At 42.8% G+C, this 72,089-nt stretch overlaps 1 protein-coding gene across 1 annotated transcript; it reads left to right on the top strand.

Annotated features, from left to right (window-relative positions):
• Positions 1–21,848: 21,848 nt before the first annotated feature.
• Positions 21,849–59,343, top strand: CBLN4 (cerebellin 4 precursor). The gene is made up of 3 exons (XM_063120528.1): positions 21,849–22,139; positions 37,701–37,817; positions 59,146–59,343. Exons 1-3 carry the CDS (start codon positions 21,849–21,851, stop codon positions 59,341–59,343), a joined length of 606 nt encoding a protein of 201 aa, XP_062976598.1.
• The last annotated feature ends 12,746 nt before the right edge of the window (positions 59,344–72,089 follow it).

Genomic DNA, 72,089 nt, shown 5'->3' with positions numbered 1-72,089 from the left:
AAGCTGGATGCTTGCCTCCCTCTTCCCATGTTCATCTTGTATCTTTGTTAGGTAACAGATACTGCAAATCACCATCGGAATGTTTTGCAGTACGCCTATGTACTCAGAAGTAATCCCCATTAAGTTCAATGGGACTTATTCCATTGGTTGTTACACAGAGGAGGGCCAGTATCTCTTCTCGATCATCCCAGAGTTCAGGACACAGAATAACGGGCTCAAGTTATAGGAAGCCACATTCCGGTTGGACAGCAGGAAAAACTTCCTGACTGTTAGAGCAGTATGACAATGGAACTAATTCCCTATGGAGGTTGTGGGCTTTCCCACACTAGAGGCCTTCAAGGGGCAGCTGGAAAGCCATCTGTCAGGGATGCTTTGAGGTGGATTCCTGCATTGAGCAGTGGGTTGGACTAGATGGCCTTACAGGTACCCTTCCAACTCTATTATTCTATTCCCAGATAAGGGCAGCCTAAGTCTCCAATCCTCTCAGGTAACTATAAATCAGGGGCGTTGAACCTTTCACCCCAAGGGCCAAATTCTTTTTCAGACAAGTTATTGGGGACTACCTTACAGTGTTGGGTGGACTCAAGGCAAAAGGGGTCGGCCCAGAAAATACCAGCCTATTTTAACATGAGCTCTTACTGTCAGTAACTAAGCTTAATAAGAAGCATTCCAGCCTTTTAGAATGGAGAAAAAAGTACACACACCAAGCGATAGGTGGTTGGGGAAAGTGGTTGGGGCCATTAATAGAAGTATAGCTTCCAAATCATGTGAGGTACTGGTTCCTTTCTATTCGGCCCTGGTTAGGCCTCATCTAGAGTATTGCGTCCAGTTCTGGGCTCCACAATTCAAGAAGGACGCAGACAAGCTGGAGGGGGTTCAGAGGAGGGCAACCCGGATGATCAGGGGTCTGGAAACAAAGCCCTATGAAGAGAGACTGAAAGAACTGGGCATGTTTAGCCTGGAGAAGAGAAGATTGAGGGGAGACATGATAGCACTCTTCAAATACTTAAAAGGTTGTCACACAGAGGAGGGCCAGGATCTCTTCTCGATCCTCCCAGAGTGCAGGACACGGAATAACGGGCTCAAGTTAAAGGAAGCCAGATTCCAGCTGGACATCAGGAAAAACGTCCTGACTGTTAGAGCAGTACGACAATGGAACCAATGACCTAGGGAGGTGTGGGCTCTCCCACCCTAAGAAGCATTCAAGAGGCAGCTGGACAACCATCTGTCAGGGATGCTTTAGGGTGGATTCCTGCATTGAGCAGGGGGTTGAACTCGACGGCCTTGTAGGCCCCTTCCAACTCTGCTATTCTATGATTCTATGATCTGGAGAAACATGGAAGGCTAGATTGATTGAGATCCCATGAGGGCTGGATTTTGGCCTTCAGGAATGAGGTTCTGCTGCACCCCCTACTATAAGAGCCCACTCCCATCCCCAGTTGGTGTGATACTCTATTATTGTTGTTGTTGTTATTATTATTATTATTATTATTATTATTATTATTATTATTTATATAGCACCATCAGTGTACATGGTACTGTACAGAGTAAAACAATAAAATAGCAAAACCCTGCTGCATAGGCTTACATTCTAATAAAATCATAATAAAACAGTAAGAAGGGGAAGAGAATGCACCAAACAGGCACAGGGTAGAGTAAAACTAACAGTATAAAAGTCAGATCAAAATGAAGTTTTAAAAGCTTTAGAAAAAAGAAAAGTTTTTAGCTGAGCTTTAAAAACTGCGATTGAACTTGTAGTTCGCAAATGTTCTGGAAGAGCGTTCCAAGCATAAAGGGCAGTGGAAGAAAATGGACGAAGCTGAGCAAGGGAAGTAGAGACCCTTGGGCAGGTAAGAAACATGGCATCAGAGGAGCGAAGAGCATGAGCGGGGCAATAGTGTGAGATGAGAGAGGAAAGATAGGAAGGAGCCTTTGTAGGTCAACAGGAGAAGTTTATATTGGATTCTGAGGTGAATTGGAAGCCAATGAAGAGATTTCAGAAGTGGAGTAACACAGTCAGAGCGGCGAGCCAAGAAGATGATCTTAGCAGCAGAGTGGTGAACAGAAACCAATGGACTGATGTGAGAAGAATGGTTTCTCCCCATCTCCCTGTCCTCCTTAACTGTTAGGCCCTCTTTGCCAGTGCAGTGCCAGCTAATGATGTTGAATGGCAATGGGGAATAGCATCACACATGGATAAATGAGCTGGAACATGGCAGGCAGGGTGGTAGAGAACATGACAGGAAGGTATCCTTTTCTGGTAGCGTCCTTCCATCCCGGGACATGCCTAGTTCCACTCCAAAATTTCACCCAGCGAAGGAGCCATAAAACAAGATTTAAGCAGAGGCGCCTGGATTTTGGTCAGCAAGTGTCTATTTCAATGTTTGCCCTACATCTGATCACAATCGCCATTTGTTGTATCCAGGCCATGCCTTTTGCCCTTACTGCACCCTTCCTAATTTTTAAGGCTGCAACCACTCTTCGGACAGATGCCACCCACAATCAAAGTTAAGTTGATTTCAACATGCACACCATTTTCTGTGGCTCGTTAAGTTCACATTAGGATGCTCTTCATTGATATGTGAATCATGTAAAACCACACTGAACACAATTGCTATTTCCATGGTATCTGGGTCCCCACATCCCCAAACAGGAGAAGTTATGGTCATGATAATTTTCTCTCTTCCCCTCATTCTACTCTGTTCTTCCCCGGGGTTAGATCAAGACCATCAGGAGGTCTCTTCTAACAGAATAGCTTTCTTTGGTTTTTATAACAGCTTTTCCTTATTTTACAACCAGTTGTCGTGTTTATCCCCCATGTGTATGAGTGTCTGTGTGTGCGCATATGAAGAAAAAATATGCTGTTTTGTGGCAGTGAGAACCTGCAAAAAGGCATAAAGGAAACACGGGGCACAGAGGCTAAAGAAATTCCTTTCTATCATCTGCCAGTGAATTCACAGCAGCCCTGCCATATATTTAAAGTAATGCAGATCACGCAGCATTGGGTTATGGAGTTGACTCAAAGTCCCTGAGAAAGCCACATGTTGTGAACATCAACGCCTTGCGCAAGATTTGCCACAATTTAAGGTGTGTCATTTAAGATATGACATACAACTATTTTTCCCCTCAGGAGGCAGAAGAGGGTCAACGAGAAGCGTCTTGCAAATTAAAAATGGATGCCGATGGCAGCTATTGTGCAGCACAGAGAAAGGAAGAGAGTGAAAGGAATGGGGGGGGGGGATGGAACACCCTCAACATTATTCAGAGTTGAAGGACTCACTCGGATAAATACGCAAGAAAGGGATTTAGTGTTCATTGTTTGTCTCACTTTCTTCTACCGTTGATGCCAGATGATGGGAATATCTTTTATCTAAATATTGAAAGTATTTCCTTGGCATATAGTCAAGCCTGTGCAGTATCAGATGTACCAAAATTTAAAATGAAATAGAGACTATGTGTTTGTATCTAATTCGGGTGACCCTATGGAAAGGAGAACAGGGCTCCTGTATCTTTCAAAGTTGTATTGAAAAGGGAATTTCAGCAGGTGTCATTTGTACGCATGCAGCACCTGGTGAAATTCCCTCTTCATCACAACAGTTAAAGCTGCAGGAGCCCTGCCCTCTTTTAAATCTGGTCACTCTAGTATAGCTCTGTGCTCATCATCTAATGCCCTGCTCCATGTGCCTCCTCCAAGGGAGACTCAGAGGTTCATGCCCCAGTGCCCATGTTGTTACCCATTTGGTGCCAGGTTAAGATCTTCCTCTGATCAGGCATTTGGCAGCATATGCTAAGGTTTTAATCAGATCTTGGATTTTTCTTATTGTTTCAAATTCCTTAGATATGTGTGGGTGCGTGTCCAATGTCTGTTTATTTGTTTGCATGTAAATGGCTTTTATACTATGTATAATGTATTTTTCTGTTTTGTTTTTTAAACGAAAAATCATTTGAAACTGCCCAGAGAGCTTCAGCTGTTGGGCAGTAGAGAGATGACCTGAAGAACACTACAAAATAAATGCTTAAATGCTCCAAGATGCCTCTTTCAGGAGGGGAGAAAACTCTTAGGAAATTCTGGCTCAGCACCAGCACCATCTCTACCCTGGAGCTAGGCCCAACATGGCCCCTCTTATATCTGCATTGTGGTGGTTGCAAAATAGGGACAAAATCTAAGCTCCATCCGACGAGCGTTTTATTGCACACTCATTACGGGGCACTCAGGGAGTTTGCTCAGGTCCCTCACGTGATGTCATCTGCCTTCCGCCCCTTCTGGCCTTCCTTGTGCAACAACAAAAAAAACCCTCATAAAGTCCGATGATTTTTTTAAACTCGGAATTGCTGCTCTCTCCTGCTGTGTGCAGGAGAAGCAGCACCATTAGAACAGCAGACTCAATGGGCCTCGTGCTCGTTGTGTACTTCCTCTTCTTGAAAGAGGAAGTAACTTGAGGAAGGAAAACATGGGCAGAGAAGTCAGGTAGGGAGCATGTTTAACCCCAGTGAGATGGAGCTTTCTGACAACACAGTGGCTGCTGTTGCCACTTCTAGTGGCAGCACAACATCTTACCAAACAGAAGAGAACCCGTGGGACCACACCTTCCAATGGCGAGCCCTACCTGTGAGAATTTGTCCTCTCCCTGGAGAAATGTGGTGAAATTGTCCCTCAGTTTCTGTACCCGCAAATAGGGTGGAGAATTTTGAGAGGCCATTTGCATGCAACTCTACTGAGAAGCAATTCCCAGGTGTGCATGTGTTCAGGGGTGTCCTTGTTCCTTATTTCCAAGGCTGCAATATGAAATGTGTATACTGAGCACTTCCAAATAAATGTCCATAGGATTGTGCTACAACAAATGCATGGCATACCCCTCCCAGCTACCTGGCTATGGCAGTTGGACCTGGGCTGCAAATGAAAAATGAAGTAGATCTCACAATACTGAAATCTGCTCTCAACATACATCCAGAGGGAATCTACACGTCGTTGTGAGGGCGCTTACATGCGCCCCCAGTGCGCCCCCACAATGACTGTGTAGACTGAGAAAGAAGAGATGGAAGAAGAAGCAGAGGAGGAGGCGGCGGCTGGGGAACTGGCTGTGTCCTTGCCGCCGCCGCCTCCCCGCCGGCCTCCTGCTGCCAGGCTAAGAGCCACCCGGGGCGGAGAGCTCGGCTTCCGCTTCCGCCTGGGTGGCTCTTAGCCCGGCAGCAGGAGGCTGGCGGGGAGGCGGTGGCTGTGGTGGCAGGACACGGCCAGTTCCCCAGCCTCCTTCTCCTCCGCCTCTTCTTTCTCGGTCTACACAGTCGTTGTGGGGGCACACTGGGGGCGCATGTAAGCGCCCTCACAATGACATGTAGATTCCCTCCCAGATTCTCTTTCCCGTTTCTTCCATTTGTGTGATCCACTCCAAGTTAAGGACCATTCTGTCTCAGTGAAATTAGTTGAACTTAAAATTACTCTTAGCTTTGTCTAAATCATAATATTCAATATAGACCTGAGGACAGCATAACATTTATTCATCCATGACCTCATCATATATATTAGTTGAGATAATTCAAAGCACTATCTTGCATTTTTTTTTAATACAGATGTTTCCTTGAGAAAAAAAAATGAAGGGAAGGAATGTGCTTAAGTTCTTGGCTGCTATGATTGCCGATACTCTTGTATTACTGGAAAAGTTCTGAAACCCTTTGCCTGTGGATTAAGAACTCAAATATGCATATTATTTCCCTGGATGCTAAATGCCTTGGCTACAAAAAGTTCTGTCATTTTATTAGTATTCAGCAACAGAGATATAAAGCCCTGGCAGTCTTTAAGCTCTGCCAGGAGCTAGTAAACTTTGGAAAGTCTTGCATTGTTTTGCTTTGATTGAAAAGAAAGAAAGAAAAAAAAAAGGCATCATAATATTTCACCAGACGAGTCACTTTCTTCTTGCTATGAGGTGTTGGCTATTCGTTCTCCATAAAAAATAAATATACAAACATTAGCTGGAAATGATTCCTGTGAACAACAAGATGTAATGACATATATAACTGTTTATGAATATTAAAATGCACTTTCCTGATCCAACACTTGATAATGGTGAACCAAATTATTATACATTGGGGGGATGCCAGTGTGCGTGTGCTATTGGTGATGACACAAAAAGTTGAGTCATCATGTTCTTGCTCCTCTAGATCAAACACGTGGTCCCCAACCCAGCTCTAGTTGCATGCATCCATCACAGTTAGTGGCTTCACTGGGAATCAAAATATCAAAATATCAAAAATGTCTATCAAGATAGTTCAGTGAAGATCAGATAAGCATTATGATGAAAACAAGGATGTGTATCACAGATGTCTGTTGACACCCACAATAGTTGCATGCATGGAAACAAATTGTACTCATGGAGCTGGTGATGAAATGGGGTCATGTTCAGAACTTAAAATTTTGGTTTCTCAAAAGAGATCTTTCCTGAAGTGACAATGGCTAAATCTGGGAATTACATGGAATTAGTGAATAATTGCCAGGTTTAAATTTAATGCTGTGGACTGGTATCTAGGGGCGTGTCTACACCATGCCTATATCCTGGGATCATCTCTGTGCATCCAAATGACACACAGAGGATCCCGGGAGTAGGCAGGGATGATCCCTCCATTTGCCTGGGTGTAGAAAGGGCCTAGGTCCTTAGAAATGGCAAGTGCAGCTATATTGCAAAAACAAAGCTGGGTCATGTGGGGTGGGGGGGAAGATGGTCCAACCTTCAAATAACCAGATCCATGTTGAGCTGTAAGGATTTTGGGGCATTCCAGTAGAAGACAGGTTTTGTACATGTGGTGCATCTGAAGTGGAAGACCTGGCCCACTATTTACTGGAATGCCGGTTATATTCCAGTTGTAGGGAACATTTGTCTCCATTTCTTAGGCTCATGAAAAAATGGGTGGTTGAAGACATGCTTATTTTCCTGTTATGAGGATCTAACCAATTTGTGACTCAAAGGTTTGCTCTTTTTGCAATTAAGTTGGCCAGTTTAAGGAAAATGGAAAAGGAAAGACGTGTATTAAATGAGCCATGTAACAGTTTTTAAATCATGTGGGGCCTCAATAGGAGTATAAACACTCATTTTATCAAAAGGCATATGTACTTTTAACTTTTTAAATATTTTAATACCCCAGCTTTAGACTTTTTAAAAGTTAGTAATGTTTTCATATTCATGTATTTATTGTTGGTTTTAAACATGTGTTTTCTCTATGTGAAATGGTCTGAAGACTTATTCAATAAACTTTGTTTTGCTTTGAGATATATATGTAAAAGTAAGAGAAAATATCTTGCCTTGGGCCTGTAAATACATTGGGTTGAGCTAACACAACAGATGCATTTTATACCAATGGAAGTTTCCAGACATTTGTCAAGGTCAGCCCCAACAGAGCCTCTCATAGCAGTCTAATCTGGAAGTAACCAGAGCATATGTAACTGGCAAGATCAGAACAATGGCAAATGTAAGGTCTTAAAGGGAAGAAGTAACTGAAACAGGCCTTGAAGCTTTCATTTACATGACTTGTGGCCTTCACATTTTGCTAGTAAGATGCCCATCATGATGGCAGGTGTGTGTGTAGGGAGAGTCCCTGCAGGCTCAGTGTTCACAGAGGCACATAGTTTATTTATTAAGACATTTGTATCTAAATAAATAAATACTGGGCTAGATAGACTAAGGATCTGATTTAGTGTAAGAGAGCTTCCTGTGATGTGGGTTTTTAAAAGGGATATTTAACTGGATATTTTTATTTGATTTTTCAATTACTTTTTAAAAATGTAAAACATTACAATAGAAAAGGAGACAAATACACATATACAAAAGAAAGCTATTAAGAGGGTGAAGGACATACCAAGTCCAATTATCCCAATACATGTTGAAGTACATCTAAGTAGGCAAAACAAATCAAGGGAGGAAAAAGAAATAGTATGATTTCTTTTTTAGGATCGCATGGGTGGTTTGGGAATCCTAATAGCCAATTAGGGCAGACATCTTTCATTGGTAACAAGAGGTGAATTATGGCAAGGAGTTGTGTGTGATGATGACTTGTGGATTTCAGATACAGCATTCATGAAACAAAATACTGCAGGGATGATTTTGAGCTAGCCAAGGAGATGCGACAATCCTTCTGGTGGCTTTAGTTTGTGCTTTCCATGGCTGAAACATTTATGCAACATCTCCTTTCAAAAATTCAGTGAAGTCCCATCCTTCAGCAGCAGAGATTATGTCTGCAGCAGGAAAGAAGAGACAAAGCAATCTGAAAATTTGAATGAAAACCCCATCTGGCTGGTTTCATTTACAGGTAAGCAGATCTGTTGAAATTACTCACTTTGGTCCATCTCAGTATGAGGTAAATTATATATCTTCCCCCACCAGCCACCAATATCAGCCCTTGATTTAGATTCCAATGAAATATTTCTTCTTCTTCTTCTTCTTCTTCTTCTTCTTCTTCTTCTTCTTCTTCTTCTTCTTCTTCTTCTTCTTCTTCTTCTTCTTGAGTTTTAGATGCTTGAGAACAACTTGGGAGCTGAATGCACATGGTGGTAAAGTGTTAAGATGTACCACGGTGAACATGTAACCATGGGCAAGATGGTTGCCTGTTTAGCGGAGAGAAGAATTTGCCCAGTCCTCTGCTTCCTCATAGTGGAGCAAAGGGCCACATGCAGGGCGGCACTGGTGAACCTATTGTGTTGGGCCCAAAGCTCTGGGGGCAGATTTCAGAGGAGCTGTCCTTGGCTTGAGATCATAACTTCTAAAGGGTCCCTGAATATGAGACAGCAATCCAGATCAAGTATGGATTGATCTGGCCATGGAATACATCTGGTGGCGTTCAGGTCCTAGTGGAACCAGCTGAGGTTGGGGACTTCAATGTCAGTAGGGCAGTGATTCCACTCCGGGGTTCAGTCAGCACCAGTCAGCACTCTAAAGCAGCTGTCCAAGGTGCTGGGCCCTATCTCCCAAAAGGGAACAGCACCTTGGATAGCTCCTTTAGAGTTCAGACTGGTGCTGACTGAAACCTGGAGCGGATTCACAGCCCTGCTGACTGCAGAGCCAACAGCCTAAACTCAGTGGAACATGGTCCAGATTCGAATGAATCTTTGGTCTGGCAGAGTTCTGCTTCATACAGGTCTGTGTTCGTTGTCCATATCAAACCAGAATTACTGTACTTCTCAACATATTTGTTCCATATTGCGAATGGCAAAAACAGGTGCTTGGCCTTTATCAGAGTTTCAAAAGAGAGAAGAGGAAGGAGAAGGAGGAGGGGTTAAATTATAGTCTAACAGGAAACCTGAAAAAACCTCTATAAATACATTGTAATTTGCAAGTAGTACAGTATTATTGCACTTCACACAAAATGTGTAAAACCTATCAGGTGATTCATTGTAAACACCTATAGATGTAGGATAAATTTCTAAAGTTTAATGCATGAGGCCAAAGGGAATCCTGTATTTTTTTTATCTATCTGCTATCTCCCCCCCGGTTTAGTAGAGCTGAAGCCTGACAGTGTTGATCTGCCACTCATTCATTCAAAACCCCAGAAGCTCATAATCCTTGGACAACGGCTTCAAGATCATGTAATCTGCCAAAATTAAATGCAGACCACCAGGGTGGGGTTTGGTAAAGCTGCTGGTTTTTTTCTTTTAATTTTAATAACTTTATTTCTTCCATGATGGAAGTCAAAGGGACAGATTCCATCCAGGTTCTAACCAGCTCCTGGCCTGCTTAACTTCTGCCTGATGGGCCTTTAGACCATGCCCAGAGACCCTATTTTTGTCTTCTTTGGACAATAAGAAATACCAAGTGCTCAGAAGATCAAAGGACATGGCCAGTAGATTGTATTTCGCTTGATGGGTCTCCAGTTGATGGGCTTCTTCTATAGTAGCCAATACTTGACAAACTTTCTAGTAAAAAGAACAACCCAGTGTTGTGGGATGGGTAGAATTATAGCTTTGGCCATGGGGTGGTATATAAATTTAATAAATAAATAAATAAATATATAAATAAATAAATAGAATGTCTGACTTGGTTTGGGGAGACCAAAGTCAAAAATGCTTGCTCTGAGTTTTGGGGTGACCTTGGTCTAGTCACCATCTTTCCACTTAATTTACATCACAGGGTTGTTATGAGGAGAAAAGGGAGAAAAGAAAACGATGTAAATCAAGGGTGAGAAAACTTCAAGCCTTTAAGATGTACTTTTTTTTCTCTTTCTTCTTAGAAAACAGAGATCCACTACCTGTAGCATGGTGAAAAGACATGTACTTATTGGCTGGGTTCGAATGATCAGTGGGGAAAAGAAGCCAATCAGTGGGGAAAAGAAGGGATTCTTTTCCCTGCCCCACACAAGTCAGTCACAGGCCTGCCATTTCCCTAATCACTGAGTTGCTGTGTTGTTTTAACCCAGTGAGCTGCGCAGCAGGGGGGGCTTCCAAACTACCCTGCAATCCATGGTTTGTTGGAGGGGTTCCAGGGTGGGCCAAAAATAAATATGAAAGTGGTGTAAATGGGATCAGAATTGCTGCCTCAGGGCACATCTAGACTATAAGTTAAATGTATGTATGTATGTATGTATTTATTTTTGCATTTATATCCTGCTTTTCTTCCTCCAATGAACCCAAGGTGGCATACATCCTCCTCCCACTCCTCTCCATTTTATCTTCACACCAACAACCCTATGAGGTAGGTTGGGCTGAGAGTTTGTGACTGGCCCAAAGTCACCTAGTGGGTTTCCATGTCTGAGTGGGGACTAGAACCCAGATCTCCCAACTCCCAGGCCAACACCTTAGCCACTACATCACATTGAAAATGAATTTTCAGACTCTCGTTGTTGTTTTCCTTATACATGTTGCCCTTGGGCAAGCTTATTCAATCTCATGGCCTCCAATATCATCTGTACGCCGATGATACACAACTATATCTGTCATCTCCGGAACTTTCTCCTGATGTTCACGATCGTATCTCGGCATGTCTTTCAGATATCTCAGCTTGGCTGCTTCATCGTCGCTTGAAACTTAACATGGCAAAGACTGAATTGCTTGTTTTTCCTCCTAAACCTTCTCCTCATCTCTCATTCTCTCTTACTGTCAATGATGTTACGCTTACTCCGGTCAAGGAAGCTCGTAGCCTTGGCTTTATATTCAACTCCTCGCTCTCCTTTATTCCTCATATTGAGGCAGTAGCTAAATCTTGTCGATTTTTCCTGTATAATATTGCCAGGATTCGATCATTTTTGTCTGTCTCTACTGCCAAAACGCTTGTTCATGCACTGGTTATTTCACGGTTGGACTACTGCAACCTTCTTCTCTCTGGCCTTCCTTCTTCTCACATCAGTCCGTTGGTTTCTGTTCACCACTCTGCCGCAAAGATCATCTTCTTGGCTCGCCGCTCCGACCATGTTACTCCGCTTCTGAAATCTCTTCATTGGCTTCCAATTCACTTCAGAATCCAATATAAACTTCTCCTGCTGACCTTCAAAGCTTTTCACGGTCTAGCTCCTTCCTATCTCTCCTCTCTCATCTCACACTATTGCCCCGCTCGTGCTCTTCGCTCCTCTGATGCCATGTTTCTCGCCTGCCCAAGGGCCTCTACTTCCCTTGCTCGGCTTCGTCCATTCTCTTCTGCTGCCCCTTACGCCTGGAACGCTCTTCCAGAACATTTGAGAACTACAAGTTCAATCGCAGCTTTTAAAGCTCAACTAAAAACTTTTCTTTTTCCTAAAGCTTTTAAAACTTGATGTTGTGCAGACTTCTACTGTTACTTTCTACTGTTAGTTTTACCCTACCCTGTGCCTGCTTATCCTACCCTGTACCTGTTTGCATTCTCTTCCCCTCCTTATTGTTTTACTATGATTTTATTAGATTGTAAGCCTATGCGGCAGGGTCTTGCTATTTACTGCTTTACTCTGTACAGCACCATGTACACTGATGGTGCTATATAAATAAATAAATAAATAAATAATAATAATAATAATAATAATAATAATAATACTTTCCTCCTCACCCCCACCCGACAAACAAAACCCTACCAAAGTGGTAGAGTGCTAGTTTGACAATATTATGACATTTTCCTGGCAGAAGGCCCTTCTGCTGTTGGAATCCATGCTGGTGAAGTGAGTTTTCCCCTGTTTTGCACATGTAGAATATTGGCATATCCCATTATCAACTCATATTTACAAACTAAACTAGCTATATAAATATATTCAGGCATTAAGTCTAACGAGCAATATTTGCTTTGACAACATCACCATCTGCCCAGTGATACCAGCCACTAATCACTTTGGCTTGGGGAAGTAAAGTTCTCCTTGAAGTGCAAGCCAAAGTGGAAAAAACTTGACTGAAGGCAATAGTCAGTCACGGCAGCTTTCGGACCAGCACTAGACATTACGTGATGCATATTACGTAGGAGGAAGAGGTCATAATAAGGATAAACTTTCTATTGGAACAGTCTGGTTCCAATGGTTTTTCGGGCCCTTATGGCAGCCATGAGTCTGATATTATAACACCAGAAGGATAAATGTTCACCTCCCCATAATGCAATGCTATCAATATTTGAATGGGTGGTATGTATAGACTCCACTCACAAATGGATAAATGTATGGATATTTGTTTTGCTTTTCTTGAAACTTATGCATAATCCACCTTTTTTAAAAGAATGTTGTGCTTGATGGAATATTGATATTTCTATGCATGTAATTTTGTGTTCTTTTTTCATTCTTCTTTTCATGATTTGTTTTCTGTTTTGTTAAAACTTTTGATAAAGTTCCAACAGTTGCCTATATATTTTTTCCTGACTGATGTTCACAAACACACAAAATGACATGCAGTTGCACACAATCCTATTATTATTATTATTATTATTATTATTATTATTATTTACTTTCATTAGGAATTGAGCTCCTACTTAGGACATTTTATTGCAGAAGTTCCATAAGCATATCCATTATACATGAAGATTTTTAATGAATGAATTCCTTTGCTTCTTTAGTTTATTATTATGTACGTTCTTCTTTTCATTGCCTTTATTTAGTTAACCTTATTTCAAAATAAAATAAAACTTCATGATAAACAAGCAGCCATTTTTATCATGTGTGGATCAACAGGCATTGCATAACAATTCAGAACCCAAATTACCACTTTTCTCATCATCACTGCACAGCTATACATTATATATACAAAAATCCTATGCATTGGTATTATTATTCCTTTGTTCTGTTAGAGGAGGATGGGGCGGGGAGCTTAGAGTTGAGATGGCTTTTACAGGGTGGCCTCATCTGGCCTGCCAGGTTATCACCCAGGCTTTCTCTATTCTTCCCCCCACACCATGAAATCTATGGGCATGTCTACACCTCCTGGCGATCCAGGAGGGAAGAGGAAGGACATTCCGATATGCTGATCACAAGATCCTCCCCCTGTGTTCACACATGTTGCGCGACGTCCAGGGAGGAAGGAGGACATCGCGCCCACCATTTTAAAAAAAAGAATACAGATGCTGGAGCGCACTTGCGCTCCAGAGAAAAAGTAAGTTAAAAAAAAGCCCCGCCCCTGCTCCCCACCCCACCCTCGATGGCTCCTGGAGAAGAGGGAAGAAGCCGGGACAGCCGGCCACACCACCTGCAGTCCTCAGGATAGTCCCGGGACCGCGGGAAAAACTGAGAAAAAAGGATGTGGTGATATCCCAGGGAAAAGGAGGAATCATCCCTCCCTGCTCCTGGGACCCCCTGTGCATCATGTGGATGCACAGGGACCATCCCAGGACCATCCCCAGAATATCGCCCAGTGTAGACATGCCCTATGATGAGCAGGTAATCAGAGACTAAACTTTCCCCTGCTCTCCCCTCTCCCTCTGTGCTGCATTTAGACTTAAAAGCAACAACAACAAAACACACCTCTGTTGGTGCTACTGGAGGCTTTTTCAAAAATGCCACCATGATGACTGCTGGGGATGGAATGCCTAATCCTTCCCACCCATATGTTGTTATCCTCCTTGAGAAATCCTTAGGGCTACCTAGTGCCTTAGCTAAGTTCACCCAGTAAATTCCATGGCTGTTTGTACGATTTGAACTTGAGATTCGCAACTCACAGAAGTGCATCAGTTGCACTTACTCTTACTTCAATGTGCACAAGATCGCAGCATTAGCCGCCACACTCATTTGCTCTTCGAGGCTATACTTCATCCGGTGTGCAATGTGAAAAGAAAGGCAACTCCTTCAAAAGCTGATTCACTCATCCCACAAACAGATCGGGTAGACATGTAGCTAGCTTGAATTTTTAAATTCAGTAAGTCTACAAACTTGCACCACCAGAGGCAAGGAATGTGACCAGATGAAAGGAAGCGGACACTTGGGAAAGGGAAAGTTACCAAGGCTTGTGTTACCCAGAAGTAAGCAGAATTTTTTAAGGCCCTTAGGAACAAATTAGGATCATAGAATGCAGAGAGTTACGTTTGGGGTTGGTGCCTTTCTTCTGTGCGAGGCATCGACTGCAAACTTCATGCCTCTTGCTGCAGCGTTATCCTTGGAAGCGAATAGGATGATTCCAAAGGAAAAGGGTTTGAGGGATCCAGCTTTTGAGGTGAATTATCCAAAGCATTTCCCAAGTGATTTGTAAAGTATCCTGAGCGCTAGTGACACAAAGCAATATTTTATTGTAAAGTTATAGAATGGAGTAGGCCAGACGCTAGGAGTGAATTTCAAGCAAAATGTGTCATTCTCTCCTTAGCTTGCTCCTTTCTTGCTGTGAATTGAAAGTTTTGAAACTCTTGCGATATGATGCAGAGAATTCATTGAACTTGTGTCTCTGGAGCAAACTGTCTTAGCCTTGTGGCTTCAGCTGACAATACAAGCCATGATGGGCTTTTCTTTCCCTCCCTTTTAATGATGATATTGTTTATTTAATGACAGTGGTGTTCACTGTTCCTATGGTTTTACTTCCCCCCCCCAACAGCTGTCCTCAGAGGGATTTAGAGAAACTTAATGTGCACTTCACAACAAAATGATACAAGCATGACCATTCACTCAGAATTGCAAATCATTCCACAACTGCTATTACTTTAGAAATATTATTATCTTCATCCAGCTCTAGCGAACTGCGGTAAAATTCAACGGTGTCACTCTGAAAACTCAAATAGCACCAATGGAACTCCACTAAATCTTTCCATTGTGCAAGCTGTTGAGCATTACGCTTGCATGTCCGGTAGCACAACCAATTGTTCACCAGGTTGCACAAGCATTATGCAGAACCTCTTGAGCAACCACACTTGCACAAACAGTTGGAGTCTCCTCTTGTGCATAGTTCAGAACCTAGATTCTGCTAACACAATGTCATTTGCGGTAGTGGAATAACACAGTTGTATACTGCCAAAGTGTCAGAAGCATTTGGGATCTGTGAATAGTTGCCCTATGTGGTCAGCCACTGAACTTCAAGTGGCAACTTCTCAGTGAAGCACCTTCAGGTCATGGTCTGACTCCCCTAGGCTTGAGCAACAAAGTCTGTCTGAGCACTTGGATGTTCATGTATCCTTGATTGCTCCTTCGTCCTGGCTTTTGCCTTATTCCTTGTTCCCGCCTCCTGGTTTGTTCTCTGTTTCTGACTTGTTTTGTTGGTTCTGATATGACTGTTCATGTTCAGTGGCCTTAAAATAGGAAAACAGAGGAGATGGGTTCTTAGTTGCTACACTGGATCTAGTAGCTGGGATCTGAAAGTAAAACATCCATGTGATCAGTTTGTTCCTGGGCTGAACCTTTGCATTGTTGGGATGTTTGTATGTTACCCTTAATAAAATATTCCCCATACAATGGGCCTCACATACATTTGGTTTGATTTTGTATTGATCTGTGCTGTGCATAGTAATATGACTTACTGTCTGTTATCATATGTCCTCATCGACATGTGTCATTTCAAGGGTGTTGAGCCTACAGTCAAAGTGCACAGTAGCATGAATTGATATGCAAAGGCTGAGAAAAGAAACACCAGACTTTGAGCATGGGGATCAACAACAAGACAGGAGCCAAAGATTTGGGAAAAGGGATTGGGAGGGAGATCACAAGCTGAATATGAGCCAACAATGTGATGTGGCTGCAAAAAAGAAAGAAAGAAAAGGAAATGCTATTTTGGGTTGCATTAATAGAAGTATAGCTTCTAAATCATGTGAGGCACTGATACCCCTCTATTAGGCACTGGTTAGGCCTCATCTTGAGTATTGAGTCCAGTTCTGGGCACCATACTTCAAGAAGGATGCAGACAAGTTGGAGCGTGTGGTCTTGGAGTTGTGGTGGACAGCTTGATGAAAATGTCAGCTAAGGGCTCATCTACACCAAGCAGGATATTCCACTATGAAAGCAGTATGAAAGTGGTATATAAAAGGCAGGAGCCACATTTCTGCTTCATAGCGGTATTGAAGTGCACTGACAACTGTCAGGGCCCATTGACATATACCTCTTTCATACCACTTTCATAGTGCTATATCCTGCTTGGTGTAGATGTGTCATGAACCACAACAGTTGTCAGTGCACTTCAGTATCACTATAAAGCAGTAGTGAAGATCCTGCCTTTTATATACCACTTTCATACCACTTTCATAGTGGAATATCCTGCTTGGTGTAGATGATCCCTTGGTTTGTGGCTGCTGTAAAGAAGGCAAACTCCATGTTAGGCATAATTAGAAAAGAAATTGAGAATAAGACTGCTGGTATCATACTGCCTTTATACAAATCCATGGTGCAACCATACCTGGAATGGGGATAGGGAGACATTTGCCCCCTCTCATAATACTAGAACCCGGGGTCATTCCATGAAGCTGATTGGTGGGAGATTCAATAAAGAATGTATTCTCCCTTATGAACCTGCCCGTGCTTTAAGATCTTCTGGAGAAGCCCTTCTTTCAGTCCCACCATCTTCACAGGTGCGCTTGGTGGGAACATGGGAGAGGGCCTTCTCGGTGGCTGCTCCAGTGCTTTGGAACTATCTTCCCGGGGAAGCTAGACTGGCTCCCTCCTTGATGGGCTTTCGGAAGCAGGCTAAAACTTTTTTGTTCCAGCAGGCCTTTGGAGAATAATCTGGCCCTCCATCTATGTTAATGTCTTATAGTTTTGTTGTGTATTTTAAACGTTTATGTCTCCCCCCCATGTATGTTTTAAACTTTGTAAGGCTGCCTTGATGGGCAAAAGGTGGGATACTACTACTACTACTACTACTACTACTAATTCAGGACAGATAAAATGGACTTCTTCACACAACGCATAGTCAAACTATTGATAGACTGACATGATTCACTTACTGCAACATTGCTACATAAATAGACTTAGGAAGCAAGTGGTATGCTATGTTGTAGTTTTATACATATGAATCACAAGTCTGTGTAAATGTTGGATAATTCAGTAGGATCTACCTAATCATTTACTGTATATAATTAATTACTTCTTTGAAGGAGGCCTTAAAACAACTCTGTGAAGACAATGAATGATTTTTTAGAAGTTTTTAAATTTTTGCCATTTGATTCAATTCTTTGGGCATTAAGCATGCTCATTTCTCTGGTTTGGAATAATAAGACACATACATAAGTCTTGAAGGGAAGAATTGTACATGAAAACAGTAAAGTTAGTCTCCTAATTTGTTTGCTGCTTGCTGAAGGATGGGGGGGATACCCTCTAATCTAGTATCTAAATAGATTACATACCATAGTTCTAATAATCTAACCATTTTGACTACACTGATTAGACTTGGCTTGAGTACCATCTTGGGGGTGGTGGAAATGTGGGATATTAAATAAATAAACAAATACGCCAAAGCCATCATTACCTCCATTTCAAACTCTTCTTTCCCCATCTTTCCTTTCTTCTGTATTATAAAGAGGCACTCTGTTCTATAAGATGCTCGTGTGTGTGTGTGTGTGTGTGTGTGTGTGTGTGTGTGTACACACATGCATGTGCATGAGGGTGGGGAACCATTTGATTGCCATTGGTACCAGCTGGAAGAAATGGTGTCATGGGTATGGAGGACATCTGATTGGATGCTGAAAGGGGTGGACTGATGAATCTACTGCCTAAAATATCCCACCCAGAGGTGGATTGGCAGTTGTCCTTTGCATTTGCAGAATACACAGGAGATTGCACTCATAAGCACTTGCTTCTCTATAAGTAAAATCACAAGTGACAAACCTTACCAGAACATGGTTAAGATTTGGTATGGCCACTGAATGCCCAATTAAACTATTTCAGGGTTGGGGTCCAGTTCACCACCCCTGCGATTCATTTTTGCATGAAATATTTCTTTAATCCCCCCCCCACAAAACAAAAACAGAACAAAGGGCTCACTTTACTTGAGAGAGTAAGAGAAGGGCCTCCAATATCTGAGGCAGTGAGCCTGTGTGCACCAGTTGCTGGGGAACATGGGTGAGAGGGTGTTGCTGCACCGTGTTCTGCTTTGTTGGTCCCTGGCTGACAGCTGGTTGGCCACTGTATGAACAGAGTACTGGACAGTCTGATCCAGCATGGCACTTGTTATGTTCTGATAACTGGAGCAACCATTTTAATGATCAATGGCTATCAGATCTGAAATGCAAAGCACAAATAGCAACAGGTATGTTCCAAGTTGAAACCACTGCTTTATTTTATTTATTTATTTATATCTCACCTTTTTTCCTCCAAGGAACCCAAGGCAGCGTACATAATCCTCCTCCTCTCCATGTTTCTTCACAACAACCACCCTATGAGGGAGGTTGGGCTGAGAGACTGTGACTGGCCCAAAGTCACCCAGTGAGCTTCTGTGGCCAAGTGGGGACTAGAACCCGAATCTTCCGACTCCCACTCTAACACCTTAGCCACTACACCACACTGGCTCTCTGTTATGTCACTTCTGTGAGTACACTGTGAGGCCAAGCTAATTGAAACTCTGGTTCAAACCATCTGGAGGTCACCAAGTGTAACGAGTACAGCAGATATGTCTTAATAATACAGCATGACTTTTGTTCCTATAACTCTATCAAGAAACATCTTAAATAACTACACTGGCTTCCAATTTGTTTCAAGGCACAATTCAAAGTGCTGTCTTGGGCACACAAAGCCCTAAACAGCCTGGGGTGAGAGTGCTTGTAGGACTACCTGCTCCTATATGAATCTACCTGAACACTAGGATATTCTTTGGAAGCCCTGCTGGGAGACCCGCACCACCTTCTGAGGCACACATGGTAGCCTACTAGGAGGAGGGCTTTCTCTGCTGTGGCACTGCAGTTGTGGAATGAGCTGCCCAGAGAGGTCTGCCTGGTGCCTACACTGTACTCTTTTCATCGCCAGCTGAAGACCTTTTTATTCTCTCAGTATTTTAACACTTAATTTTAACTTAAATTTAAATTTTACTGTTCTAACTCTGTATTTTAATCTTATATCAATTTTGCTGTGTGGTTTTATCCTGGTTGTTCTTTTTATACTGTATTTTTTATTTGTGTTTTTAACCTGTTGGTTGCTTTATTATGGTTTTAATTTTTGTGAACTGCCGAGAGAGCTTCGGCTATTGGGCAGTATAAAAATGTAATAAATAAATAAATAAATAAATAAATAATAAATAGCAATAAAAAACAGAGCATTTTCACTTGTGGCACCTCATCTTTGGAACTCCTTCCTCTATTCATTAAATGTTTTAATTGTTTTTACTGCTTTTAATTTTTTTTATTTATTACATTTTTATACCACCCAATAACCGAAGCTCTGTGGGCGGTTCACAAAAATTAAAACCATGAAGAGCATAAAAACAACCAACAATTTTAAAACATGAATACAAAATGACGTCAACCACTCAGGGGTTGCATAACTAGTTATATATAAAACAATATATAAAACAATTATATATTGTTTTAACTTGGTTCATGGTTTAATTCGTTTTTAGCTGTGTATATTTATTGTTTTATACTGTATGCTTTTATCTGTATGCCACCCTGAGATCTTAATGATATAGGGCGAGATACAAATCTTTTAAATAAATAAATAAATAAATAAATAAATATTAATGGCTGCTTTCATGTTTTTATCCTTGCTTCATTTGATCTTAATCCTGCTGCTGACAAGCGGAGTTTCATTTTAAAATTTATTTATTTATTTATTTATTTATTTATTATGTTTTTATACCGCCCAATAGCCGAAGCTCTCTGGGCAGTTCACAAAAATCCACAAAAAATATTCTTGTGGATTTTATTCTCTCTCTCTCTCTCTCTCTCTCTCTCTCTCTCTCTCTCTCTCGTTGTTAGTCACCTTGGGAATCTTTGGTATAAATGTTGTAATAAACAAACACTCCCTGCTGCCTCTTTCAAAGACTTAAACAGATGTTAACCTTGTTTATGTCAATGGCTGGAAGGGTGTTGCATAGAAAGGATGAATGGCACAGGTAAGAAAAATAAAACAGCCTTGAAATGTAACTATAAGCAATTATATTGCCATTGTCAGTTTCCTTCTGCTATCTCTTGTCTTCCCTTTATACTGCATACATTAAGGAAATGAGCTGGTGCATCACTTGGTAACATGTTCAAAAGGAGCCACTAGACAGTGCACTAGAGTACAACCTGACCAAGCCCATCATAAAAGTCTGAGAACATTGGGAAAGTATCTTCCGATTGTACATTTGTTTGAAGCTTTGTATCATTGTGTCGCTTCATCCAGGAACTGAAGCAACTCCTTATCCAGACAATGTAGATGAGAGAGAGAGAGAGAGAGAGAGAGAGAGAGAGAGAGAGAGAGAAGAGGGGATGGGAGGGTTTTCCTTACGGATTCATGTATTACACAGCATCCCAGCTTTCAATAATGCAGTACACATTTTTCCACAATCCTGAATGGGTTAATGTCCCATGCAGTTGTATTTCTCTAATGTTCTCACTGATCATTGGGTCAGTATTTAAAACGTAAGTGTACAGGCACACATGCAACAAAATATACCTGGCACACAGAATGGTTTCCTTGGGGCTACGTTTTCTTTTTATGTATGGTCTTTAAAATGATTTGAAAAGTTGTGCCTGGGACGATGGCGTAAGCGGATGCAATATCCAGAAGTACTCCTAGACTAACTCAGCTTAGGAGGCAATGGTTGTGCAGAGAGAGAGAGAGAGAGAGAGAGACAGCCAGACAGCCAGACACACACACACACACACACACACACACACACACACAGAGGGAGGGAGGGTTGGGCGTGCTTCTGCGTGCCATGACGCGGGGTGTGTGTGTGAATTGTGGTAGAGAGAGGGGGAACTCCGCTTTTGCAAAGCATCCTGAGTAAATGAGCTGAGCCACAGTCTCCAAGCCAGTTTGGAAGGCAAGCTCCTGCCGTCAGTAGCTGGGGCGCGTCCGCTAGACTCAGGCAGGACGAAAAAGGGAGACAGGATCACAATGGAATGAATCATGGCTACGTCAAATGTTTTTATTTCTTCCTGATCTCTCTCTCTCTCTCTCCCCCCCCATCAATAATTCACCTTAGGGCTTCCCCCCCTCTCTTCTCCTCTTGGATGTGGAGGGGGGGTTGGAAGGCGAAGCACGGGGCACGGGGAAGTGCTGATTTTGTCTGGGAGGTGTTTGGAACGGTATTTTCGCGAGCTTTATAAAGGACAAAAACAAAAGGGCAAGCAGGCAAGAAGGCAGACGGACTTTTTTTTTCTGGAAATACTGGAAGTGTGCAGAAGAAGCTCCTGATGCTGATGCGCTGGTAGCGAGCGGTGGGTTTTTCTTCGTCTTCTTCTTCTCTTCCTCCCGCTGCTGGTAGGGCTGCTGGTTGCTGGATTTGTGGCGTGGTGTGTGTAAGCGTGGAGAGAGGCGGAAGGCGAGGCGTTGTCGGGGCGCTCCGAAGCAAAGGCGTTCGCTGTCCGGCTCTCTTGGTGCTGAACATGGGCGCTTCAAGCAGGGCGCTGTCCATGGTACCTACAGTCCTCCTCGCTTTGGCTCTCCCCACATTCTCGGTCTGGGCGCAGAATGACACGGAGCCCATCGTTCTAGAAGGGAAATGCTTGGTAGTTTGCGATTCCAACCCGGCTACTGATTCTAAAGGATCCTCTTCTTCTCCCCTGGGGATCTCCGTACGGGCTGCGAATTCTAAGGTTGCTTTCTCGGCAGTTAGGAGTACCAATCATGAACCTTCCGAGATGAGCAACAAAACCAGGATAATCTACTTCGACCAGGTAAAACAAAACAAAACAAAGAAACACCTTGTCTTCCAAAGGTGGACACACAAATTATTTTCTCGTGCACTACTGGGGTGGGGGAGAGTGAATTTTGGAACCTAGTTTTGGCTAAGGGATGAAATGCTTTTTGTCTTGGGGAGAGGAAGTTAGATTACAAATGGTGTGTGTGTGTGTGTGTGTGTGTGTGTGTTTATTAGGAGGCAGCTGGTCATGACACTGAAATGAGATCGTTTCAGGAGAGTAGGTGGAGATCAACAGGTGAGAGTCAATCTGTGAACTCTTTAATGCTCCTTTGAAAGCAATGGGCTGAAACTTATAGTGATGGTGGAAACTCTTGGTCAATTGATTCATTTCCTTCCTTTCCGGTGAAGTTTGATAACCATTTGACTTTACCGGGAGAGTCTGCATTTGCATGTTAGAAGTCTTTGGACTGAATCAATCATAAGGCAATAACCAGGAGCATGCAGACTGCTTTGCTTTGAGAAGCCAACTACTTGTTTTATTACTTATTGATTTTGACTTCTACTATCCCACTCTACACTAAAGGCTTATGACTTTTTTTTTAATTTCAAAAGTTAGACATTTGCAAACAAGGAGAACCTGCCATCTCCATTCCTATTAGTCCACATTCTCATGATTTTTAAACAAGTTGTCTGTATCAGAGATCAGAAAAAGGAGGACCAGACCATTCAGGAATGCAGTCAGTTCAGGTGATTTGAAGTTACTGAAGGCAGAGATTGTGGAAGAATGAAGAGGTCACATTGTTTCTGCACTCTTGTAACCTGATCTGAATAATATTTACTCAGAAGTAAGTCCTTAATGGGGCTTACTTCCAGTTATGATTATGGCTGCAATATTTCTAAGACAAGTTTATATCTGAAGGAAATGTGTGGCAATTCTTTAAGGTTATAAAATGGGGTGTTCAAATAAAGATGTTCAAAAATAATTCCCAGTTCCCTGGAAGATCCCTGTTTGGTTTGTATCTATATTCCCCCCTGCAGTTTGAACCTTTTATAGCTTTATAAGGTGTCAAAATCCATATCTGGTCTTTAGACACAGCTTGTAATCCATAATGTACTGGTGCAGTCACAGTGGCATAAATAGGATGTGAAAATAGCATGAATAGAGGAATCAAACAGCCAGGTAAGAGGAACACAGGGGCCATCCTTTGAAAAAATCCATTGCACCTTAGTTGCATCACTGCAGAATTTTACAATATTGTGAAGAAGAGTTTCCATGTTCTTGTTCTTTTCTTCCTAACCTACTCCTCAAACATAGACCTTAATAATTCCTTTATCCAGTCTTTGGACAAAATAGAAAGAGTAATTCACTCCCTCTCCAAAGTCAGTTTTATCAAGTCATTTATAAATATGAATTGTTTGTTTTGCAGCAAAGGAAATAAAATTCTCTCTCTCCCCCCCCCTCAAATCTATCTATCATACAATCTTGTCACTTTGAAAAAAGTCCATTTATTTCAGAGCATGTGTGGCGATCTCTCCTATTGGAATCTATACAATGTACAGGGGTGTAATTTTAGCAGGATCAGACCCATATGTAAGGGGAGGGTAAAGAGGCATTGCAATTATGTTGTGTCAGCTCCAGTTTGAAATTTATGTGTCTTCTTGGGAATTGTCTAATACTCTGCCATCAGCTATTTTTTTTTTATCAGCCCCTTCTCATTATGCATGATAGCAGGTGGAAGAGCCTGTCTTTGCAAATATTAGCACAGCGGTTTAATTAAGCCCTATAAGTTACTCTTTAGTCTTTCAAAGCATATTCTCTGAGAGAATGATGGATCTTCAACCTCTCCCATGACTACAAAGAGTTCTGGGAATCTTGTACCTCACTCAGTCACACTGCCATTAACCTTTTCAAGAAGCCAGGAGACAGGTGGATATGTAAGAGACTTGGAAATGGTCAAAACACCAGACAGCTGCTTGTTTCTATGGGAAGGAAGTGCAAGACAAGATACAGTGCTTTTTCCTCTCTCTTCAGGAAGCAGTTATGCACCTTGAATTTTAAGAGTTGTTTTTTCTCTCTCCTACGAGTTGTATATCATCTGAAAATGCCACATCATTAATTACTCCTCTTCTTACCATGTTCTTAACTTCCTGCTTTCCTGTGCAAACCTGCCCGCTCACCTTGCCTTCACATTTTACTCTGATATCTTCACACTCATTCTAATCAAGGCTGAGCAAGAAGCCAGGATATATTACTTGAAGTGGATGCCACAACTGAAATCAATCCCCACCCTAACCAGTCCCAAATCCCATTTATTTGGAACGCGGTTCTACTGATTTCAGTATACAGTGGCAAATCCAGTTTACAGTGTAACCCTAAACATGCCTGGTCAGAAGTAACCACCACTGAATTTCATGGGACCTACTCTTAGGGAAGTGTGTGTAAAGACTGCAGCTTCAACTAGCTTCCCATTGAAGCCTCATGGTGCTGTAGGCTGAATCACAGATCACTTTCAACAGTGTATTTCATTTCTGAGAATAAAGAAACATGTAAATGACCAAGGTAGAAGTCCTGCAAATATTTCCTTTGGATTTCCAGTGAGTAGGATATGTGATGGAGTTTTCTTGCAGTGGATCATGTAGCTTAGCATGGTCTATGTAGACTGGAAGCAACACTCTAGGTACAATCCTTTCCTAGTTCATGAAAGATCTGGTAGAGAATGGGCAACAGACCTTATATGCAATGCATTTGCTTTATTTATTTATTTGTATAGATGGCTATATGTATCCAGAAGGGATCCCAGGGAAGTGTGCAGAACAATAACAATCAACTAACCAATCAATCATTCATATACAATTACATATTATAGGACAAATTAAAGTATTATTAGTCCATCAATGTATACAGGGCATTTCACAGATTAATAATCTCAAACATAAACTCGCTGCCCTGAATTACTTAGAATATAAAAGTACCAGAAGAATAAAACTTCAGTTTTAGCTTTTTATTGATTGATTTTTATTTTCATTTTTTTAAAACACACACACACAACTGCCCTTCATCAAAACCTTTTAGGATGGTGTCCAGAAGGAAACTTCTCAAACTGTTTTTTAAAAAAAAGATACGGTAAAAACAAAACAGAATAATTTAAGCATAAAACAAGGCAAAAGGCATTAAAACATTAAAAAGCAGTCTAAGCTTTAGAGGATTCTTCGGAGAACTTTTCATGCATTACCTTGTCACAGTCATTATGACAACCCTGCAGGGTAGGCCAGTATTATCAGCACCATTATTGTAGATGAGAATCTGAAAAGCATAGTTTGCTTCAGGCCAGCTGGTGAGTTTGTGGCAGAGGTGAGATTTGACTGCAGGGACTACCTGATTTCTCACTCAGTTTCTTAACAGGCTCAGTGTATTACACACAGCCTTTCTCAACCTGTTGCCTTCTAGATGTTTTGGAGTATAAGCCCCAGAATTCCTGACCATTAGCCAGGATGGCTGCGGCTGATGGGGTTTGAAGTCCAAAACATCTGGAGGGTATCTGTTCAGCAAAGGCTGTAGTATGAACACCAGAAGCTGCCTTATAATTGTTGACACTGACTGGCAGTGACTCCCCGGGTTTATAGGTTGGTTGCTCTACTAGCCCCTATCTGGAGATGCCTGAGATTGAACCTGGCACCTTCCGCATGTGAACCACGCACTCTCCCACCCAGCTAACAGCATAATCCTATTAATGGCCTGGTTCAGACAACACGCTAAACCATGCTGCTTAACCACAAAATGGTTAACAGAATGCATTAAGGTCAATGCATTCCGTTAACCATTTTGTGGTTAAGCAGCATGGTTTAGCGTGTTGTCTGAACCGGGGCAATGTCTGCTCAGATGTACATCCCATTGAATTCAGTGTGGCTTACTACCAGGGAAGTGGGTATAGGATTACAGCCTTAGCCAGGAGAGACAAAAGGTGCGTGGAGGGAGAAAAAAGCAAGAAGAGGCAAAGCAAGCAAGATTGACTGTAAAGAAGTGGCGCTATATGTACTTAGGCATCAGTTCAGTAAGGGATGAGGAGTTAAGCTATAGGCTTCAAGGAAATGTTGGAATTTGAAGGAGGGATTTGCTGGAAGAAAGAGAGCTGGCATTATGTAGGAATTCAAAGACAGAGGCAGCTGTATCACTAAATGGTGGCCCCTTCCCATAAACAGCTTAGTAGTCATTACCCCAAAATACTAAGCGTTAATTTAAAAATAATAACATTAATTCCTTCTTTACTATTAAATTAAGAGAATAGTTAGGAAAATGGAGAGGGAAGCCTTCTTCACAAAAGAAGAGACACAGATAATGGGAGATAACGTAATTCATGCCTTACCTTTAGTCATCTGCCTTTTCTATATAAGGGTGGCTGCCGTTGTTTTAAACAAAGATGCCCCTATTAGTGACAAATAAAGCAGAGAAGGATAGCTACCTAAGTAGGTAGGTAATCCTGTCATAAGGTCATGAAGTAAGGGCTGAAGGTGCTACACCCGTGTAACCTCACACCGAACATTAATTGACATTGGCACTGAAGAAGACCTTTATTGAGCAGATAACTATTTGGTGATGCAAGCAATCTTTCTGATGTGTTGATTTGAACAGTACCAGGGTGCAGTCATAATGGTTGAAATCTCCATAGGTAGGTCGAACATGTGGCAGTTTGGCCCTCAGTTAAGGGCGAGTCAGCTGACTCACATCCCTCCATTATAACTAGAAATTGGGGGTGGGGGTGTAGGTTCTACAGCTTATAATGAAAAAAATGGCTCAGTGATCTGAAATAGCGATGTAGAAGAAGTCGTTTTTGAGGTAGAAAGGGCAAGAAATGGCTTATTTAATGGAATTTAAAGTTTGATGAGTGCACACCAATGGTTTGGCAGGTATTGTCTGGTTTTTCTTCCATAGACTAGCGTGGGGTTTACTTTGTAGTAACATTTCTCTGTTCATACATCTTTTAAGAACATCAGAAGATCCATGCTGGTTCAGACCAAGGGTCCATCTAATCCAGCATTCTGTTCACACAGTGGACAACCAGCTATTGACCAGGAAGCCTCAAGTAGGACACAAGTGCAACAGCACACTCCCACCCACATTCCACAGCAACTGATGCACATAGGCTTACTGCCTCTGATACTAGAGGTACGACACAGCCATAAAGACTAGTAGCCATTGATAGCCTACTCCTCCAAGAATGTATCTAACCCCCTTTTACAACTATCCAAATTGGTGGCCATCTGCACATCTTGTGGTAGTGAATTTCATAGTTTAACTATGTGCTTTGTGAAGAAGTCCTTCCTTTTTTCTGTCCTGAACTTCCCACCATTCAGCTTCATGGGATGATCCTGGGTTCTAGTATTTTGAGAGAGGAAGAAAAATGTCACCTTGTCCACATTCTTCACATCATGCATGATTTTGTACACCTCTATCATCACTCTCCTTATCCTACTTTTCCCCCCAAGCTAAACAACCCGAGCTATTGTAACCTTCCCTTGTAGGGCAGATGCTCCAGCCCCTTAATCTTTTTAATTGACCTTTTCTGCACCATTTTAAGCCCTACAATATCTTTAAAAAAAAAAAAAAGTATGGTGACCGGAACTGTACACAATATTCCAAGTGTGGTCACACCATAGATTTGTATAAAGGCAGTATGATATTGGCAATTTATTCTTAATTCCTTTTCTGTTTATGCCTAAAATGGAGTTTGCCTTCCCCCTCCTTTTCCTTTTTTTGTTTTTACAGCTGCCACACACTGGGTTTACATTTTTATTGAGCTCTCCACCACAACCCCAAGATCTCTGTCTTGGTTGGTCACTGCTGGCTCAAATCCCATCAGGTTATACCTGAAGTTGGGATTCTTCTTGCCCCAATGTGCATCACTTTACATTTGCCCACATTCAACCACATTTTTAGATGCACATTCTCCCAATTTGGAGAGATCCTTTTTCAGTGCCTCACAATCTATTTTTGTTTTCACCACCCGAAATAATTTGGTATCACTGGCAGACTTGGCTGCTTCACTGCTCACTCCTAATTCCAGGTCAATCATGAACAGGTTGAAAAGCATTGGTCCCAATACCGATCCCTGTAGGACCTCACTATTTACTCCCCTCCACTGGAAGAATTTGCCATTTATTCCTACTCTCTGCTTTCTGTTCTTTAACCAGTTTCTAATCCATAAGAGGACCTCTCCTGCATGGTTTACTCAGGAGTCTTTGGCCTTAGCTAGACCTAAGGTTTATCCCGGGATCATCCCTGCCTGGGATATCCTGTGTGTCATTTACATGAACAGGGATGACCCCGGGACGATCCCGGGATAAACCTTAGGTCTAGCTAAGGCCTTTGTTGAGGGACTTTGTCAAAAGACTTTTGGAAGTCCAAGTAAACAATGTTTATCAGATCACTCCTGTCTACATGTTTCTGGAAAACTATTTGTCATCTTAGATAAGGGAGAAGGTATAGTATGTGCTTTGCCCTAAAAGAACTATAAAGTATTGGTAGGTTAGGAAAAAAAGTATAATCTTTCACTCTATTTGCTGAATAGGGATTCAGCGTGTGTTGGATGGGGTTACACTCCCCCTGAAGACACAGGTCCGCAGCTTGGGTGTACTTCTGGATTCAGCCCTGAGCCTGGATGCCCTGGTTTCGACGGTGGCCAGCAGTGCATTTGCACAGTTAAAGCTAGTGCGCCAGCTGCGCCCGTTCCTAGAGATGTCGGACCTGGCCACGGTGACTCATGCCTTAGTTACATCCCGATTGTATTACTGTAATACGCTCTACGTGGGGCTGCCTTTGAAGAGTGTTCGGAAACTCCAGCTGGTTCAAAGAGCTGCAGCCAGATTGTTGACTGGGGCTGGTTACAGGGATCACACAACTCCCCTGTTAAAAACAGCTCCACTGGCTTCCAGTCTGTTTCCGGGCACAATTCAAAGTGCTGGTTATGACCTATAAAGCCCTATATGGCTCGGGTCCAGGTTATTTGAAAGAACGTATTCTCCCTTATGAGCCTGCCTGTGCTTTAAGATCTTCTGGAGAAGGCCTTCTTTCAGTCCCACCATCTTCACAGGCGCGCTTGGTGGGTACATGTGAGAGGGCCTTCTCGGTGGCTGCTCCAGTGCTCTGGAACTCTCTTCCCGGGGAAGCTAGGCTGGCTCCCTCCTTGATGGGCTTTCAGAAGCAGGCTAAAACTTGTTTGTTCCAGCAGGCCTTTGGAGAATAATCTGGCCCTCCATCTTATAACTTTGTTGTGTATTTTAAACGTTTATGGTTTTGTCCCCCCCCCCCCTCACAATGTATGTTTTAAACTTTGTAAGGCCACCTTGAGGCCCAGCATTGGGCAAAAGGTGGGATAATAATAATAATAATAATAATAATAATAATAATAATAATAATAATAATATTTTAGCCTATGAGCTTCATAAACTCATATTTGCAGGATGAGAGAGGGGGAAGAATGGAGTGTGAGTGGAGCCCTCTGGTGGAATTCCAGCAATTCAGGGAGCACTGAAGGAAGAAGGCTCTGAGGGCAGGGTGTAGAAGTTTAATGAGTTTGAGTTTAATGTGGTTTACTCCTGGGTAAGTGGGTATAGCATTGCAGCATCAATTGGCTAAAAAGATAGATGCTTGAAAATGCTTTATCTGTGCCAGGGGGTTGAATTTGATGACCTTCCAGGTCCCTCCCAACTCTATCTTTCTTTATGAATGATATTTATTTATTATATTTATATCCTCCCTTTTTCCTCCAAGGAACCAAAGACGGTATACACAATCTACCTCCTCTCTATTTTATCCTCACAACAACAACCCTTTGAGGTAGGTTGGGCTGAGAGTCTGTGACTGGCTCAAAGTCACCCAGTGGGTTTCCATGGCCGAGTAGGGACTAGAACCTGGATCTCCTGACTCCCAGTCCAACACTTTAGCCACTACCCCACATTGCCAGTTGAGTACTTGCAATGTTGAGCAGTAGTTTGTTTCAAGGTAGCTTCAGTTGCAATGACCCTATGTCATTCGAGTGAACAGACAAACCTGGGACTTTTTAAATATACATTTACAATATTTATATACCACTCCGCATTGAAGAATTTAGGAGCTGTGTACAAATCAAATAAAAACAGAATAAAAGCACATTAAAAGTACATTAAATAAAAACACATTAAAAGTACATTAAATAAAAACACATTAAAACCACCACTGACTGACATCTTCAGTTGACAGCTATCCAGCTCCAAGGTAGTGGTGAAGCTAGAATTAACCACAGCATAAAATACCTTTTGTTGTTTATTCGTTCAGTTGCTTCCGACTCTTCGTGACTTCATGGACCAGCCCACGCCAGAGCTTAAATGCATATTGCCTAAATAACACTTCTCTTAAGGGTGTGGCCTTAGCAGCTGAAATTTCCTGGCATTTTGGAGCTTGAATGAACATGGAAAGCCCTTAATGAAACTTGGTAATCTGCAAGTTAATTAATTTTTCTTAATTGAATTATACAATGTATGCAGGACACTCTTACCACATGGCTGAACAGGAGAATACTTGCATCAAGCCATTTCTTTTTGAATCACTGCTCTTTAAAAATGCCCTTTTTTGGGTGGTGGTGGTGGTGGGACATAGAAAACCTATAATGTGCCAAATCCCAGATGCTATTAGGTATTCTGAAATGTTTGAATGAATCCCTGAAAATAGGGCTCTGATATTCCACTATGAAAGCAGTATGAAAGTGGTATATAAAAGCCAGGAGCCACACTACTGCTTTATAGCAGTATTGAAATGCACTGACAACTGTTCGGGCCTATGGCACATACCATGTACCATTTTCATACCACTTTCATAGTGCAACATCCTGCTTGGTGTAGATGTGTCAATGGGCCGCAACAGTTGTCAGTGCACTTCAGTACCACTATAAAGCAGTAGTATGGCTCCTACCTTTTATATACTGCTTTCATATCACTTTCATAGTGGAATACCCTGCTTGGTGTAGATGAACCCTTACAAGCAACATAGTCTAGTTTGTCCCAGTCAAACAAGGCAGTCAGGCAAGTAATTTGCAATGCTAACATTACAGGGCATGGAGGGGACTCACCCCCTACCTCTTATGCTTCCCCCCGCTTGTAAAATGTTCAGGAATCCACAATGTGGTTCAAATTAGGAGAAACCGGGGTGGCTCTATTGAATGCTGTTAATGAAAATGAAACCAAACACTACAAGGTGACCAATAAAACATCAGCCACAACCCCCTCCAAGTCCAGCAACTGTCTAAGGAGCTGTCTTTAGCTGATGGTGCACCTGAGAAAGTATATTGTACTTGGAAAAAATGTTCAGGGAAATGCAACTACAATGATCAAGGGGCTTTCCTATGAGGAAAGGTTACATTTGGGACTATATTGGTGAGGAAGGAGAGACATAATAGAGGTGTAGAAAATTATGCAGAATGTGGATAGGGAGACATTTTTCTGCCTCTCTCAAAATACTAGAAATCAGGGCCATCCCATGAAGCTGAATTATTATTATTATTATTATTATTATTATTATTATTATTATTATTATTTTATTTGTTACCCACCTCTCCCTCTGGATCAAGGTGGGGTACAACACAAATACAAACACCATAAAATACATATAACTAATTAAAACATTTAAAACTAATACATTATTAAAATCAGGACAGATAAAAGGGAGGACTTCTTCACACAGCACATAGTCAAACTATGAAATTTGCTACCCCAGGTGTAGTGATGTCCACCAATTAGAATAGTTGTAAAAGGGGGTAGACACATTCTTGGTGGAGAAAGCTATCAATGGCTATTAGTCCTTATGACTATGTCCTACCTCTAGTATCAGAGGCAGTAAGCGTATGTACTAGGGGTGTGCACAGACCCCCCGCTCCGCTTCACTTGCAGATCCGCCATTTTCCGGATCGGGCCGCTCCGCCCCGCCCCCGCTCCGCCCACTTCCGCTCCGCTCCGCCCGGAGCTCCGGATCCGGATCCGGAGCTCCGTTTCCCCCCCCCCATAGGCTTGCATTGAAAGCTAAAAAATTATACAACTTTTTTTCTGTTCAAGTTAGAAACCTCATGATTGGCACCATGACACCTCATGGGGATATACACACGCATGCCAAGTTTCAAAGCAATCCCATCATCCCCTGATTTTTGGCGAATTTTTGAAAATCGGGCACCCCACACACAACATCCCTGCGAGGTGGGCAGGGGAGGAGGGAGGGAAGGCAGGCAGGCATGCAGCTGGCATTTCTGGGGGCATAAGGAAGTGAGCCAAGGATAAGCCAGTAATGCATATAAAATGGAATAAATCAATCAATAAACAAAGGAGGGGTGGAATTAAAAGCAGCAGTGTTGCTCAATAAACAACAAGAAGAACTTTTTTTAAAAGGCTATATCTGTCTTTTACCAGCAATAGGGGGACGTGCCCGGGGGAGGGGGAAGTAGCTGCCAGTTCAAGACACTGACAGCCACAGCTCTGAGAAGAAGTAAAACGCTCACTTCGACTCAGAACAGGCATTGCTCCACCACTGAAAAGTGACCATTCACTTCAACTCATGATAGGCATTGCTCCACCGTTTTACTCTCTTTGGAAGGCTCTAATGGCCTTCCAGTGCAGGAGAGAGTGGGGGCACGTCCACGATGAGATGCCCTAGGGGAGCTCATCCCCTTGCACCACATCGATTCAGTTGTTCCCCAAGGTTAGGGTGGGGAGCAGTGCTGTGTTTCTATCTCTTATTCTTGGCTTAGTATATGATTTCAGGTTGTGTTTGTGCATTTGGTGGGGCTACTGTGTTAAAAAACACGGGGAAAAGCCCGTTCAGATGAAGAAAGGGAAGTTTCCCAGAATCCCAAGTTACCTGTTTTGCCTATGCCCTCCTCCAACTTTGGGATCATCATGACCGGGAGCTGACTCTGCCCCTCAGCCCTTTGAAAAAGGTATTTTTCCCGCCGATTTTTTAAAAACGTCTAGCCCGCGACCCGTACGATGCAGAAAGTTGAGAGTGGTCTCAAAATGACCCCCATCCACGACTCTCTGTGCACAAGAATTTTCAGAACGATAGCTTAAACCCCCCCCCAGTTATCCCCGATTCTTTCCCTCAATGCAATCCTATGGGCGAAAAGCCGAAAACGCAGTTTGAGCCGCGCGGTTGACCCGATTTTCACAAAAATATAGCCCGCGACCCGTACGATGCAGAAAGTTGAGAGTGGTCTCAAAATGACCCCCATCCACGACTCTCTGTGCACAAGAATTTCCAGAACGATAGCTTAACCCCCCCCCAGTTATCCCCGATTCTTTCCCTCAATGCAATCCTATGGGCGAAAAGCCGAAAACGCAGTTTGAGCCGCGCGGTTGACCCGATTTTCACAAAAATATAGCCCGCGACCCAGACAACGCAGAAAGTTGAGAGTGGTCTCAAAATGACCCCCATCCACGACTCTCTGTGCACAAGAATTTCCAGAATGATAGCTTCAAAAACAACGTAGTTATGCGCGATTATTTGCCACAATGCAATCCTATGGCGAAATGTTTTCAAGATGGCGACCGGAGCGCTCCGCCTGAACTCGGAGCTCCGAAAAATGGTCGCTTCTCTTCGCCTTGCTTCTAGGGGGTCCGCGGTCCGCTCCTACTCCGCCTCTGGGTAAGGCGGAGCAGGCCAATCCGCTACTGCTTCTACGCTCCTAATCGGAGCGGAGCACATCCCTAGTATGTACACCAGTTAGATAAATTCTTGGAGTTTAAGGCTATTGGTGGCTACTAGTCCTGATGACTATATGATACCTCAGAACCACTGTCTATTATCTTTGCAAAATCATGGAAGATGAGTGAAGTTCCGGATGACTGGAGGAGGGCTAACGTTGTTCCTCTCTTCAAAGAGGGCAAAAAGGAGGCACCTGAAACTATAGATGAGTTACACTGAAATCAATCCCTGGGGAAACTTTTGGAGCAGATTATAAAGCAGTCTATCTATAAGCACCTTGAAAACAATGCAGCGATTTCTAGAAGCCAGCATGGATTTGTCAAGAACAAATCCTGCCAGACTAATCAGATCTCATTCTTCGATCAGGTAACCTCCCTTGTGGACTGTGGGAATGCTGTGGACATAATATACCTTGACTTCAGCAAAGCTTTTGACAAAGTACCACATGGCATGCTGATCAACAAACTAACTAAAAGTGGGCTAGATGGAACAACTATTCGGTGGATCCACAGTTGGCTACAGAATCAGACTCAAAGGTCTTAGCTAGACTGGGTGAAATCCCGGGACAAACACTGGGATCGTCCCTGTGCATCCACATGATGCACAGGGGATCCCTGGATCAGGGAGGGATGATCCCTCCCTTGCTCCGGGATCTCGCCCTCCCATTTAGGCTCACTTTTTCCATGGTCCCGGGCTGAGGCCGAGACCGTAGAACGTGTGGCCCGTTGCCACCATTAGACCTGGCTCTGTGTGAGGAGCTGTGCCCATTGGGGGTAGGGTGCGGGGAGCGGGGAAATGAACTTATTTTTTAAAAAAGGATCTACCTTTGTGCACAACCATTCATGCGCTCCTGTTCCTTTAAAAATAAAAAATGGTGTGTGCCACACCTCTCTTCCTGAGGTCACTGCACCTCATGTGTAAACGGAGGAGGGATCTTCCATTAATTACAATGTGAGATCTTCCCTCGTCCATCGTAGACTATAAGGTAGGTCTAGCTAAGGCCAAAGAGTGCTAATCACTGGTACCATCTCAAACTGGGGGGAGGTAACTAGCAGGGTACCACAGGGCTCAGTCCTGGGCCCAGTGCTCTTCAACATTTTTATTAATGACTTGGACGAGGAGGTGCAGGGAATGCTTATCAAATTTGCAGATGACACAAAATGCAGTTACAAGATGGGGGATACTTGGCTCAGCAATACTAAAAGTGAGACGGATTTTGGAATTGTTGTAGATCACAAGCTGAATATGAACCAACAGTGTGATGTAGCTGCAAAAAATAATATAATAATAATAATAATAATGCTATTTTGGGCTGCATTAATAGAAGTATAGCTTCCAAATTGCATGAGGTACTGGTTCCCCTCTATTCAGCACTGGTTAGGCCTCATCTTGAGAATTGTGTCCAGTTCTGGGCACCACACTTCAAGAAGGATGCAGACAATTTGGAGGGGGTTCAGAGGAGGGCAATAAGGTTGATCAAGGGTCTGGAAACAAAGCCCTATGAGGAGAGACTGACTGGGCATGTTTAGCTTTGAGAACAGAAGGCTGAAGGGAATTATGAGAGCACTCTTCAAATACCTGAGAGGGGCAGGATCTCTTCTCAATCATCCCAGAGTGCAGGACACGGAAGATGCAGTTACAGGAAGCCAGATTCCGGCTGGACATCAGGAAAAACTTCCTGACTCTAACAGCAGTATCACAATGGAACCAATTCCCTAGGGAGGTAGTGAGCTCTCCCACACTAGAAGCATTCAAGAGGAAGCTGGACAACCATCTGTCAGGTATGCTTTGAGGTAGATTCCTGCACTGAACAGGGAGTTGGACTTTATATTCTTATAGCCCCCTTCCAACTCTACTGTTTTATTATTCTATGACCTCTGGTATCAGAAGCAGCATGCCTATGTATACTAGTTGCTGGGGAACATGGGTGGGAGTGTATTATTGCACACATATCCAACATGCAAACCCCCCATAGACAGCTGGTTGGCCACTGTGTGATTGCTGGACTAGACAGGTCTTTGGGCTGATTCAGCATGACTCTTCTTAGGTTCTTCTCAAGTGCTACCAAGTCAGTGTATTTGAGAGAGTGGGCAATACATCTCAGAAGACCCGATGGTGTTCCTTCTAAAATCTAATCTATGGAGAAGCAGGAGAAGGGGAGGCACATATAAGGAAAATGCCCCCTAAGTTATCCAGGCACCAGGGGGCTTAAAAGTCAGAAGCTGTTCCTTGAAGTAGCTAGACGTGCTTAAACTCCATTGGAATTGATAGAGCTGTTTGTCCAGTTAAAGATTGCAGCCCGAATCCAGTTAAACTTCTTTTGAAATCAATGAGGCTAATTTTAAAGGGTGGTGGTTAGGGCTGAAGAATAAATCCCATTAAAATCAATAGGGCTTAAACAAGCCTGACTTTCTGTTGATTGCACCCATTACTTACAAACCAGCCAAGTGTATGGGATCCCAGGCAGCTATGGAAAGGCCAGGATACATGTTCGAAAGAGTCACAGGAGGAGCTTACATTTCTTAGCTGATTATACCTACAGTCCTTCTCAATGGTTATTAGTCCCCTGGTTCCAGAACCCTTTGCTTGCTTTGATGTGCAAGTGACGATGCTGAGCAAATGGGCTTTTCCATTCATTTTAATAGAAAGGGAGGTTCCATGTGCACATTCAGTGGAGCTGCCATCTCCACTGAAGTGAATGGAGAAACTATTTCAAACTGGGGAGCTTTGAATAAGTTTCTGAATTCTTACGCTTGGAAGAAATCACCTGATCAGATTCATCATAAGAAAAGAAACATTCATATAGCTCAGGTTTAGCAAGACGTATTCTGAGTGGTGAACAGGAAATGCATCATTCTGATTTGTGCATTCAGATGAATATGCTATGCATAAGGAAATGAACATATGGATTTGAAAAAGGGTGTGGAAGAATGGCAGGAATGAGATATGCATGTACACTGGCAGTTACACACGTGATATCATGTGCATATGGTTACTAGTGAATGTGTACACATGCCTTTGACTCCTACAAAATCAGGGGACTCTCCAATTTGTTTCTGTGCTCCATTGAGATCAGTTGACGTTCCTGTCTAGCAAATATGTAGCATTTGGAAGTTAGTGGTTTATTTCAGTTTTGTGCTCTGGATCTGGGATCTGGGATTCTACAGTGTCAGAGGCATTGCGCTGCATCACTGCAGTGCTGCTGTAACATCATATCACTGTGCTGCTAATGTTCTGCTGATGTAGCTGTTGGTGTCCAGGTTGCTTTGATTGTGCCTGCCTGGCTACTTTGGTGAGGCTATGTCACCAGAGTGCTTTGAAAAATGTGCTGCAAATAGATTTTAAATACACCAGCAAGTCCTCTCACTGTGACAAGATGACGCACATGCTTCAAACTCAGCAAGAGCTTTGGTTGGGACTCAGGAGCTTCTGAGATAGCTGTACAAACCACACACAGTGTGATGCTATCCAAGCAGGCTCAGAAGCAAGCCCCTATGGATTTAATTTAGGCTTCCTCTCAACTAAGGCTGCCTAGAATTTCAATCTTAGAAAGGAATTTCTAGGGCAGTTTAATCTTGTGGAAAATAAATATTGTCTGTGTCAGCAAATTGTAATGCCATGTATAATACATCAGAATAATTAAATTTGGTGTATAATTGTTTATATTAGTATATTATTATACTAATTAGTATATAAATTGTTTATATGAGTATAAACAAAGAAATTAAAACACACACACACACACACACACACACCACCTCAACTTTAGATGTGAGTAAGCATGGTATGAAATCTTGTTTCTATTGCAGATTATTGCTATTCTTTTCCAGAACACTGAATGCGTCCATTAATTTTTGTTTTTTCTTTGATTTGTAGATCCTTGTAAATGTGGGCAATTTCTTTACATTGGAGTCTGTCTTTGTAGCACCAAGAAAAGGAATTTACAGTTTTAATTTCCATGTAATTAAAGTCTACCAGAGCCAAACAATCCAGGTACGTTGATTTAAAATCATATTTGTCTGTATTTTCTTCCTTCCTTTCCTTTCCTGCCTTCCTTCCTTCTTTCCTATCTATTTTAAATAGTTAGATAATGACTGATGAATAACTGTTGTAAATGGAAACAGTTTAAATGCAACCATATTGATGAGGGAGGAAGTATATCAAATATCTTAAGCCTAAACAACAAAATGTATTAGATAGAAACTGGAGAAATAGCTAGTGCTCAAGTTGGCAGATGCAAATAGATTTCAGGAAGTTTTTGAGATCACAAGGGGCTAAATCAAGCATTGCTAAGATGGAACTTCCAGTTGTGTAATTGGGATTTCCATTCCCCTCTGCCCCTCTACAGCCCCCTGAACACACCAAATCCACTCTTGGAAGTCCACCAACTCTCCAGAGCAGATTTGGGACATGCATGGGATGGCTGCAGAGGAAGGCTGGCATTGTTCACAAGGCTGGCATTGCGAGTTATACAACATTTCTAGTCAGGATCTAGAGTGTTCAAAACAAACATATTTTTGCCTTACACGATGCAACTTTTTGGTGAATCCCTTATTGGAGACTGTCAGATACCATGATCAGAATCAGGCTGATGTTAAGCAGGTGCTTAACCTTCCCTGTTGAAATCGATGGGAGTTAAATGAGCTTAGTTTTTGCCTATGCCTCCATGATTAACGGTTCACAAAAGAGAGCCTCATTATGGATAAGGATAACAGCAATATCTTCACAGACCTGCACAGCAACACACCCACATAAATGTGAAGCCTTTCTGTGCCTTATATATAATTGCCCAGTGGCTTCTTTGCTTAAGGTCCACAATGCACTGCATACACCCACAATAAGCATGAGTATTAGGGATGTGCTCCGCTTCTAATCGGACCGGCGAATTAGAAGCGGAGAGGGGGGCTTTGCCTGCCCTTAAGGCGGAGGCGGAGAGGATTGGGGGACCGGCGGAGCGTGGCGAAGAAGATCGAGGTGAAGGCGAATCCTTCGCCTCGATCCGGAGCTCTGCTGGAAAGGTAAGTGGGGTTTACCGGGCCCTGCCACTGTCGCTGTCGCCCATGTGGCGACAGCGGCAAGGCCCGGTAACCCCCCCTCCTCTCCCTTACCTGCGTCCATCCGCGGTCCGTCGGCTTCTTCAATTGAGCCCGTGGTTCAACCAGGAAGTCTAGGCTGCACTTGCAACCTACAGTCATTGAACCGCGGGCTCAATTGAAGAAGCCGACGGACCGCGGACGGAGGCAGGTAAGGCCCCCCTCCCCTTGGTCCCTTACCCGGTAACCCCCCCGCCCTCCTCTCCTGGCCTTACCTGGTGCCACTCCCCTCCACTGCGGAGCTCCGATTCGGAGCCAGAGCTCCGCGGCGAAGAGGAGCGGAGTATGGGCAGAGCGGCACGGAGCGGAGCGGGCCGATCCGAAATTTTCGGATCGGCCCGCGGTGTTAGATCAATGTTCTTTTCACCCAAGGACGAGATCCAAACAGCCCTTAAGCACGACTCCACCATTCCAGTGACAGAGGGTTCAAAAGCGCTTTATTGATTAGTAATCAAGGCCTGGTCTCTTCAAAGGGAGCAATCAGACAAAAGACATAGGGAATATGGTACAGTATTAAAGCTTTCAAGGGGCAGGGCCCAGTAGCAGCATTAACCAATCAGAACATAACACTGGTGCATAGCTAATTATGCTAAACAGTCCTGTAAACAATACCTTTGGCCTGACAGTAAGTTATAGAAGTTAACTTCGACACAGACAGCTGGAGCCAGGACTCTTGTTTATATTAGTAATCAAGGATGCAAGGACGCACACAAGGAGACATTCTCATACAGGGCATTATGACATTTTGCTTGGTGTGCAATGGAGATTTTACAGTTTCCTGTTAAAAATGGAGGTGGTTCTGCTAACAGCGGGGCGGAGCGGGGGGTCCGTGCACACCCCTAATGAGTATGCACATGGATCTAGGAGCGAAATTATGAATAACTCTTGTTGGCGCTGGCTGGGTACATTGTGGGGAGACCATGGCTGGTTGAGGACCAATGAGAGGAGAGAGCTCAGAAAAGTGCCTTTGGAGCTTTATGCACATAGTAGGACCTAGATCATGCCTTTTGGGGTGGGTGGTGGGTTTAGTACTTCTCTGGACATAGGCACTGGTAATGAGGTCCATGATTTCTTATACTCCAGGGTCAGCTAATGAAGCTCAATGTTGGGAGATTCGGCACAGTTAAAAGGAAATACTTCTTTACATACTACTGGGTGTCTACAAAAGAGGGCAGGGCTCCTGCAGCTTTAACTGTGGAGATGAAGAGGGAATTTCACCAGGTTCTGCATATATACAAATGACACTTGCTGAAAATCCCTTTTCTATATAACTGTTAAAGATTCTGGAGCTGTGTCCTCCTTTCTGTCCACTCTACTGAATTCAACCAATGCTTGGAGGAACAGTTCCTCCAAGTGCCAGCTGAACGCCTTTCTGTTGAGGGTGGTCAGTTATGAATCACCAAAAAGAAAAGAAAAAGAAAAGAGGAGAGTGATTTGCATAACTTTTGCACCTGCTAGTTGCTATGTATTGATGGACGTTTAGAAATAATGCTTATCATTGAAACAGAAATGCATTGGATCTCACTGTGGTGTGGATGACTGTGTCCAGGTGACCTGTGTGCCTTGCTCAGCTTGCTTTCTAGGAGCTACCTATGAATGGGAAAGTTCAAGGCCCAGCTCTCACATTTTGCTTTTAATCGTCTTTAAGCTGGGCTTGGACTTGGCAGCCATTCCAATCGAGGTTGCCTTCAGTTAGAGGCTGGCCCTCCAGCAGCCTTTGAAATGGAGGAATGCCCTCTATAAAAGAGGAGACCTAAACTTAAATCTGTCTTCTTAAACATGCTCATGATTGGCTGCTGCAGTGTGCAGCCCAGCCACTACATTCTACACCAGTTGCAGCTTTCAGACCAGACCAAAGGCCAACCCCTCATAGAGCACATAGCAATAATCTAACCACAAGGTTACCAATGTACGGAACACTGTGGCTAAACTATTCCTGTCCAGGATCAGTCATAGCTGGCATACCAGCCAAATTAATGAAAGGCACTGCTGGCCATTCCATCCACTTGTGCTTCCAGTGACAATGCTGGATCTAGGAATAGAATCATAGAATCATAGAATAGTAGAGCTGGAAGGGGCCTATAAGGTCCAATCCTCTGCTCGATGCAGGAATCTACCTTAAGACATACCTGACAGATGGCTGTCCAGCTGCATCTTGAATGCTTCTAGTGTGGGAGAGCCCACGACTTCCTAGGTCATTGGTTCCATTGTTGTACTGCTCTAAGAGTCAGGAAATTCTTCCTAATGTCCAGCTGGAATCTCGCTTCCTGTAACATGAGCCCATTATTCCGTGTCCTGCACTCTGGAATAATTGAGAAGAGATCCTGGCTTTCCTCTGTGTGACAACCTTTTAAGTATTTGAAGAGTGCTATCATGTCTCAATCTTCTCTTCTCCAGGCTAAACATGCCCAGTTCTTTCAGTCTCTCTTCATAGGGCTTTGTTTCCAGACCCCTGATCACCCTCATTGCCCTCCTCTGAACACACTCCAGCTTGTCTGCATCCTTCTTGAAGCATGATGCCCAGAACTGGACTCAGTATTCAAGATGAAGCCTGGAATCCTTCGAGGCTATGTGTCTGCTTCTTCAGAGGGTGTGCAACTCCATCCAAAACAAGCATTTCACTTATTTCCCAGACGTGAGGTCCACTTACCCACTGGGCCACTATCTTACCAAGATGCAGCTTCAGTTTATTGGCCCTCCTGCCTTCCATGACAGCATCAGGTACCATCTCAATAATCCCCCTTCTAAAACAGGGATGGCATCATGTACTTTTGAACACCCAGAGAGCACAGAATGACATCATGCACCTATTTATGAACTTGGTTTGTTGTGGCCCATGGCTATCAATGTTTATTTCATAGCTCGGCTGGTATTCCAAGCGATGCCGCATTAGGAGGGCAGTACTTGCTTTCTGGCTTGCGGAAATATCATTGAGTAGTATGGTGCAAGATTTTTAAACTGCCCTTTCGCTTCTACTTTAGTGTCATTACAGAATCTGTAATGACATCATTGCCAAAACACCAGCTTGAGATCCAGCCTGCACTTCCTCTAGGAACTGGCTCTGCTGGCTGTGGGCTGTCTGCAAAAGCTTGCATGCAACAAAGGCACCCCACCTGAAGCACCAGCTGGAGGAATGCTTCACTCTGGTGCTGTCCTCCCCGATGGGGGAAGGTGCCATATGGCTGAGTCCCTGAGGCTTTGCACACTGCGCATAGATTGTAAGCCTATGTGGCAGGGTCTTGCTATTTACTGTTTTACTCTGTACAGCACCATGTACATTGATGGTGCTATATAAATAAATAAATAATAATAATAATTATCCCCCCTGGGGCAGCGAGGCTGATGCCTCTGAAGTCACGGGGCAGTGAATCCGCTGTGGGTGGGTTTCAGTCAGAACAAGTCAGAACTCGAAAGGAGCTATTCAAAGTGATGAATCCTATTTCCAAAATAGGTTCAGCACCTTGGATAGCTCCTTTAGAGTTGTGAATGAAAGGGTACATCTTGACCAGGGGTTTGCCCCAGGGTGGACCCACAGTGGTGGCAGGTCAGTTATGACTCAGCTGCCATCATGGAGCCTTCCCAGGGCATTCCCCTCATGCTCCGATTTTTAAAAGTTGTGTACTTACCATGACTTTTCCCAGTTGGACCGAGGTGATGACGGCATCTGCTGTCTGTTGCCTTGCTTCGGAGCTGTGGCGGAGGCGTGCCCCAGCCAATGGCGACCCCTGATTGGTCTCTCTTGGCTGGAGAGGTGAGGGACACAAGCACACATTCCACCCTCCTTCATTTCCCTTTTTGTTGTTCTCTCAGTCTTTTTTTTTTAATGGAAAGGAATAGGGGGAAATTTCGCAATATGAGCAGCAGGCAGGCAGGCAGGGGAAAGAGAAAGGAGCTGGGGATGGCGCAATGTGAGCCACCCATAGAATAATGGCTCTGCATCTCTCTGGCATGGTTGAAGGATGCCACATTGGAGAGGTGCATAAATGCAAAAAAAAAAAAAAAAGCGCCTTTAAAAACTGGGGGGGGGGCAGACATGTCCCAGTGCCAGTGAAATGATGGGCACAGCAGGCGTGGTGGCTCCTTCCAGCAAACCCTGCACTTGTGCTCTTTCCCATGTGGATAGCGAGAAGGAATGCAAATGCAGTGGATCAAGGGCTCGTGGCACCAATGTGCCGCCATCAAGACACGGCCGAAGGCACGCTGCCTTATTGACAACAGAGCCACCAGCATCCACTGCCATGGGAGAAAGTGCTCCTTCCAGTGCCAGGCATGTTCCCTGCTGCCTGCATTTCTGCTGTTATCTCCAATGTGTGATTGGAGATAACAGTGGGAATTCCCCTGTGCATCCTTTGGAGGCTCAGAAAGTTGAATGGGGGTTCCCCATGTGTCAGATTAGTCCTGCAGGTAACAAGCTCTCCACCCTTGTTTATGCCATTGTGGAAATTTCTATGCAACATGTTTTAAGGGCACACAGATAGGTGATTGTTTTCATTAAGCCTCCTATGAGAGTATACAACCCTTCCCCAACCTGGTGCCCTTCAGATGTTTTGGGCTACAACTCTGATCACTGGCTGTGCTGGCTGGGGCTGATGGGATTTGAAGTCCACAGCGTCTGGAGGGCACCACTTTAAGGAAGGCTAGAGTAATATCGGTAAAGGTAAAGGTAATATCACATGATTGCTATTTTCTTTCTTCTGTGGTTCTGGATTTGTGTAAAAGTGCATTATTGTCCCATAGAATTAGAGACATTTCTCTCCCTCAAAGAATGACTGAAGGAGTATATCTTTTTGGACTGCAGGTGGAATAACCTCTGAATGCTCCAGTCTCCTCCCTGTCAACAGAAAGCTAGCACATCAGGAATTTAGGTCCTAACCCATTCCTTTGTATACTGTGTTGTATTTCTATTTGCAGGGTTTCTTTCTTTCTTTCTTTTAAGGTAGAGGAGTATTAAAAAATGAGCTCTCCCCTCCCTGCCATCGGAAGTAGTGCAGAGTATCGTAGAGTCTCCTGCTCTATTGTTGGCCAAGCCTGTAACATACTTTCATTCATTCATCTATCTTTTAACTGTGAGTTGTTCCGATTTTGGCTCACAAATATAAAAAGTACAAAAGGAAACACAAACTTTAGCAAATGCCATCCCTTTGATGGTATCACACATTCAATCAGTTAACATACTGTGAAGCACATCATGCCATTAAGGAACCACTCAAAGGATTTAAGACATCAAATACATCCAGAATTTCATTGATTCATTTAATAATGTTTCATTTCAGGACATAGAACTCACAGATCACAGACCTTCATATTTATTCGTGTTTTTTTTTTTTAGTTTTGTGTCTTCTGATTCCAACTGGAGCTCTTCACAGACTAACTGAGATATCACAATGCAGAATAACTTGGATGGACCCATAAACGTGCTTACTCTAGCTCCAGATCATTCACAAAAAGCGAAACAATGGGAATATACACAGTGAAATGTATTATTAGCCTCAGCTTCCTGTTTTTGAATCTTTACTATTTCATAGAAGGACCATCATCTTACTCAGAGATCGCTAATTTTCCTTAGATTCTTTGTAGGGTGGCCGTGTGTTCTCTTTTATAGCTAGCAGCCCTCTTTGGGAATGACTGCTAGAAGACTGTCTTCTATTTTGAACACACCAGGCGGGCCTGTTCACACCACACACTAAGCCATGGTTAGGCTGCTAACCCTTTTGCAGCAAATATTTAGTGAACATCTTTACACCATGGTTATGTAGCTACCATGGTTAGGAATGGTTCACACAAAATACTCAGTCATGTTTCACGTAATGTTTCGCTCAAAATGCTTAACCACTGTGGCTTAGTGTGTCATTTGAACAGGGTCCTCCTCTATTTGTAGGGCTGTGCAGTCCAAGTCTGGTTTAAAGATGAAGAACCCTGGGAAGGAAGAGCTGAGCCTTGAAGCTGCCTCCACAGGAGTCCTGGCAGCAGACTGAACAAGGCATTCAGGCAAATCTACACATAGTACTGAAGGCGCTTGCGTGCGCCTCCAGTGTGCTGTCAAAACGAGGGTGTAGACTGTGAAAGAAGAGACGGAGGAAGAGACGGAGGAGGCGGCGGCTGGGGAACCGGCCGCGTCCTTGGCGCTGCTGGCGCTGCTGGCGCTGCCTCCCCGCCGGCCTCCTGCTGCCGGGCTAAGAGCCACCCAGGTCGGAGAACTTGGCGGAAGCGGAAGCCGAGCTCTCCAACCCGGGTGGCTCTTACCCTGGCAGCAGGAGGCCGGCAGGGAGGTGGCGGCGGCGGCAGCGGCAGCAGCAGCGGCAAGGACGTGGCCGGTTCCCCAGCCTCCTCCTCCTCCGTCTCTTCCTCCGTCTCTTCTTTTGCCATCTACACCATCGTTTTGACGGCGCACTGGAGGCGCATGCAAGCGCCTTCAATACTATGTGTAGATTCCCTCCTGGTCACAGTCTTTCCACATTATTGTGAGATGTACTGTATTGATATAATAATTAGGGGTGTGATCTGCTCCGTTTCGGATCCCCAAGTACGAAGCAGAGCAGGCTGATCCGGACCTCCTAAACCCAGTTCCATACTGGGTTGGGGGAGGTCTGGATCGACCTGAAGCGGTTTGGAATGGTCTGAATCGATTTGGACTATTCCAAAGCTTCAGAGGCAGGTAAGTGGGGAAGGTGGGCTTACCTGGCTCCGCCGTCCGCCACCGCTGCAGTCCGTGTGGCAATGGTGGTGGAGCCAGGTAAGTGGGGGAGGGGGTTTATTCGGATGCCATTTTGTCCCCCTTTCCCCACTTACCTGCCTCCGCCATCTGCCGCGGAGACAGGTAAGTGGGGAAGGGGGAGCAAAATGGCGTCCAAACTGGTTTGGGCCCGAGCCAGAAGGTCCGGATTGGGATATGAAGCAGTTTGGGGGGAGCATGCACAGCCCTAATAATAATAATAATAATAATAATAATAATAATAATAATAATAATAGAGAGAGAGTGTTGGTTGGACTCTAACTACATATTATTGATTCTATCAAAGAATGATAAAATTCCATCTGTGGGCAGGGCCAAAATCAAAGTGGACATGGCCAATGGCAGAGTGGGTTTTGTCCTGTTTTTAAGCCTACTCAGAAGTAAGCAGGACAAGCCTCTGTATGTTTACTTAGAAGTAGCAGGTCTGAATCACTCAGCAGCACTTTCAAAGAGCCTCCCAGATACCAAGCCTCTACATGTCTACTCAGAAGCAAGCATGAACTGCATGTCTTCTCACAAGTAAGCAGGACATGTCTGCATGTCTATATTTTAAAAATAATTCTAGTCGTAACTACGCTGCATAACAACATACCTAGGTTAAAAATTAGGCTGACAAGTTTTTTTTTCTTTTTAAATTGCTGTAACAATAGCTGCCTTCGTCTGGTGATAAGGAGGCTGGTTTTAGTGGCAGACTTTAACTAAAAGGTCTATAATTTCACATCTGAGTTCTTTAAGAACTCTTGGGTGAGTGACATCTGGCCCTGTGACAGCTTATTTTTTAACGCTTACTTAGTTTGAAAACTTTGTCTTTCATCACCTTTCTGACCTCCGATGCACTGTCTGAAAACAATTGTTCAGGTTAGTGCTGAGTTGGTGACAGGGACATGTCCTGAATATTTTTACAAAACAAAAAGAACAAGGTCCCCAATAATGACAAATACAATAACCCTAACAGTTATGTCTACAGAACCCTGGTGTTCTGAACCCTACTCAGCCATGAAGCTCACTGGGGCCGTAGCTAGACCAGCTGCCCGTCTACACTTGTCTAGATGAAACGTAACAAGTTGGCAGAGATGACGTCAGCAGTCACGTGATGCTGTTGTTGTTACGTTTCTTCTGACTTTTAAAACCGTTCCACTTTCTGTTAAAATCATTTTAAAACTAACAATGTGCCCCAACCTTTCGTTGTTTTCAATGCTGTCTTTCAAAGTCATGTCTCGTGACCATGGTCTTTGCTTCCTGATTAGGACAAGTGAGGGCTTTTCTAGACGAGGGGAGGGAAAGCTGGCACAACGCGATGAGGGGGAGGGGGAGGGGAAGGGAGGGCGGTGAAAGAGGGGACAGAGGCTTAATTTTTTAAAAAAACTGCTTATCTTTTGGGGCGCACGTGGCCCCTTTAAGACGCTGCAGGGCTTCCCTCGTCCCTACGCGTCGCCCCGCCTCCCTGCCGGCTTATCCCGGCAGGTCTAGCTCAGAGTCACCGGAAGAAGGAGGTTTACTTCAGAGCCGGTATGAGCATAATGAAGAACGTTCTAAAGAAGAGTGTGCCGGGGTAAAACAATAGAAGAAAAGGTATTTCGATTGACTGGGCTCAAGTTGCATTTTGTAACGTAGCAAGGGAGGACGCAACAATGCACTTAAACACGGGTGTAATGAATAGTGTAGATCCTGCCCTAAGGTTTATCCCAGGATCATCCCGGGTTCATCCCTGCCTGAGCGCTGGATGCCCTGTGTGGCACTTAGATGAACAGGTTTGACCCCAGGACAATCCTGGGATAAACCTTAGGTCTAGCTACAGCCATGGTCAAACCTACCTCACAACAACAAACCTCACAGGATTGTTGTTGTGAGGATAAAACAGAGGAGGATTGTGTATGCCGCCCTGGGTTCCTTAAGGAGGAAAAAAGGTGGGATATAAATGCAGTAAATAAATAAATGCATGCAACATTAATTGCATTATTAAAAACTTTGTCTAAGGTGTTGATGATGTTTTTAAAAATTAATAGCAGATGGGGAGATTTTCACAAAAACATAAGAATATAAGAAGTGCCACAATGGATCAGACTGAGGGTCCATCTAGTCCAACACTCTGTTTGCACAGTGGCCAAGCAGCTGTCGACCAGCAACCCACAAAGTGGAGATGGTGAAACAGCACCCTCCCACCCAGGTTCTCCAGCATCTGCTGCCTGGGATACTGGAGGTTGCACATAGCCATCTGGACTAGTAGCCATTGATAGCCTTCTCTCCTCCAGGAATTGATAGCCTTCTCCCTCTCCCAGTCCAAAACTCTAACCAAAACACCACACTGGCTTCGCCGTGGCACCTCACATGTAGCTCAGCCCTTAGAAAGACAATGGAGGTTCATTCCCTCTTCCACCCCAGCCCAAGCAGCAGCAGATCAGGGAAACAAAGGCTTTTAAGATATTAATTTTATTTATTAAATTTATATACCGCCCCATAGCTGAAGCTCTCTGGGCGGTTTACAAGATATCAAAAAGTGCATGAATGAATGAGTGGAAGAGGGATAGTTGGGAAGAATTTTGCATTCTACCAAAATGGGAACATTTGCATGAAAAAAAAAATGAACCTCACAATAATTTGCCACAGTTACTTCAGGTGAAATAGGCTTCTGTAGTGAAGACTAATGCAAAGAGCTCATAGAGCTGGAAGATACCTTGGAGGTAATCTAGTCCATCCCTTTGCTCAATGGAAGATCTGCAATGCAGGATGCAACCTCAGCATCCCTGACAACAGTTTATTTATTTATTTATTTATTTATTTATTTATTTATTTATTAAATTTATATACCGCCCCATAGCTGAAGCTCTCTGGGCGCTTTACAAAAGTTAGAAAACAGTGCACATTAAAAAGTATACAAAATTTAAACCATCAAAATATATAAAAAACAACAGTATAAAACAGTATCCATTTTAAACAACAGCAGTTCTGCAGTCCATTAAAAAACAAACCAACTTAGCATATATTGTTAAATGCTGTTAAATGTCTGGGAGAAGAGAAAGGTCTTGACCTGGCACCGAAAAGATAACAATGTTGGTGCCAGGCGAGCCTCATCAGGGAGATCCTTCCATAATTGGGGGCCACCACTGAAAAGGCCCTCTCCCTTGTTGTCCCCTCGGAGTAGGCACTCGGAGGAGGACCTTTGATGTTGAGCCCCTGTTTAAATATCTCCATTAAAGGAGAGCCGGCTTGCTCTTAAATTTCTGTTTCTCCAATGCCCTTTCGTGTTACTATGTTTGCCTGTCTGGCTGTTTTTATGCTTCTGAAGCATTTAAATGCTATTGTTCATTTATTAATTACATTTCTATACAGCCCAAAAGCTGAAGCTCTCTGGGAGATTTACAACTAAAGCCTCAAAACACTTAAAAAACTACAGTATAAAGACCAAGTACAAACCAGCAGCAGTATAAAGATTTTAAAATACAGAGCCATTCTACACAAATCTATTAATGTACTATAACTATTTTCAGTTGCATCGCTGAATTGAGATCCGAGCCTGGGAAGAAAATTTACTTTCCTGTTTTTCCACTATATAACCTATAGGTGGCTCTGTGGTAGAGCAAAATAGCACAATAATACAAGTGGAAAAACATTTTCTTTCACTTCCACAAATAATACTGCATTTTCACGGCTCTAAAAAAGCTCGCTGATAGTGTTGCTTAAAAACAGAAGTGAAACTGGATGGTCACGACTTCATCTAAAGAACCTATAAACTACTCGCAGTTGTCTACAGCACACAATAAATGCCTTGCATAGAAAAGCTCACAACAACAGTTTTAAGAATAAGAACTGAAAAGCCTGGGAGAACAAGAAGGTCTTCACCTGATGCTGAAAAGACCACAATCTAGTTGCCAGGCGAGCCTCTCTGGAGAGGGCATTGTACAACTCGGGCATCACCACTGAAAATTAGGGATGACAGGGGAATCCATCCAGGGGTTCAACTCCACTGAGCTTTTGGTAGCTTAGCCCCCTCTGCTTGCTTGTCCATAAACTGAGCCGACTTGACCTGTGCTGAGTTGGGCCAGCTTGAGCACTTCTGCTGTTGGCACCATCATATGCCAGTGTGGTGTAGTGGCTAAAGTGTCAGACTGGGAGTCAGGAGATCCGGGTTCTAGTCCCCACTCGACCATGGAAACCCACTGGGTGACTTTGGGCCAGTCACAGACTCTCAGCCCAACCTACCTCACAGGGCTGTTGTTGTGAGGATAAAATAGAGAGGAGGAGGATTATGTATGCTGCCTTGGGTTCCTTGGAAGGAAAAAAAGATGGGATATAAATGCAATAATAACTAACTAAATAAAATAAATAAATAAATAAATATGCAACCCCCCCTGTCTCCTTGCCAATGCAGTCACTGGTAAGGCGAATATGAGGGGGTTGTGCAAGGCAGTGCCCACGGCAGTAGGTGATGGTGACAGGAGTCCTTACCTCCATCACCCTCCTTCACTGGCCCACTACTGCCATGCACAAACTCTTTGTGCAATCCTTGTCAACACTGGCAAGGAGAGCACGAGAGGTTTGCTCATGGTGGTGGCAGAGGCGGGCAGAGTGACAGGAATCATTGCAGCAGCAGCACCCAGGAGGGAGGAGACATTTCTGCACAGTGGGGTCACTGTGTATCGAATGTCTCCTTCTCCCTCCCGGAGCGAAGGAGAGACTCACGCATAGTGAACCCACCACTTTGCAGAGTCCATGGGTTCCGGCGGGGAACCCCCAGCTTAGGGGAAATCGATCGAGCCCCAAGACTGGCCAGCGAGACCACATCACACCAGTCCTTTTACAACTTCATTGGCTGCTAGTCCAGGTCCGGGCCTGATTCAAAGTGCTGGTACTAACATTCAAAGCCCTAAACGGCTTGGGGCCAGGTTATTTGAAGGAACGTCTCCTCCCATATGTGCCTGCCTGGACCTAAAGATCATCCAGAGGGGTCATTCTCGGTGAGCCTCTGCCAAAGGAAGTGAGGCAGGTGGCTACTAGGAGGAGGGCTTTCTCTGTTGTGGCACCCCGGCTGTGGAACGAGCTCCCCCGAGAGGTCCGCCTGGCGCCTACACTGTAATCCTTCCGTCGCCAGATGAAGACCTTTTTATTTTCTCAGTATTTTAACAACTAATTTAACTTAAATTTAAACTTTGCTGTTTTAATTCCGTATTTTAATCTATATCAATTTCTGCTGTGTGGTTTTATCCTGGTTGGGCTTTTTTGTATTGTATTTTGTATTTGTGTTTTTAGAGTGTTGGTTGTTTTGTTGTGCTTTTCAAGGTTTTAATTTTTGTGAACCACCCAGAGAGCTTCGGCTATTGGGCGGTATGAAAATGTAATAAATAAATAAATAAATGGGCTGGATTTCTCTGCATCAAACATCCCTATGGAAAATGCCCTTAGTAGCCACCCATTTCACCTCATTTTGGGGGTGGGGGGAGAGCATCCAACATTTGCCAGAATCGTTCATGGTTTGTTTCACTGTAGCTTGCTTGAATTTTTATTTTCTTCATCAGGCTGTTTATCTTCTCTCCTTCCTCTTGCATGTAACCAATCTATGGCGTACATTTTATTTGCACTCCTGTTACCTAGCTTTAAAATAATTGCCATGCTCCCTTAAGGGATTTTTTTGTTTAATCCTCTGACTATATCTTTTATTTTACTTCTAATTAAATTCATTTTTGGGGAGAAAATCTCCTTTTGAAATTAAATATGATTCTCTTTTACTTTCTGGATGATTTTCCAATCCCACTAACCGTTAAATGTATTAGGGCTGCGGATCACTGTTTCCAGGACATTTAGCAATGCTTACATCTTGTACTAGATCTGGGAATGCTTTAGGATTAAATCAAGAGTCCCATTCTTCATTGCTGGCTCTGTGACTTCATCTTGTAAAGCACAACCATTCATTGTATTTGGGGCATAGTCCAATTTAGAGTTAAGCATGTTTAAGCCTATTTATTTACCTGCTTGTCATCTTGAGACAAGCTGAGTATAATTGAAGTTGTGATTTATTAGTACTTTTTCTACATCGCCTCCTCTCTGATTTCAGAACATAGGAAGCTGTCTTCTACCGGGCAGATCATTGGTCCATCTACCCCAGTATTGTGGATCAATAGTAGGGCCGGTCCCAAGAGTAGGCATGGTTGGGCACTGGGCGAGAACTCATACCCCAGCAAGGGCCCACTGAAAAGAGCCCCCTGGAGTCTATTTGCTTACCTGCCTCTTGTTCTGGCCCGACAATGTGAGAAGACAGAGCAGAAGATGCCATCAACTACTTCCTCCCTGGCTCTTTGCCTGTCAAGCAAGCAAGTCTCAGCAGTAATGAGGAAGGGGGTGATTATCAAGAGCAGCTGGTGACCATGGCAGTGAGAAGGTAGACTCACTAAGGGAGGGGGGCATTGGGGGTGTCTTGCCCAAGGGCACTCAGAAACCTAGAACCTGCAATGCTTGTTGGCAGCTCTGGGGTCTCCACTAATACATGTAATACCCAAATGAAAGCACTGTCACAATTTTATCTACTTTGAAATCATGACGGGAGTGAGGAGAAACAAGTTCTAGTCCCCACTTGGTCATGAAGCACACTGGGTGACTTGGGGCCAGTCACTGACTCTCAGGCCTAATCTACACCAAGCAGGATCTTGCACTATGAAAACAGTATGAAAGCGGTATATAAAAGGCAGGAACCACACTATGGCTTCACAGCCGTAGTGCACTGACAACTGTTGGTGCCCATTGACACATACCATATACCGCTTTCTTAGTGCCATATCCCACTCGGTGTGACTCTTGCCTTTTGTATACCACTTTCATAGTGCAATATCCTGCTTGGTGTAGATTAGGCCTTAGAGAGACAAATAGGACCTGCAACAAAATATTGCAGTGTATCCCTCAGCCCAGGCACCAGCAAATACATTTTCTTTGCCTGATTCCTCTAAGCCAGGTGTGTAAAACCTCTTGGGGGACAAATCCAGCCCTCCAAGGCCACCCAGAGGGCTGCTCCCTCTTCCCCAGCATTCTTTCCCTTGACCACTAGTTATTTGGTGGTTTCTCAGGTTTTGTGCAGTTTTCCGCCCTTTCCAAAAAGGTTGAAGGACTTCTCCTAAGCCTTAGTTATTGGCAGTCATTTCATTACAGTCATTATATTTCTATACCGCCCCCAAGCTGAAGCTCTCTGGGCGGTCCACAAAAATACAGCTTTCATAGTGCTGTATATTCTGCTTGGTGTGTCTTGCTTTTTATTTATCGCCCAGAGAGCTTCGGCTATTGGGCAGTATAAAATTGTAATAAATAAATAAATAAATAAATAAATAAATAAATAAACCACTTTCATACTGCTTTCATAGTGTAATATCCTGCTTGCTGTAGATTAGGCCTACGTCTCACCCACCTTGCAGGGTTGTTGTGGGGATAAATTGGCAAGGAGGAGAGGGAGGACATGTAAAGAGAGCCAGTGTAGTGTAGTGGCTAAAGTGTTGGACTAGGAGTCCAGAGATCTGGGTTCTAGTCCCCATTCAGCCATGGAAACCTGCTGGGTGACTTTGGACCAGTTATAGACTCTCAGCCCAACCCACCTCACAGGGTTGTTGTTGTGAAGATAAAGTGGAGAGGAGGAGGATTCTGTATGCCACCTTGGGTTCCTTGGAGGAAATAAGGTGGGATATAAATGTAATAAAATAAATAAATAAATAAATAAATAAATAAATAAATAAATAAATGGATGGCCTGGGGTTCCTTGCCAGAGGGAAGAAATGTGAGATAGAAATGTATTAATACAATAAAAACAAGTAAAAATGAGGTGGGTTTCCACAGCTAATCAGACTGAGCAACAGTGAGGGCAAATGAAGGGCAGTGAAGGCCAAGAAGAAAGGCAGGTCAGGTTAGGGGAACGAAAGTAGAACAGCATCCAAACAATGCAACATTATTTTTGCAATCAGTGTGAACAATTGCTGAAAAGCTAAGGAGCTTTTGAACTCATGATAAAGAGTATGACACAAAGGGAATCCTTTCAACTCAGAGCCCTCACTTTTAAGCTGACTGTAATCAAGCTCAGCCCTGGGGATTACTAAAAGTATCATTGGCTCTAATCAGTGGTGTAACGCAGCCCACATTGCTGGCCCTTTTTGATTAGTAGGAGTACTGATGTGAAGATAAAATGGAGAGGAAGAGGATAAATAGATAAATACGTTCCATATCTCACAATCCTTATCAGAGTTTTGGCTGGGATGGATTGATAATATCCCCCAAGCACTAAACTACCTTGGGATCTGGATTTTCTACCCATAAGAGAGGGGCGAATTTATTATTTGTTCCAGTTGCATATATGAAGAAATGTACAGATTTTGGTAAGTTCTTATCGAGCAACAAACTGAAACAAAATTCTCGCTCATCTGCAAAGACCAAATTCAATAGGCACAGCTATTCCTAGCATACAGGGTGGGTCATGTTGCAATTGCCTTGTCATGCTGAAGGCAACAAACCTGTCAGAAAAAAAAGGGCAATCCAGTAATTCAAGGGATTCAAACCCAGACTTACAAGAGCTAAGCTTCTATGTGCTTCAGATGTCTGCATGCAATAGCATTCTTACAACAGCAAGCAGTCCCTGGGCAGAGGTAGTTATTCACACTGAGCAAAATTGAGGGTGTATTCTGTGCACAGCTTCTTCGCCCTGACAAAAGGAGTCCCACCTTTTCAGCAACATTTTGCAGACGTTGTGGAAAGGTGTCAAATGAGTCGCAAAAGGTCGAGCATTGGGAGGAAAAAGAACTTTGTTGATGCAAGTTGGGTGAGGCTTCCTCACATTAGGATAGCCATCTGAGACCTTAGCTAGACCTAAGGTTTATTCCGGGATCGTCCCAGGGTCATCCCTGTTCATGTAAATGACACACAGGGGATTCCGGGATCAGGCAGGGATGACACCGGGACAATCCCGGGATAAACTTTAGGTCTAGCTAAGGCCTGAATGTGACAGAGTACTGACCTGGTTTGCTTGATACTAGGGGCAAGTTCTCCCCTCCCTCCGCCCCTGTCCACATGCATGCAGATCAGGGGAACGATGGTTGTGATCTGGTATGAAAAATGCATGGAAGAGTAGAAAGCAGTGTTTTGGGTGAATATTTTATACATTCTCTATGGCTTAAATCCAGTGTTGCATGGCAAGACTTCCTCTTCCTCTTCCTCTTCTCCTCCTGCAGTCCACCATACATACACCTTCCAAATCTGAACTAGAGGGACCTCAACCCTCTGGAACAGATTTGGGTGTGGGTGTGTTTGGGTGTGGGTGTGGGTGTCTTGTGGTGGAACCATTCCACCAATGGTATCCATTCCGCTGGCAGTTGGCCAGGTTTAGATAAAACCTCAAAATGACTGATTCATTCATTCATATATAGATAGATAGATAGATAGATAGATAGATAGATAGATATATGTCCATCCCTTGATGAACATGATGAACAAGTGTGACCTGCCATTGTGAATGAATCGTATCAGGTGAAACCCTATAAAAAGAACAGATCACCTTTCTTCCCCTCAATTTATTCCATATTATTTATGCAACAACAAAAGAAGCTTACATCAGTTTCAGCTATTGGGGGGGTATAAAAATGCAATAAATAAACAAACAAATAAATCCCCATGACTTAAATCAATTAAAATCATGACATAAAAATATAAGGACAACATCTTTCAGCAATATAAAACCCACAGTGTGACAATTACAAGTTTAAGAGCACAACAATAATATCAGCAAATTCGACATAGACAGGCTGAACAGACAAACACAAGTTTCCTACTAAAAAAAATCCTAGCTCATCCTGACAAATTATGTCAGAATAATAATAATAAAAATCTCTGCAAACCCACAACAGGCAATCAACATTGATGCCTTGCAATGAAGTCAGTTCACACAGGCATCTGTGAGTCATTAAGTCAGGTATCCAGCAGTAATCAAATGATGAAAAGCAACATGATATGCACACAGCGAAGGGTTTCAAAACATAAAATAAAATTGTGCCATGGGGTTGGGGACAGGGGCAGTTATTAAAAAATGAAGTCTAAAATTTTGCAGTACTAGTGCTAGTCAGTTTTGTGACCATTACAAAGCTCTTTGCATCCTGGCATTTGCATGGAAGAGCTTCACTGATGGTAATATAAGTATTTTTAGGAACATAGGAAGCTCCCTTATACTGAGTCGGACCATTGGTCTATTTAGTTCAGTATTGTCAACACTGATTGGCAGCGTCTCTCCAGCGGTTCAGGCAGGATTCATTCCCAGCCCTACCTGGAGATGCCAGGGATTGAACCCAGGATCTCCTGCACATATAATATGTCCTCTACGACTATGGCCTTAGCTAGACCTAGGGTTTATCCCGGGATTGTCCCAGGGGTCATTCCTGCCTGCTCCCAGGATCCTCTGTGTGTCATTTACATGAACAGGGATGATCCTGGGATAATTTGCAGTGTTTTGCAGCCCCAGGGCAATAGTAAGACACACACACACACACACACACACACACACCAGGTTAACCAAGCCAAAGGTGGACTCCCACGTATGGCTTGTCTTCTTGGGTGGCGGTGTTTGACTTGGCGGCTTGCAAGCTGTGCAAGCTAAAGATGCTTACAATGTTTCCCCATCCAAATTTCCGCACAATGTGGATACTCCAAATTACCGGAATTGTGTCACTGCTAAATTAGCATTTTTTATTTTATTTCCTGCTTTAATAGATCCCACTACAGATGTGAAATATGCAGCAGCATTTAATTCCATCCCCATCTTAGCATTTCAGCCATGCATACAAGCGCATATGCATGTAGTTTAAAACACTAACAAAAAGGAGTCTTGAAGCAATTGCGCAAATGTTCTGAGATTCCTTTTCCGTTGCTGTGTGATTTAATCATTGTGCATGTGCACAAAATCGGCCATCTACACAAAATGCAGGGGGTGCAGAGCCATCTTGCGTAGGATCGTCGGCAGCCTCAGATTTCACAGGCTGGCGACTCTCTGGATAGGATTTCGCCCTAGTATATTTATTTATTTTATTTATTTTATTTTATTACATTTATATACCGCCCCACAGCCGAAGCTCTCAGGGTGGTTTACAACATTAAAAATAATAAACATTAAAAGTATACAATTTTTTTTAAAAAAACATAAAAACAGTATAAAAACAACAGTATCCATTTACAAAGAACAATTCTGGGGGCCATTAAAAACAAACTTAACGTTGTTAAATGCTGTTAAAATGCCTGGGAGAAGAGAAAAGTCTTGACCTGGTGCCGAAAAGATAACAACGTTTCTTTCAATATATTTCTTTCAATATATTATCTATTTACATTATTTTCATCCTACTCCTCAGCCAAGAAATAAATAAATATTCCCAGGACAGGCTTACAAGCGAAAAAGTCAGTCCCTGCCCTGAAAGGAGGCTTACAATCTAAAAAGACACACAATATGTAAGGAAAAGAGGTGAGGAGGGAAGAAGGAAAAAAAATATCAAGAAGGCTGTCAGCAGGGCTGGTGGAATTGCCATGCTTCTCCTTTCCTCTCCTGGGGGATTGAAGAGCCTAACTGGAACAGGCTTTGACATCTCCTTTGGGTGCTTCTGCCTCTCTTACTCCTTCTTCTTTCCCTCAATGCAGTTGGTGTCAGTTATTAGCCACAGCCATGGGGCAGGCTTTGATGGTCTCTTTGTGTGCTCCTGTCTCCCTCCCCCTTCTTTCCTACAAGGCAGTTGATGCCTCCTCCTCCTCCTCCTCCTCCTCCCTCAAGTGCCACCACTAGCAGCCATGCCAACAAGCTGAGATTATGGAGACAAGAGGGAGAGGAGGAGCATTCTTCTGGCCTTGCTGAATGAACTAGCCCTCCCTTTATTTATTTATTACATTTCTATACTGCCAAAGCTCTTCTATACCGCCTGATAGCCAAAGTTCTTTAAACCCACAAAATACAACATGAAATTCAGTATGACGTTTAAAAGTTTAAAAACTACAGTATAAAAGTAAAACCAAAATATAACTTAGGAATTGTCTACACCTAAGGGTGTAGAGGGAAGGAGCGGGAGGATCGCGGACTTACCTGCTTCTGTGATCCTCTCCCAGTATCTATATGGCTGTGCAATGCCCGGAAGGGAAGAGGGACATTGTGGGCACCATCTTTTTTTTTTTTTTTTTTTTTTTTGAAGAGGAGCGAAAATTAAGCAAACCCCCTCTAACCTCTGCTCTCAAACCCTCTGCCATCCCAGGGATGGCAAAATTGCTGCCACCCCACCCCCATAGGCATGGAGCCACCCTGTGCAGCTCCATGTCTGTTTGAGGACCCAGGAGACCATGCCACACCAGCCTCGGGGTTGTCCTGGGACTGCAGAAAAACTAGGAAATCCCTGGTGTCAATTATTTTGGGGGAAGTCTGGGGTCATCCCTGGTTGACCCCAGGATCCCCTGTGCATCATTTGGATGCACAGGGATGACCTAGAGATGTCCCCAGGATAAATGTGAACCGCCCAGAGAGCTCCAGCTATTGGGTGGTATAGAAATGTAATAAATAAATAAATAAATAAATGGATGGTGTAGACATGCCCTTGGTAGCAATGCAGAGATTTAGAATATAACAATCAATTTAAAACAGTGAAGCTAAAAGACTAAAATGGCCGGGAAAATAAAAAGGTCTTCATCTGGCACTGGAAAGAGCACAATGTAGGTGCCTGGTGAGCCTCATTCCACAACCAGGATGCCACAGCAGAAAAGGCCCTCTTCTTGGTAGCCACTTGCCTCACTTCCTTTGGAAGAGGCTTCCAGATAAACTGACCTTAGGATCTGGGCAGTTACATATGAAGAATGGGGAGGGGGAGGTTAAATTGCAAAAATAAAATGGACCCCGTTCTTTGTCATGTTCTGCCACCTGCGTGAGCACTAGATACATCAGGCTTGGAGTTTAGAACACTTTTGCATGCTGTATTCACCTGGTGGACCTGCTGGAATTTCTTCCCTCCCCGTTCTTTTTTCCTTGTGTGTCATGTTTTACTTACTTGATTATTACATTTCTATACTGCTGAAGCTTTTTAAAGTGTAAGAATGTGGACAAGTTGTTTAATTGATTATATGCAAGCCACTTTGGGAGTCTTTTCGGCTGAGAGGTGGCATAAAAATACTTTAAATGATTGATAGATAGATAGATAGATACATGGATAGATGAACGGTCAGGTAGTCCTATGGGGTGGTGGAGAGGTGATGGAGTCCAATTGATATTCCATTTGCCAGGTCCTTTCTCCTTCCCTCTCATATAACAAGCCGTACTGTCTCTCCCTCCCACATGCAAAGGATCTAATTATTTGTTACTGCTATTTTATTTTATTTTTTTTAAAAAAAGGATGTCGAAAGAGTTGCAAACAGTCTGTAGACCCCAGGCTACATGTGACTTCTAATGGTCCTCTGTGCAGAATATGTTTAATGTCAGATTGTTCTTGGTTAACTTGAGGTTTTTTCAGTGCTTTTCTTCTTGTAGGTTAACTTGATGCTAAACGGAAAACCAGTCATTTCCGCTTTCGCTGGGGACAAAGATGTCACTCGTGAAGCTGCTACAAACGGAGTCCTACTCTACCTAGACAAGGAAGATAAGGTTTACCTGAAACTGGAGAAAGGTAATCTGGTTGGCGGATGGCAGTATTCTACATTTTCTGGCTTCCTGGTCTTCCCCCTGTAAGGTCAACTTCCCTGTGACATTCACCCAGGTGTGGACCAGTCATTGCTTCTGTTCTCCGAAGATCATCTCCTCATCCTTTGGATCAATGTTTTCTTTCTTGGTTTCTCATGGGTGAATATGGATTCTATTGTACGGCATTTGACCCTATCTTGAACTCCTCTGAGATTTCGCCGACTTTTGTGTGTTTAAATACGGTGCATTTGGATTAAGACTTAAAGCAGACAATAAATATCTATGCTTGATGTTAAAGAATAAAGCTGCCTGCAAGATTTATTCAGAGTTCCTTTACTGGACATATTGGATTTGTGGGAAAAGTGGATAATTATTGTTGTCTTTTCCCCCCGTCCCCCAAAATATATTTTTAAAAGACTGGCAACCAGGTCTATAATTTAAGAATCTTTGATTTCAATCTTCAATCAAGATTAATACATAGCTGCCAAAGAACTGTTCATTGATATATTAGTTATCCCATGTCTTTGTTCCATTCACTCTAAAAAATGAACATAAATTCATTTCATTCAATTGGAAAGGAATAGATCATGGTTATTGATAAGCGATTGACTTCTTTGATCCTCTTTGTACAGTGTGTTGGATGATTCACTTAGATGTTTTCCTGCAAATAATTAATCACAAAGAGGACTACCCTATCGAAAGTCTGTAGGTCATGTTGGATGTTATTTGCACACTGAAGGAATTTATATTCTACAGAAAATATTTTCTAGGAACAGAAAGAGATGATCATGCTGACAAAAAGTGCTTATCAGGGTTAAATGGGATTGTTTTGGCAAACCTCTGCAAAACAGCTTTGCTCCATAGGAAAATTACACTTGATCTTCACCTTTAATTAACATGATTGATAATAACCACTTTATTAAAAAACCGAAGGGATTCATTCCTTAGACACAGGTAATTCATTAGATGGAGATGGTAATTCTCCCCTCTTGTTTTTAATTATGTCTGTTTCTCAAGCCTTCTGTTGTGTTTGAGGTGTCATCTGGTTTTGCCTTAATTCCGCAAATGTAAATAATGATGATAGATACTGGGTGCATTGTCCAGACAAAGCTAAGCCCTGTGCAGTGCAATTCTGTGCATGTCTACTCAGAAGTAAGTCCACTGAGTTCAGCGGGATTCACTTCCAGGTAAGTCTGTGTAGGGTTATAGCCTTAGAGCCCTACTGATTTCAATGGGAGGGGTTTTAGCACAGCTTTTCCCTTCCATTGAACTCAATGGGACTTAGATGTGCTTGACTTTGGCTGCATTGCACCTCATTTGTTTAGGAAATATTCAGTCCAAATAGCCAGTACCTAAACTTGGTGCAATATCTTTTCTGTCTTTTTGTAAAGGCCATATGAATTCATAAATTTATTTATTATGTTGCTGTTACATAATAAAAGTTAATATATGTTAGTGTATCCTTTTTTAACCTTTGGGCTTCTGGAAAAATTTCATGTTTTTAACTTCTTCCTCTTTTATTGTTTGGCTGTTTTATGCAAGGGTAAATAATGCTCTAGGAAACAGCCTGTGGTTTCTCTGTTCCTCTCTCCCAATGTTCTCAAAGCAATCAGCAGGCAACTGCAACAACTACAAATCATAATTCACAAAGCACCTTTAGTTTGCGAAATATTTTGCATCCTCCTTATTGTGTTTGCCTGTGCTGCAATTCCATAAATTAAGCAACTATGGGCTCATCTACACCAAGCAGGATATTCCACTATGAAAGCGGTATTAAAGCAGTATATAATAGGCAGGAGCCACACTACTGCTTTATAGCGGTATTGAAGTACACTGATAACTGTTGGGGCACATCGACACATACCATATTCAGCTTTCATAGTGTTATATCCTGCTTGGTGTAGATGTGTCTTGGGCCCCAACAGTTGTCAGTGCACTTCAGAACCACTATAAAGTAGTAGTGAGGATCTTGTAGTGCACTTCAATACTGCAATAAAGCAGTAGTGTGGCTCCTGCCTTTTATATACCACTTTCATACTGCTTTCATAGTGGAATATCCTGCTTGGTGTAGATGAGCTCTTTGATTCCCATTATATCAATTAGGGCACTGAATTGGAAGGATAGTGACTTGGTGAAGACCACACAATGGGCCAATTCACATCATACATCCACGTTTTAACATTACAGCAAACTGAGGATTATGTAAAGGTTCTTTAATCCACAAATAACCCCTGATGGCTGGGTTCAGATGACACACCACAGCCCTATTGGAGTTTCATATTCATAATGGTGATCACATGCCCAGCAGCTCATTGTGAGTCCAAGCAAGAGATGGAACTTGAACCTGTTAGATTACTATATTATTATTATTATTATTAATTATTATTATTATTATTTATTTATATAGCACCATCAATGTACATGGTGCTGTACAGATAACACAGTAAAAAGCAAGACCCTGCCGCATAGGCTTACAATCTAATAAAGTTGTAGTAAACAATGAGGAGGGAAAGAGAATGCAAACAGGCACAGGGAAGTGTAAATAGGCACCGGGTGGGGTGATGCTAACAGTATACAGTCAGAACAAACTCAATATTTAAAAGCTATAGGGAAAAGAAAAGTTTTTAGCTGAGTTTTAAAAGCTGTGATTGAGTTTGTAGTTCTCAAGTGTTCTGGAAGAGCATTCCAGGCGTAAGGGGCAGCAGAAGAAAAAGGATGAAGCCGAGTAAGGGAAGTGGAGGTCCTTGGGCAGGCGAGAAGCATGGCATCAGAGGAGCAGAGGGCACGAGCGGGGTAAGATTACGGGGGTCCAAACCAATTTTTTTCCAGTTGGAATTATTGTTCTGGTAGGTCCTTCTCCTTGGTGGCAAATAATATGCAGTCCACCAGTTCCCAGTGGGGATCCTGGCATTTGTAGTTGAATTCCAGTCCATGGAGGAAAAGGTGATACTCCATATGTCTATGGGAGTTTCTGCCACCTCTCATTTCCCCAAGGAAAGTTTTCTTTTGCCTTGAAGGAGGGAAAGGGAGAACTGGAAACAGAGACAGTGGCTGGCATTCTACTGTTGTTGCTTTTTCTTTTTTCTTTTAGTGTGTTGCTGGACTATACAGAAGGCCTCTCAAACCTTCAGATTGAGTGGGAAGGTGACCACATATCCCTATTCACTATGCCTTAGCCTAACCTACTTCATAGGTTGTTGTGAGGATAAATGGGAGGCACATGTATCCTGCTCAAGCTTCTTGGAGTAGGGATAAATATATAAATGAATAAGAGAAACCAGATCTCTCTTTTCCTCTACAGTTACACCACTCAACGACTCCAGCCAGGATTATGGGTGAAGTGCTCACAACCTCACTCAACTTCTATTTTCAGGGTGAAAGTGGGAACCGGGGAGCTGGATTCACCAAATTGTGGATTACTGCTATCACTTATTAAAAATGCACATGAGTAACCTTCTTGCTCGATGCAGCTTTTGAGGGGTGGGCCCTGCACCTGTAGTGGTCCACTGCTTCCAGGAGTGCCCCCAATGTTTATCCACTGGATCACACATGATTACGCATTCATCTGGGCACCATGAATGGAATGAATTAGTACCTGCTCCAAAGTTACAGGTCATCTAAGCCACAGTGGTATTGATTTCAGCACAAGTTAAAGCATGGAACATCGACAGCCCATATATAATGCTGAATTGGACCTAGCAGCGAACGTGTGCCAGAGGTCAGCATGGATGCAGCGAACTCATCCATAAAAATGATTTTTCAGGTCCTGTCTTCTGTGCCAGTGCAAACTGCAATGACTGAAACAATGTTGGAGAAATGCATGAAGAAAAGGTTTGTTGTTTGTTGGGTCTATGGTTCGCCATTGGGGTTTAAGCATGATTACAGTTCAGATTTGCTCAACTCCTGAGTCCAGCAATGCTACAGTAATATTTATGTATTATTAGCATGTGTATACCACCTTATTTGCTAAAAAGTAATCAGGGTGGTTTTGAAATAATAAAACTTCAAAACTTTTTTCTATAAAATGCCCCCCCCTCAAAGAACATTAAAAAGAGTCAAGCATTAGAACATTAAAATGACCTAATTTAAAAGGCCGAACGAAAAAAGTATAGTGGATTTTTCCCCATTAACATGCCTTCTAATTCCAGGTCTTTTCATGCCTGCAGTGCTATTGGCAGGAGTAACGTGTGCAGGGTTAATGAGAATGGCACACAATGATGATAACTCCAGAGGGGTGGACATGGTAGACAGTTGCAACAAAAAGTGCAAAGACTTCATTTTAGGATAGATGCACATGTTGCTTGCGCCCACCCCACCCCCACACTTCCCAAAGGCCATCAAATGCAAGAGGTCCAATCTGTGATATTTCCCTGCAAAGCTGAAACGTATATGAGATAAATACAGTTGGGGTGAGTACTGAACATGAGATTTGGTGTGAACCCCACTTTGGCTATTTAGAAGGAGACCGGATTCAACTCAGGATGGCTTCAGAGGTCGCTTGATTTGATTCAGGCCGAAATCAGAACCTTGGATTAGGAAAATAAAACTTCATTGACCAACCACACCCAACAGGGGTAATTCGTGACACTGGCTCTGTGCATTGCCAGTTGGTGGGTACTGGAGTATTATTGTAGCTTTGACTTGCACCCTCTTCGTCTTGAGTTTTCTACAAGTGGGAGAAGCTGTTATATTTTGTTTGGTGATACAGAGCAGAAGTATATGTTCAGGCTTACATTAATTTACAACAACATAAGATGATCTTACAAATATTGGCTCTTTCTGTGCATACCCAATTGGAAGGCGCTAGGTTTTAATTGTAGCTTTGGGCCATAGCTCCTGTACAGATGGTGTTTCAGCAGGGGATGCAAGACAGTAGTGTATTCACAGGATGACTTAGGGTGATGACAGATGTGACATCTATTAGGCTGGTTTAACAAATGCGCCACCAAATAATATTCACATATACATTTTCCTACTCCCATGTCAAGCACTACTCTGAAATCTTTTCCAAATTATTCACTGAATGAGGGAAAGATGGCTATGGACAGTTACTGATTGGCTAGTACCTGTGGCATCAGGCCCTCCTATTTCCAGGGGTTTGCAGAGCTTTTAAAACCATTGGTGTGTGCATGTGTGTGTTTTAAAAAGATAATGCATGACAGGATAAACAGATAAACATACATGCTGCATTTTTTAAAATAAAAATAGTCGGTAGCCTGCTTCACACCAATTAAAGCTGCAGGTGCCCTGCCCTCTTTTAAATCAGGTCACTCTAGTATAGCTCCTGCACCTTTAACTGTTGTGATGAAGGCAGAATTTCATCAGGTTCTCCATATTTACAAATGACACCTGCTGAAATTCCCTTTTCTATGCAACTGTTAAAGATACAGGAGCCCTGTCCTCCTTTTCATATGGTCACCCTACCCTTCAGGCAATCACAATGGGGAATTCTTGAAATGCTTAACAAACCATCCCAAGGGAGCTAGTCCAAACGCGGCCACACATTGGTAACTCAGGGAACATGGCAAAAGCCTAAACAAGATCATGGGGTGGGTAAGAATTTCAGGCACAAGAACTCCCCTGCATGTACTTTAGTTCCGGGGGAACTCCCTCCCACCTGAGTCTGGCAGAGGAAGAGTCCAACTGTCAATCCCAGCCTGCCATACACTGAGCTGACCACAAACACACAACCCACAGCAAATGCAAGCTGAAGTCTATGAAAGCCTCACAGTACTTTTCATGGCACAGTCCTTAGAAATCCAAAGTCCAAACAGAAGAGAGTCCATGTGCAGAATGCTTTCAAAGTTCAAAACAAAGATGGATCCAAACAGGGATGGGTTCAGATCATGAGTCGAAAGATGTTCCTAGCAAAGGCTCTTCACCTTTGCTCTAGCTTATAAAGGGAGGCGTGGGCCTGTTCAAAACTACTTGACAGCCAGAGGCTCTGGTCCATAAATCATGCCCATGTCCAAGCAGAGTGGCATTGCTCAGCTCACCAAGATGACACTACAATCTGAGTGACTCATTCAAAAAGCCCCCTCCCTTTCTAAACACTTTTTCACTTTCCCAAAGAAGTCTAACAGCTTCAAGGCTGAGACAGGGAAAGAGTGAGCCACTCCCATGAAATCTCTAACAGAGACAAGCTTGCACAGTCATTCCAAACTAGTTCTAGTTAAATCTGCCTACAACCTGCAAGGCCTCCCCGGCATTGCATGAGACTTATACCTGACAGGGCTATATGTTCCTGCCCTATATGTTCCTGCCCAGGCCAGCTGCTCCATCTGTGCTGAAGCCAACTCCCCTCCTGTCTCCTGGAGACCATCTCCATTTTATTCCCTGTTGCATAGGCTATGCCCATTCCCCTCACCCTGCCTGGAGGCTTTGGAGCATGAACTGGAGAGGGTTGCAGGGTTGTGTAAATCCCATTGATTTCAACTGCATTTACATCCAATTCATACTAAAATCTAGGGTGACCATATGAAAAGGAGGACAGGGCTCTTGTATCTTTAATTGTGATGTAGAAAAGGGAATTTCAGCAGGCGTCAATTGAAGAGGGTGAAATTCTCTCTTCGTCAATACAGTTAAAGCTGCAGAAGCTCTGCTCTCTTTTGTATCTGGCCACTCTACTATAGCTAGTGTAGCTTTAACTGTTGTGATGAAGAGGGAATTTCACCACTTCAATTGACAACTGCTGCAATTCCCTTTTCGACATTACTGTTAAAGATACAGGATCCCTGTCCTCCTTTTCATATGGTCACCCTACTAAAATCCCATGCATGCTTACCTTTGAGTAAATCTCAGAGACAGACTTACTAAAATGGGGTTTACTCAAAGGTAAGCATGCATGGGATTTTAGTATGAATTGGATGTAAATGCAGTTGAAATCAATGGGATTTACTCTTGAGTAAGGGAACCAGCAGATTGCTATTTTATAAACTTGGAAATGCACAGTTTAGCATGATCAAAGAATTGATCCTTCACATTTGCGGACTACCAGGAAAGGTGTTTAAGGGGGCGGGATTAAAAAAATCCTAAAAAATCAAGGGATGGCCTGATCTCATTCAAAATTCTACTTAAGAGCTACCACTGTGCCAATTTTTGATCTCTTTACCTTTAAAAATGAGGGAGCTGTGGGCAAGGAGGGTGCATTTTTCACATTTCTTTTAAGGTGAAAATGTACCCCTGGTCAAGTCTACTCAGGAGTAAGAACACAAATGTAATGACTTTCAGAGGCTGCAGCTGTGGGTATAAATTTTTAACAAGCAATTGGTTTGATAGAAAGCATTACAGTTTTTGACAAGCAGTTGCTAATTTTTCATTTGTAATAAAGTTATAATAAAGTAAAATAAAATTTAACATGCAGTTGCTATATTTAACAAGCAATAGTAGATCATTAATAGACAGTTGCTTACGCTACAGGTCTTAATAGAATCTTAAGACATAATAATGGCTACGGATGAAGATAAATAGAAACGGAATACACAATCTAGAGTTACCGTTTACCCATAATTTAGTCTATTATCATTGTCTTAAGATTTCATTAAGTCCTGTAGTCATCATTTATTCAATAGCAATTGCATGTTTAAGAAAGCAACTGTCTAAGATTTGCTATTGTTTGTTAAATACAGCAACTGCATGTTAGCCTCATCATACTTATTACAAATTAAAAATTAGCAACTGCTTGCTATAAACTGGAAAAATACATATAATTTAGCCATTATTATATCTTAAGATTCTATTAAGACCTGTAGAGTAGTAACAATGATTTTGAAGAGATATGGAAATTGTTTCTAGAACATGTATTGTCAAAAGGGAGAAGAACACCTCCAGAAGACTCAATGCAATTTTGGAAACTAGAATAAGATCCCGAGGGTGGGGGGGGCACTTATTAATGTGAGTTAGTTTAAGAAGTAGAATGTATAGCTAAGAAATGAAGAGGAATGTTATTGTTATGTATGTGTATGATTTATTATGTGTTGTTAAATAATAATATTTTTTAAAAAAGACCTGTAGAGTAAGCAACTGTCTATTAATGATCTACTATTGCTTGTTAAATATAGCAACTGCATGTTAAACTTTATTTTATTATATTATAATATTATATTATATTATACCCTTATATTATAATATTATATTATATTATATTATATTATATTATATTATATTATATTATACAAATGAAAAATTAGCAACTGCTTGTCAAAAACTGTAATGCTTTCTATCAAACCAATTGCTTGTTAAAAATTTATACCCACAACTGTATCCTCTGAAAGTGATTACATTTGTGTTCTTTAGCCACTTATTAGATCCTTCTTTTGCTATCAGTTTTATTGTGAGAGTCTCTCTCCATCTTTTTTGCTGTCTACTCAGGAGTAAGAACATAGAATTAAATGGGACTTCTCTCCCTCCTTCTTCACAGTTGAGTGGAGAATCGCACCGCCCTCCTCTTTTGTCAGTGAGACTGCCCTGAGACACCCATGGCCCCAACAAAGGACGTGATGGTAGTTAGAACACAACTACAGAAATACACAGGAGGGAGGAGAGCATTTATTTTGCAGGGAGGGAAAATAATTCAGACTTTCTGCACTCCAAAAAGAAATGAAACATGGAGGGTAAGAGCTGAAATGAGTGCAGGATGTGGACAATGTCATGTGGGTATCCGGCTGCAAAACTGCATACCAGACATGGGGAGTGTGAGATAAATCGCTGGTGTGTTGGAGCTCTTCATCTTTAAACCTAAAGCCACATAAGGTTCAAGTGGTTTGCTAATTAGACTGAGTATTGTCCATTACTAAATACCATTTTTCAAATTAACACATACTTAAAGCCTGACTATTGTATAGACATGAACATATAAAATATTCACTGATTGCAGCAGAAAAATGAAAATGCCATGAAATATCTCTGTGTGAAATGTGAATTATTGCTCTCAGTAGGCAAGCAATTTCAGATAACATTTACTGAATTTGTGGGGCAGGGGGATAAAATATATATACATCATTACTTTCCAGCAAGATTCTGTGCTAGAAAGGTAACACACAGGTTGAATTTTAAATAATTTACATCTTGCAAACAATAGTAATACTGACACATTTTTAATTACATCTCGTCAAACTTTATCACCAAGTTTCTAAAAGGACATATATTAATTAAAGTAGGATTGCAGTACGTAATTGAACGAGGTATGAGGCGTAGTAATGTTCTGACTTCTGCAAGAATAGGTTTATGAAACATTATATACAAAAGAGGAAAAATATAAATGGATTTTGTAATACAGATGAAAATAACGGTGGTCAGATATGTCAAACAAATTATTATTATTATTATTATTATTATTATTATTATTATTTATATAGCACCATCGATGTACATGGTGCTGTACAGAGAAAATCTTCAAATATGCACGGGAGGATCTAATGTTATCCCCCTAATTGTAATGAGTTCTACACATATGCATCCAAAAATATGATACTCCCTTTTTTGAGGTTGAAGGAATATGGAATCTTAGGTATCACATTAATTCCAAATATGGGTAGAGTCAGATACTTTAAACAGAAAACATTCAACATAAGCTTGTAAGGATTTTGTTAAATACACTCTGTGTTCCATGCATCGTCAGACATATTTTGTTCTGTTGTTTGATCATTGTTTGTTAGGGATGTCCAAGAATGTAGTTCCTGTTTGCAAAGGCAGAAACTGCAGGTCAGATTCATAGAAATCGGAACTCTTTTGAATCCATTGTAGATTTTTCTGACATCCGTAATTCAGCATGATGGGAGTGATTAGTCAAACACAGTTGCTAATAAGAATTTATGTGTTACTTGATTCTCATTATATTTCCAGTAGGACTGAGCCAAATAGCTTTGATTTGTTTATTTATTCATTTATTAGATTTTTATACTGGCCATTAGCCGAGGCTCTCTGGGCACTGCACAATTAAAACTATGAAAGATTTAAAAGTTTAAAAAGGCAATATAAAAACAGATAAGTTGCAGTCCAGGAAAGCCTGTGTGAAAAGGTATATTTTCAGGAGGCGTTTAAAGGGTGATATATCACGCACCTCCTGAACCACACGAGGGAAGGTGCCGCTACAGAGAAGGCCCACTGTCAAGGTTCTTTATGGCGACATTCAGTTCATTCAGAATGGCCAGCAAGACCTCCTGCAAAGAGCATAACTGTCGTTGGTGTATATAAGGGAAGATGGTCTGCTAAGTATCCTGGTCTCTAGTTCTTTAGGGTTTTATAGGATAATAACATAACCTTGTACATGGCTCGGTAGCTAACAAGCAGCCAGTGCTGTTCTTTTAGCACAGGTTTCATATGAGCATAGCTAGGTGTTCCCATGAGCTGCTGTGTTTTGCACTAGTTGCAGCTTTTGAACCACACCCATGGGTAGCATCACATAGAGCACACTGCAGTAGTTTAATCATGAAGTTAACAGTGCATGAATGACCGTGGCTAGGCTATCCTTATCCAGGAACAGGTGTAGTCGGTGTACCAACCAAAATTCATAATGGGCCTCAGAGGTCACCTGGGCCTCCAGTGACAAAGATCCACCGAGGTTACCTGGGCCAATGGCGAAGATGTGAGGAAAGGAAAGGAAAGGAACCTCTTGTGCAAGCACCAAGTCATTACTGACTCTTGGAGGGATGTCAGCTTTCGCTGACGTTTTCTTGGCAGGCTTTATAGCGGGGTGGTTTGCTGTTGCCTTCCCCAGCCGTTATTACCTTTCCCCCAGCTAACTGGGTACTCATTTTACCGACCTCGGGAGGATGGAAGGCTGAGTCGACCCGAGCCGGCTGCTTGAAACCAGCTTCCGCTGGGATCGAACTCAGGCCGTGGGAAGAGTTTCAGCTGCAGAAACTGCCGCTTACCACTCTGCGCCACACGAGGCTGTGAATTAGCTGTGAATAAACAGCTAATTCAGTGGGAAGGGAATGTTTCCCCCAAATGTCTTTCTGCACCTTTTCTTAATCTTTTTTTTTTGGGGGGGGTGCCATTGTTTCCCCTTAGCTGCTGAGACTTTTCTCCTTGGATCAGTCACACAGGAAGCCTCAGGGACCAGGATAGCATAATAACTTATGCAGCTAATGAAATGTGGTTATGTTTTGGTGATGTCAGGTGAGATTGTAAACAATTCACATTGAAAATGCAGCAAATCCGCAATCAGATGACTTCATCCCCCAACCACCACAGGAATGCGGCCTCCAAAAATGGAAAGAGGTTGGGAGAGATTTGACACAGCTCCGTTCTAGCCCATTTCTTCTGAGAAGGTGTTACACTGTGATTCAGAAACAACTTCAGCTCTGATGTAACATTGACTTACAATACCTCGGAAAAATGAAAGCACCGATGCTGTACATGTTCTGTTTTATTAGCAGTCTTTTATGGCTCCCCACCTTCTAGCAACCACTCTTTATCACACCCAAAGATTTGGATTGGAAGATATGTTTTCAACAAACGGTGCAGTGCACATAAATGTGATTTCTAGTAGAGATGAGAGAGAATCTCTAGCTCCACTGAAGCCTCAATAGCGTATTTCTACAATGTTGTCCAGGCACAAAGAGTTCCTCTGAGGAAATGCATTGTCACAGACACTGAGCCGAGATGTTATTTACCTATTATCCCTTAAGCACTAAGGGAAAGGGATACAAAGCAAGATGATAAAAATCAGATGCTGTTATATAAGTGATGATGAGAATAAAGAGACAAGAGGCCTGGCGAGTCTCTTTTAACAAAAGCTGTGATCTATGGCATTTGATGAAAGCAATCTCTATCTTCGCAATTTGGGGGAGGAACAAGCTGCTTGCATTGTTTTCCTTTAGATTCTTTTTCTTTCCACCTTGTGGTTCAGCTGAGTTCTTGAGGGGGAAAAAAGCGGGGGACCCATAAATCGAACTAAGTCTCCAGAAAATGTTTTCTTTCAAAACTGCAAAAGTGAAAAGTGTGCTGTTTTTATTTGACTTGTAGGAAGGGGAGGGGAAAGGGTGCTCTGAGTTCCACAACAAATGCATTAACTGTGCACATTACTGATTTGTAAGTAGGGCAAATGGGGGATCTACTCTTCTGCTCCTACATTGCTTTAGTTTCGTCTGGCAGGTTCACCTGTGTCTGCACACAACTGGATTTCTTGACACTCAGTTATCGCATCCTCGATGTCCGGCTGATCGAATGAATGTGCTGCATTTGAGGTGAGGCAAAGTGAAGCGAGGGGATGTAAAAGCTCCACCTGCACTTGGTATTGGCGAAGGCGCATTAAAATATGCATGTCATCACTTGATGCTGCAGACATCAAGCAATGAATGCCCAAATGTGAATCCATCCCCAGTGCAAAGTAACCAAGCACAGAGAAATCAAGTGATATCGGGCCTGTTCAGACGACACGCTAAGCCATGGTTAGGACACTAACCCTTTTGCTGCAAGTGTTTAAACTGTGGTTATGTAGCCACCACGGTTAGGAGTGGTTCACATGACATGCTAAGCCATAATGTTTAGGTCAAAATGCTTAACTGCCATGGAGTGGTGTGTCATCTGAGCAGGTCATTCTGTGCACATGTGTGAACTGAGTCACTGTTAGAAGGAACTACACAGGCTCAGGAGGCTCTGTTTCATGGTTCAGAAGTAAGAAGAGGTAAGATGATCAATAAGACACTTCTGGTGTCAGTGGTTTATTTGGTTGGGAAGAGGAAAAGGGCCTTTTCCACAGTGGCACCCATATTTTGGAATATTCTCCCCCAAGAGAAATTCAGCTCCCCTCCCTCTATTGCCTGCTATTGAAAGCTGTGTTTTTATGG

Source organism: Elgaria multicarinata, chromosome 1 (genome assembly GCF_023053635.1).
Source record: "Elgaria multicarinata webbii isolate HBS135686 ecotype San Diego chromosome 1, rElgMul1.1.pri, whole genome shotgun sequence".
Taxonomy (NCBI): Eukaryota; Metazoa; Chordata; class Lepidosauria; order Squamata; family Anguidae; genus Elgaria; species Elgaria multicarinata.
This window is presented reverse-complemented; position numbering and strand designations above follow the sequence as displayed.

Bases quoted from the DNA above. Each gene is read 5' to 3' on its own strand.
- CBLN4 (XM_063120528.1), top strand. From the start codon at position 21,849: ATGGGCGCTTCAAGCAGGGCGCTGTCCATGGTACCTACAGTCCTCCTC. The intron at 22,140-37,700 runs GTAAAACAAAAC...TTTGATTTGTAG, and splicing joins GGATAATCTACTTCGACCAG to ATCCTTGTAAATGTGGGCAA. The intron at 37,818-59,145 runs GTACGTTGATTT...TTCTTCTTGTAG, and splicing joins ACCAGAGCCAAACAATCCAG to GTTAACTTGATGCTAAACGG.